We start from the raw sequence: 72,089 nt of genomic DNA, 5'->3' as shown, positions 1-72,089 counted from the left end.
CTCTCTCTAAAATAAATAAATAAATAATTTTTTTTAATAATTTTATTTTTTTAATGGGGTAACATCAATAAATCAGGATACATATATTCAAAGATAACAAGTCCAGGTTATCTTGTCATTCAATTATGTTGCATACCCATCACCCAAAGTCAGATTGTCCTCTGTCACCTTCTATCTTGTTTTCTTTGTGCCCCTCCCCCTCCCCCTTTCCCTCTCCCATTCCCCCCTCCCCCCCGTAACCACCACAATCTTATCAATGTCTCTTAGTTTCACTTTTATGTCCCACCTACGTATGGAATAATGCAGTTCCTGGTTTTTTCTGATTTACTTATTTCGCATCGTATCATGTTATCAAGATCCCACCATTTTGCTGTAAATGTTCCGATGTCATCATTTCTTATGGCTGAGTAGTATTCCATAGTGTATATGTGCCACATCTTCTTTATCCAGTCATCTATTGATGGGATTTCTGGTTGTTTCCATGTCCTGGCCACTGTGAACAATGCTGCAATAAACATGGGGCTGCATGTGTCTTTACATATCAATGTTTCTGAGTTTTTGGGGTATATACCCAGTAGAGGGATTGCTGGGTCATAAGGTAGTTCTATTTTCAGTTTTTTGAGGAACCACCATAATTTCTTCCATAATGGTTGTACTACTTTAAATTCCCACCAACAGTGGATAAGGGTTCCTTTTTCTCCACAGCCTCTCCAACATTTGCTATTACCTGTCTTGCTAATAATAGCTAATCGAACAGGTGTGAGGTGGTATCTCATTGCCGTTTTGATTTGCATTTCTCTAATAGCTAAAGAAGATGAGCATCTTTTCATATATCTGTTGGCCATTTGTATTTCTTCCTGGGAGAAGTGTCTGTTCATATCCTCTTTCCATTTTTTTATTGTATTGTTTGTTTGTTTGTTGTTGAGTTTTATGAGTTCTTTGTATATTTTGGATATTAGGCCCTTATCTGAGCTGTTGTTTGAAAATATCATTTCCCATTTAGTTGGCTTTCTGTTTATTTTGTTATCAGTTTCTCTTGCTGAGCAAAAACTTCTTACTCTGATGTAGTCCCATTCATTAATTTTTGCCTTCACTTCTCTTGCCTGTGGAGTCAAATTCATAAAATGCTCTTTAAAAACCAGGTCCATGAGAGAGAAGATGGCAGCGGAGTAGGCGGATGCACAGACACCCAGCTCTCAACACCAAACTGGAATACAAATCAATTTAGAAAAAATCAGCATGAAAAACCAACACTGAACTGCAAGAACAGCTCTCAAAAACCAAGGAGCAAAGAGGAAGCCACAATAATCCTGGTAAGGAGTGCCTGAATCTCCTCTGCTTACAGGAACGGAGGGGGGGGGGTGAGGCTGAGAGCCCAGAAAGGATTTCACAGAGGAAAAAGAGCAGAAACTACTGCTCACAGCCACTTACCTGGCGACCAGGGAGCAAGGTGGGTTGAAAAGACCAGCTTATCTCCCAAGTGGAAAAGACAGGGAGAGGGACAGACTGTGAGGGGCTAAGGTATGCAAGAAACAAAATAAAAAAGCTGACTCATTCGTGCTGGAGGCAGCCATAGCTGGGGGAGGGACTGAACCTTTCACAAAACAGAGCTGAAGTGCTTCCAGATCAGAGATCTCCCGACATCTATCCAGCTCCAATCAGCACAACAAGACATAGCTGAAAACAAGAAGTGGGGAGGAGGGGCAGTAACTCAGGTCTCCATGGAGATCTGAGATACACCTCCCCCTACTGAAGCTGAGAAAAAACCCTGCCCCCAGTGAGATTAGTTGGAGGAAGAGACCTTCAGCATCTCAGGTTACACCCACAGCATTCCTGGATACAGTTTCAAGGAAGCCCCCTGCTGAGATCAGTTAACAAGACTATCACCTGTTAAGAAAACAAACAAATCAAGACTTCAAAGCTGCCCAAATCCGAAAGTGGATTACAAATAATAGCTGATACCAACCCACGAAGACCTAAAAATAACACAACTGAAAACTGGAGGCAGACAACACCAAGCCTAGACTCAATCAACTCTACAAATAAAAAAAAAAAGAAGAAGAAGATGAGAAAACAAAGGAGTGCAATCCAAATGAAACCACAAGAGACACTTTCGAGAGATGAACTGAGTGATATGGAAATAATCAAACTTCCAGATGCAGAGTTCAAAATAATGATTGTAAGGATGCTTAGGGATCTTAGAACAACAATGGAGGGGGAGTTTGAAAACCTAAATAAAGAAATGGCAAGTATAAAAAAGAATCAGTTGGAGACGACAAATACAATATCAGAAATAAAGACCACAATGGAAGGAATTAAAAACAGGATAGATAGAGCAGAGGATCGAATCAGCGAGTTAGAAGACAACTGAAATGAAGGCATGAAAGCAGAGAAGAAAAAAGAAAAAAGACTCAAAAAGTCAGAGGAAACTCTTAGAGAGCTCTGTGACAACATGAAGAGAAATAACATCCGCATCATAGGGGTTCCTGAAGAAGAAGAAAAAGAACAAGGGTTAGAGACTTTGTTCAATCATATCATAGCTGAAAACTTCCCTAAATTAATGCAAGAGAAACTCTCACAAATCCAAGAAGCACAGAGGACTCCATTAAAGAGAAACCCAAAGAAACCTACACCAAGACACATCATAATTAAAATACCAAAGCTAAGCGATAAAGAGAAAATATTAAAAGCTGCAAGAGAAAAAAAAGTTATCACCTACAAAGGAGCCCCCATAAGGATAACATCTGACTTCTCAACAGAAACACTTGAGGCCAGAAGGGAATGGCAAGAAATATTCAAAGTAATGCAGAACAAGAACCTACAACCAAGACTACTTTATCCAGCAAGGCTATCGTTTAAAATTGAAGGAGAAATAAAAAGCTTCCCAGATAAAAAACAACTCAAGGAATTCATTACAACCAAACCAATGCTGCAGGAAATATTAAGGGGCCTGGTGTAAACAGATAAAGTGGGAAAAGAATACAGAAAAAAAAAAAAAGAAAAAGGAATACACCTTTAAAGAAGAAAATGGCAATAAACAACGACATATCAATAATAACTTTAAATGTAAATGGATTAAATGATCCAATCAAAAGACATAGGGTAGCTGCATGGATAAGAAAACAGGACCCATACATATGTTGTCTACAAGAGACACACCTTAGAACAAAAGACACACACAGATTGAAGGTAAAAGGATGGAAAAAAATGTTTCATGCAAATGGAAATGAAAAAAAAGCTGGGGTAGCAATACTTATATCAGACAAATTGGACTTTAAAACAAAGGATATAGTAAGAGATAAAGAAGGCCACTACATAATGATAAAGGGAGTAATCCAACAGGAAGATATAACTATTATAAATATCTATGCACCTAATATAGGAGCACCCAAATATATAAAACAGACTTTGATGGATTTAAAGGGCGAGATCAACAGCAATACTATAATAGTAGGGGATTTCAATACCCCACTAACATCACTAGATAGATCCTCAAGAAAGAAAATTAACAAAGAAACAGCAGACTTATTGGAAACACTAGATCAACTCGATTTAATAGATATCTTCAAAACCTTTCACCCTAAAGCAGCAGAATATACATTCTTTTCAAGTGCTCATGGTACATTCTCTAGGATAGACCACATGTTAGGGCACAAAAGTGCTCTCAACAAATTTAAGAAGACTGAAATCATATCAAGCACTTTCTCCGATCACAACGGCATGAAACTAGAAATGAATCACAGCAGAAAAGCTCAAAAATTCTCAAACACATGGAAACTAAATAGCAGGGTGTTAAATAATGAATGGATTAAGAATGAGATCAAAGAAGAAATAAAGAAATTCCTAGAAATGAATGACAATGAGCATACAACAACTCAAAATTTATGGGACACAGCGAAAGCAGTGCTGAGAGGGAAGTTCATAGCACTACAGGCACACTTTCAGAAGCTAGAAAAAGCTCAAATAAACAACTTAACCCTGCATCTAAAAGAATTAGAAAAAGAACAGCAAGTAAAGCCCAAATGTAGTAGAAGGAAGAAAATAATAAAGATCAGAGCAGAAATAAATGACATAGAGGCTAAAGAAACAATACAGAGGATCAATGAAACTAGGAGCTGGTTCTTTGAAAAGGTAAACAAGATTGATGCACCTTTAAGTAGACTCACCAAGAAAAAGAGAGAGAGGACTCAAATAAATAAAATTAGAAATGAGAGAGGAGAAATAACAACTGACACAACAGAAATACAAAATATTGTAAGAAAATACTATGAAGAACTGTATGCCAAAAAACTAGACAACCTAGATGAAATGGACAAATTCCTTGAAACGTACAATCTTCCAAAAATCAATCTGGAAGAATCAGAAAACTTAAACAGACCAATTACACCAAAGGAGATCAAAACAGTTATCAAAAAACTCCCAACAAAGAAAAGTCCGGGGCCCGATGGCTTCACAACGGAATTCTACCAAATATTCAAAGAAGAACTAACTCCTATCCTTCTCAAACTATTTCAAAAAATTCAAGAGGAAGGAAGACTTCCAAACTCCTTTTATGAGGCGAGCATAATTCTGATTCCAAAACCAGGCAAAGACCACACAAAGAAAGAGAATTATAGGCCAATATCTCTGATGAATATAGATGCTAAAATCCTCAACAAAATATTAGCAAACCAGATCCAACAATATATGGAAAAAATCATACACCATGATCAAGTAGGATTTATTCTGAGGAGGCAAGGCTGGTACAATATTCGTAAATCAATCAATGTGATTCATCACATAAACAAAAAGAAGGAGAAAAACCATATGATAATTTCAATAGATGCAGAAAAAGCATTTGATAAAATCCAGCACCCATTCATGATCAAAACTCTCAGCAAAGTGGGAATACAAGGAACATACCTCAACATGATAAAAGCCATCTATGAGAAACCCACAGCCAACATCATACTCAATGGGCAAAAATTAAAAGCAATACCCTTAAGATTAGGAACAAGGCAGGGGTGCCCCCTTTCACCACTCTTATTTAACATAGTCCTGGAAGTCCTAGCCACAGCAATCAGACAAGAAGAAGAAATAAAAGGCATTCAAGTTGGAAAAGAAGAAGTAAAACTATCATTATTTGCAGATGATATGATATTGTATATAGAAAACCCTAAAGTCTCAGTCAAAAAACTACTGGACCTGATAAATAAATTCAGCAAAGTGGCAGGATATAAAATCAATACTCAGAAATCAGAAGCATTTTTATACACCAACAATGAACAGTCAGAAAGAGAAATTAAGGAAACAATCCCCTTCACAATTACAACCAAAAAAATAAAGTGCCTAGGAGTAAACTTAACCAAGGAGACTAAAGACTTGTACTCGGAAAATTACAAAGCATTGATAAAAGAAATCAAGGAAGATACTAACAAGTGGAAGCATATACCGTGCTCATGGTTAGGAAGAATAAACATCATTAAAATGTCTATATTACCCAAAGCAATTTATAAATTCAATGCAATACCAATTAAAATACCAATGACATACTTCAAAGATATAGAACACATATTCCAAAAATTTATATGGAACCAAAAAAGGACACGAATAGCCTCAGCAATCTTAAAAAAGAAGAATAAAGTGGGAGGTATCACACTTCCTGATATCAAGTTATACTACAAGGCCATTGTACTCAAAACAGCCTGGTACTGGCATAAGAACAGGCATATAGATCAATGGAATAGAACAGAAAACCCAGAAATAAACCCACAGTTCTATGGACAACTGATATTTGACAAAGGAGGTAAGGAAATACAATGGAGTAAAGACAGTCTCTTTAACAAATGGTGTTGGGAAAATTGGACAGTTACCTGCAAAAAAATGAAACTAGATCACCAGCTTACACCACTCACAAAAATAAACTCAAAATGGATAAAAGACTTGAATGTAGGCCGTGAAACCATAAGCATCTTAGAAGAAAACATAGGCAGTAAGCTCTCTGACATCTCTCGGAGCAATATATTTGCTGATTTATCTCCACGGGGAAGTGAAATAAAAGACAGGATAAACAAATGGGACTATATCAAACTAAAAAGCTTTTGCACAGCTAAAGACAACAAGAACAGAATAAAAAGACAAACTACACAATGGGAGAACATATTTGACAATACGTCTGATAAGGTATAACCAAAATTTATAAAGAACTTGTAAAACTCAACACCAGGAAGACAAACAACCCAATCCAAAAATGGGCAAAATAGATGAATAGACACTTCTCCAAAGAGGACATACAGATGGCCAATAGGCATATGAAAAAATGCTCAACATCACTAATCATTAGAGAAATGCAAATTAAAACCACAATGAGATATCACCTTACACCAGTCAGAATGGCGCTTATCAACAAAACAACACAGAATAAGTGCTGGCGAGGATGTGGAGAAAAGGGGACCCTCCTGCACTGCTGGTGGGAATGCAGACTGGTGCAGCCACTGTGGAAAACAGTATGGAGATTCCTCAAAAAACTGAAAATCGAACCGCCTTTTGACCCAGCTATCCCACTTTTAGGAATATACCCCAAGGACACCATAGAACGGCTCGAAAAGGAGAAATGCACCCCCATGTTTGTGGCAGCATTGTTCACAATAGCGAAGATCTGGAAACAGCCCAAGTGTCCGTCAGAGGACGAGTGGATTAAAAAACTTTGGTACATATATACTATGGAATACTACTCAGCCATAAGAAATGATGACATCGGATCATTTACAATAACATGGATGGACCTTGATAACATTATACGGAGTGAAATAAGTAAATCAGAAAAAAAACTGAGATGAATCCATACATAGAAGGGACATAAAAATGAGACTCAGAGACATGAACAAGAATGTGATGGCAACAGGGGCGGGGGGGTTGGGGGAGGGGTGAAGAAGGAGAGAGGGGTTAGGGGAGGGGAGGGGCACAAAGAAAACCAGGTAGAAGGTGACAGAAGACAATTTAACTTTGCGGGAGGGGTATACAGCACAATCAAATGTCAAAATAATCTAGAGATATTTTCTCTCAACATATGTACCCTGATTTATCAATGTCACTGCATTAAATTTAATAAAAAAATATTAATATTAAAAAAAACAAAAAAAACAAAAAAAAAACCAGGTCCATGAGTTGAGTACCTATGTCTTCTTCTATGTACTTAATTGTTTCAGGTCTTATGTTTAGATCTTTGATCCATTTTGAGTTAATTTTTGTACAGGGGGAGAGACTGTAGTCCAGTTTCATTCTTTTGCATGTGGCTTTCCAGTTTTCCCAGCACCATTTATTGAAGAGGCTTTCTTTTCTCCATTGTGTGTTGTTGGCCCCTTTATCAAAAATTATTTGACTATATATATGTGGTTTTATTTCTGGACTTTCTATTCTGTTCCATTGGTCTGAGTGTCTATTTTTCTGCCAATACCATGCTGTTTTGATTGTCGTGGCCCTATAATAGAGTTTGAAGTCAGGTATTGTAATGCCCCCAGCTTCATTGTTTTTCTGTAGGATTGCTTTGGCTATTCGGGTTTTTTTATAGTTCCATATAAATCTGATGATTTTTTGCTCTATTTCTTTAAAAAACGTCATTGGAAGTTTGATGGGAATTGCATTAAATTTGTATATTGCTTTGGGTAATATAGCCATCTTGATTATATTTATTCTTCCTAGCCAAGAACAAGGTATATTCTTCCATCTCATTATATCTTTTTCAATTTCCCTTAACAATGGTTTATAGTTTTCATTATATAAGTCCTTTACATTCTTTGTTATGTTTATTCCTAAGTATTTTATTTTTTTTGTTGCAATCGTGAAGGGGATTATTCTTTTGAGTTCCTTTTCAGTTGTTTCATTGTTGGCTTATAGAAAGGTTATTGACTTCTGTATGTTAATTTTGTATCCTGTGACCTTACTGTATTGGCTTATTGTTTCTAGTAGTCTTTTTGTGGATTCTTTGGGTTTTTCAATGTATAGGATCATATCATCTGCAAAAAGTGATACCTTTACTTCTTCTTTTCCGATATGGATGCCTTTTATTTCTTTGTCTTGTCTGATTGCTCTGGCTAGAACCTCTAGTACCACATTAAATAAGAGTGGAGAGAGTGGACAACCCTGTCTTGTTCCTGATTTAAGGGGGAAAACCTTCAGTTTAGTGCCATTTAATATGATGTTAGCTGATGGTTTATCATATATGGCCTTTATCATGTTGAGATATTTTCCTTCTATACCCATTTTGTTGAGAGTCTTAAACATAAAATTGTGTTGTATTTTATTGAAAGCCTTTTCTGCATCTATTGATAAGATCATGTGGTTTTTGTTCTTTGTTTTGTTGATATGGTGTATTACGTTAACCGTTTTACGTATGTTGAACCATCCTTGAGATTCGGGGATGAATCCCACTTGATCATGAAGTATTATTTTTTTAATATGTTGTTGTATTGGATTTGTTAGTATTTTGTTTAGTATTTTAGCATTTGTATTCATTAGAGATATTGGTCTGTAGTTTTCTTTTTTTGTGCCATCCTTGCCTGGTTTTGGTATGAGGGTTATGTTGGCCTCATAAAATGTGTTTGGAAGTATTGCTTCTTCTTCAATTTTTTGGAAGACTTTGAGTAGAATAGGAACCAAGTCTTCTTTGAATGTTTGATAAAATTCGCTGGTATAGCCGTCAGGGCCTGGACTTTTATTTTTGGGGAGGTTTTTAATGGTTTTTTCTATTTCTTCTCTACTAATAGGCCTGTTTAGGCTTTCTGCTTCTTCATGACTCAGTCTAGGAAGGTTGTATTGTTCTAGGAATTTATCCATTTCTTCTAGGTTGTTGAATTTAGTGGCATAAAGTTTTTCATAGTATTCTACAATAATTCTTTGTATAGCTACGGTGTCCGTGGTGATTTCTCCTCTTTCATTTTGGATTTTGTTTATATGAGTTCTTTCTCTTTTTTCCTTGGTAAGTCTTGCCAAGGGTTTGTCAATTTTGTTGATCTTTTCAAAGAACCAGCTCCTTGTTCTATTAATTTTTTCTATAGTTTTTCTGTTCTCTAATTCATTTATTTCTGCTCTGATTTTTATTTTCTTCTTTCTTTGGCTGGTTTTGGGTTGCCTTTGTTCTTTTTCTAGTTCTTTTTCTAGTTCCTTAACTTAAGGTGTGAAGTTAAGTGGTTCACTTGGGCTCTCTCTTGTTTGTTCATATATGCCTGAAGTGATATGAACTTCCCTCTTATCACTGCTTTTGCTGCATCTTATAGATTCTGATATGTTGTATTGTCATTTTCATTAGTCTGTATATATCTTTTGATCTCTGCACTTATTTTTTCTTTGACCCATTCATTTTTTAAAAGTATGTTGTTTAGTTTCCACATTTTTGTGGGATTTTTTTCCTCTTTTTTGCAGTTGAATTCTAATTTCAAGGCTTTGCGATCAGAAAATATGTTTGGTACAACTTTGATTTTTCTTAATTTGCTGATGTTGTTTTTGTGGCCCAACATATGGTCAATTCTTGAGAATGATCCATGTACACTGGAGAAAAATGTATACTCAGTCACTTTGGGATGAAATGTCCTGTAGATGTCTATCATATCCAGGTGCTCTAGTATTTTGTTTAAGGCCACTATGTCTTTGTTGATTCTCTGTTTGGATGACCGATCTAGAGCCATCAGCGGTGTATTGAAGTCTCCAAGTATGACTGTATTTTTGTCAGTTTTTGTTTTAAGATCAATAAGTAGCTGTCTTATATATTTTGGTGCTCCTTGGTTTGGTGCATATATATTAAGAATTGTTATGTCTTCGTGATTCAGTGTCCCCTTAGCCATTATGAAATGACCATTTTTTGTCTCTGAGTATTTTCCTGTCGTGTAGTCAGCATTATCCGATATGAGTATTGCTATACCTGCTTTTTTTTGGATCTTATTTGCTTGGAGTATTGTTTTTCAGCCTTTCACTTTGAATTTGTTTTTATCCTTGTTACTTAGATGAGTTTCCTGTAGGCAGCATACAGTTGGATTTTCTTTTTTAATCCATTCTGCTATTCTGTGCCTTTTTATTGGTGAGTTTAATCCGTTTACATTTAGTGTAATTATTGATACTTGTGAGTTCCCTATTGCCATTTTATATCTTGCTTTCTGTTAGTTTTGTGTCTTGTTTGATCCTTCTCTTTCGTTTTTCTATCTTTTGTTTTTATTTGGTTGTATTCCATACATCTTTCCTCTGTTGCTATCTTTTATTTTTTTATATATATATTTTTTCATTTTTTTTAATAAATTTTTATTAATGTTAATGGGATGACATTAATAATTCAGGATACATATATTCAAAGAAAACATGTCTAGGTTATCTTCTCATTAAATTATGTTGCATACCCCTCTCCCAGAGTCAGATTGTCCTCTGTCACCCTTTATCTAGTTTTCTCTGTGCCCCTCCCCCTCCCCCTAAATCTCTCCCTCCCTCCCTCCTGCGTCCTCCCTCCCCCCACCCCTGGTAACCACCACACTCTTGTCCATGTCTCTTAGTCTCTTTTTTATGTTCCACCAATGTATGGAATCATGTAGTTCTTGTTTTTTTCTGATTTACTTATTTCACTCCATATTTTTATTTCATGTGCTTCTGTGGTGGTTTTTTCAATGGTGGTTACCTTTGAGTAATGAAAAGGGTCTCTACCCTGTTCATTGTAGCAAACTATTTTGTCAGTACTTTTGCACTCCATCGTCCTTTGCTACTGTTAATCTCCATCTTCTCCCCCTCTTTCTTTTTGTTGTTGTCACAGTTTAAATTTGATTTTATTGCGTTTTTCTTGGAGCTTTTACTTGTGGCTCTGTTTGTTTTTGTTCTTTGTATCTGATTGGAGAACCCCCTTTAGTAATTCCTGGAGTGGGGGTTTTCTGATGATAAATTCCCTCTTCTTTTCTGTGTCTGTGAATGTTTTTATTTCTCCTTCATATTTGAACGATAGCTTTGATGGGTATAGTATTCGTGGCTGAAAGTTCCTCTCTTTCAGAACTCTATATATTGGGGTCCTCTCTCTTCTAGCTTGTAGAGTTTCTGCTGAGAAATCTGATGATAATCTAATGGGCCTTCCTTTATATGTTGTATTCTTCTTTTCCCTGGCTGCCTTGAGAATTTTTTCTTTGCTGTTGGTTTGTGTCAATTTCATTATGATATGCCTTGGAGTAGGTTTGTTGGGGTTAAGAAAACTCGGAGTTCTGTTTGCTTCTTGAACTTGAGGCTTTAGTTCTTTCCACAGGCTTGGGAAGTTCTCATCTATTATTTGTTTGAGTATGTTCTCCATTCCATTTTCTCTCTCTTCTCCCTCTGATATACCTATTATTCTTATGTTATTCTTTTTGATGGAGTCAGATAATTCTTGTAGGGCTATCTCATTTTTTTAAATTATTGAGTCTCTTTCTTCTTCTCTCTGTTGTGCCTCAAGTTGCTTGTTTTCTATTTCACTAATCCTCTCTTCTATCTGACCTGTTCTATTAGCTAAGCTTGTTACTTCGTTTTTCAGCTCGTGAATTGAGTTTTTCATCTCTGTTTGATTTGTTTTTATAGTTTCATTTTCCTTGGACATATATTCTTTGTGTTCATTGAGTTGTTTTCTGAGCTCCCTAAATTGCCTTTCTGTTTTCTTGTATATATCGGAGAATTTTTAGGATTTCTATCTTGAATTCTCTTTCATTTAGCTCCAAGGTTTCCAATATATTAAATTTTTTCTCTCCATAGATTTTTCCTCATCTAGCTGTGTTACCTCTCTTTCTTTTGTATCCATGATATTCGATTTTCTCTTCCTTAATGGCATCTGAGGGTGGTTTTGTTGATAGTATTAATGAGATTAAATAAATAATAAAATGTTAAAGAAATAAAAATCAAAAAGAGTTGTTTTTTTTAAAAAAATTAATAATCTGCGGATTATTTTTGATTTTGAGAGGTTATCTTCTTGCTTTTTCTTTTCTCTTCCTCTTCCTGGTCAGTGACTCTGTACCCCGGGTTCTGCTTCTTTGGCATGCTCAGGTAGAGGTTTGCAGTTGATAAGTCTCTATGGCGATGTCATATATTGTGCTTTAGTCTCGTTGGCAGTCGAGGCTCATTAGCATTTCTAGGCTCCGACAGTGAGATAGTCCATGTTCCAGGATGCTTTCTCCTAGTCTTTCCTTCCTCAATTAGTAGCCTGATAATCCAGCTATGGGGTTGCTGCTGCCTCTGCCTGGATAGTAAGAGGCTCAAAGAGCTGGCAACTCCCCACTCTATTTCCACTCAGCACAGGTTTCTGGGTAAGGCTCAGTCAGTCAGAGCTGCTAGCATAATCAGGTGGGCTTTCCGCCCACTCAAAGACCTCTGGCTCTGCCACTCTGTCCGGTAACACAGGCAGGCGCCCACTTCCAGGGTGCTTGGAGGAAACTCTCGCTCAGTATCTGCGAGTGCAGACCAGGATATCCGGCCAGCAGTCTCACGCTCTGAGTGAAACCCCCAACCACATGGAAAAATTGCAGCGTTGGAATTGGCTCTTGCTCCGTCCCCGTGCGCGGCTTTTGCAAGGCGCTGGGGCGGCCCGAGATTCTGCTTTGGCCCACACAAAGGCCCCTGACTCTGCCCCTCTGTGCGATAACACAGGCGTGCACTGCTGAGGCACTCGGAGGAATCTCTCACTCACTGTCTGTGCGCGCATACCAGGATATAAGGCCAGCCGCGTTTCCCTCTGAGTGAAACCCCCACCAGCACGGAAAATTTCTACCGTTGGAATTAGTTCTCGCTCCCTCCCGTGCGCGGCTTTCCCAGGGCACTTGGGCTGCCCAGAGATTCTGCTTTTGGCCCACAGAAAGGCCTCTGACTCTGCCTCTCTGTGGGGTAACACGGGCACCCACTCCCGGGGCTTAGGAAGAAATCTCTCGCCCACTAACTGCGCACCGACCAGGAGATTGGGTAAATGGCTGCCCCGCTCGCTTGTCTTTCTTTGTTTGGGTTTGGTGCGAGTGTTAGCTTGTATTGCCCGGGTTGCCACAGGATCAGTTTTTCCTCGGCTTGGATCCTCGTGCCACAGCCTGGTTTGGCCGTTTGTGCCACGGCCTGGATCTATTCACCCCCTTTGCCCGCCTCAGTTTCTATATTCACAGTTACCAGAGAAAGCCGCCCTATTTAGGTTAGTGAGGAAGGTGGAGCATTTCTTACTCCCTATTTCCTTCGGGGTTTGGTTATATATTTAGCCAATTTTTCACTCGACCATACCTTTGGGTGTATTGCGAAGCATTTGGAGGCTCCAAGTATAGGTTTTTCTGTTTCTGGTTGAAGATCTTGTTGAGTTTTGGGGGAGATTTATCGGTATCACTTCCTACCCCGCCATTACTCTCTAAATAAATAATTTTTAAAAATCTGTAAGTAAGCGCAGATGTAACAAGGCAGAAAGGAGATGGCACACTCAAGCAAGAAGAGATGAATGTAGGGACTTTTTGTGAATGCATGGCAAGATTGAGAGAACTAGAGTGACCCGACACTTTAGAAGAGGGTGACCAGATGGAGCCATGGTCCTCTGTGGAGAAATGCAGCCACAGCCAGCCAGTAGCCCAGCAGGGGAAGAACTTGAGACATACACACCCTGCCCTTTTCTGCTCTTGCCCTCTATTCTACCAGAGGCTCCCATTGGCTGAACTCAAAGAAAATCCAGAGTGAATCTGGGAAAGGAAACAAATATTATCCGGAATATTTGTGTGTGTGTGTGTTTACACATATGTGTAAAATCAAAGTCAAAAGAAACTCATTTCATTACCTCCACTATAAGTCTTCCACCTGTCCAACCATAAAGTTAAATGCTATAAACTAATTATTTGAGTTTGGAAGATCAATAATTTAGGTAGTTATCTATGTCAGGGCAGAAGTTCAGAGCAGTAATTTAGCATATAATTTTCAAGTTCTTGTAGTGCTGTGAACAGGGAAATGATTTAACTCACCTGAAATTTAGTTTCTGTTCTTTGAGGGAAAGAAAGATGGCTCCAAACTGAGATCAGATGTGAGTGGGTTAAAATTTCATCTGCTTCTTGAGAAAGGTTGAGATAAATATCCCAGTGAGAAGGCCATCTATTATTTACCTCACTTAACCCAGGACTCATGGTATTAGAAGTATCACCATGGGGACTCTAGTTTGGCCTTTGGACTAATAACTTTCTTGGGAAAGATCTGTTTTTCTGTGAGAGGAGGACTGGATGTTCCACTAGATGAAAGCTTTTAGATGTTGATGAAATTGGATTCATCCCTGACCCATTTCCTAGTCCTTGGTGTTTCACCTGAGAGTGAACTCAAGAGATAGCCAATTAGGAGATAGTATCCTAAGCATGATTCTAACATTTTTTTTAACAAGAGAAACTAAGCAACTTGTGATTTTATATGTAACAAAGATGGTAAGTAGCAGTTTATATCTTCAAATGAATTGAGACCAAATATAAAACCAGTAATTAATGAGCTGAAAACCTACTCAGGACTTTTCATTTCAGGGATCAAGGTTAGCAGAAGAAACAGTCTCAGAGTTTGGGAAGGAGTAGAGAGAAAAACTCTCCACCAAACCTAAAAAACCTAAGTAATTCTCTCACTTTTTTAGCTCAGTATGTTTGAAGCTGTGGAAGAAACAAGTCATAAATACTATTATAAATTTTGTCAACATAAGGAATTTTTTACATTATATATTGGCAATGTTAAGTCATTTGTTATTTCTTCATAATTAAATTTTCCTTTAGACAACCCTGAGATAAGACTCTCCTTTATTTCACATATTCCTCAGATTTCTATGAAAGCAATGGTGATGCTATCAACCATAAAATTCTGAGAAATTAACTGTCTGGAAAATGTAAAAGGAAAGGGCACTAAGCTCAGTGTTAGTTTAAAATATTTAAGAGTGTTTTATCCATTGGAAAGTAAGTATGTTGATGTTTAAAGGGTATTTCACTTCCAATTTTTCAACATGAATGCATGCTTCTACACAATGTATGAGAGCAGTCTTTGCAAAGCACCAGCTTTATGCTTTGCTTGAAGTTCTACAAATGTATTCTCACTCTAGTTATAATAAAACCCAATCCACTTCTCATGGTTTTGCAGGTCCAACATGATCAGACTGCTACCTGCCTTTCCCACCTCAGTTGCTACTACTTCTCGTACTCTACTTTAGTCATCCTGAGCCCCTTGTTGTTCCTTAGATGTGTCTGCCTTGTTTTGGAGTCAGGGTCTGTATGCTTTCTGTCCCCTTTGCTGGTATCTCTCGCCTCTTCATCTGGCTCCCTCCATTTGTTTGTTCATTCATGCGAGTATGCAGATATGACCTCCTCAGAGAGGCTGTCCCTGAAGATCTTTCTGAAACAAGTGCTTCATCTCAGTCAGCCTTTTTCACTGATCCTGATTTGTTTTTTTCTTCAGAGAATGTGCCATTAAATGAAATGTTCTTATTTGTTTACATATGTGCATATGGTCTGCCTGTCTTCTATGTAGACTATAATCACCTTGAGGGCAACGACTTGTCTGATGACAGCTTTGTCTCTAGATCTGAGGCACTAGTTGGCAAAAAAGAGAGTTGTTTCTCAGTAAATAGCCCTTAAAGGGATATGTGCTTGCACTTCTGAATAGAAGCCTATATCCTCCATCCTATTCTGGTTATAACCTCTAAACAAACATGACCTGAATTTAATGTCTTTAAACTTTTTATCACTTATAAAATAAGATAAAGCCAGTTTTTTTTTTTACTTTAATAGTCACATTATCCCTAAGTGGCTTGAAATTCTTACATGCAAACTTCTTTTCATGTCAAAGGTATATCTTTAGCCATATGAGAGCGGTGAGATGAGCTTGATAAAATGTTTGGTGTTTGAGTAGCAAACTCCAGTCAATGTCATTCAATATAACTAAATGCCTCTTGAATTAACAAACTTGCCCATCATACTAAGCATGGTAAAGGTTCTATGATTTGTGAAGGGAAAGGACACTTGTTTGTCAACATTTATTGTTCTTGCACTTGTATAATATTGCTTTCCATGGGGTTTGTTTTTATGGAGTAAATGTTTCAATCACATTGACACAAGTATCATCTATGACACAGTTGTATTTACTAATTAAAATTGATGAAAAGGCATATGTGACTCTCCTGTGCCTGGGTAATGTGAATCAGTCCTTGAGAAATGAATCTCTTTATCTAATGTGGACAATTTTTTTTTTCACCATGGCCATCTAGTGTTACCTAATGAGGGATCCTAGTAGGTAGCCAAACAGCTTTTATGAGCAAATATCTTACCTCACTACCACTTAGGTCAAGAACCCCCCTCAGTCATTCACTTTCAAAAGTAATCATTGATTAGTATTGTCTGTTCTTTAATTTCATATTAGTGGAATCACATAGTGTTCACCCTTTTATGACTAATCTTTTGCCAGTATTTATCCATCCTTTCTGCATCTGGCAGTAGTTCTTTTTTCTTGGTACGTATTATTCCATTGTTTATAATCACTATTTTTCTTTATCCATTTTATTACAGATGGATATAGTTTTTATTTTCAGTGATCTGTTTTTATGAATAGTATGCTATGAAGTTTTTATGTGTCTGTTAGAGTCCATATAGGTCCCTCCCTTTGGGGTATATGGACAACTGGCAATGCCAGGTGTATGTATGCCCAGATTGATTTATTGGATATGGCTAAGCAATTGTCAAAAGTAATTGCATCATAAGGTGTATTCCCACCATCAGAGTATAAGAGTCTGATTTGCTCCAAATTCTTTTAGCAGTTTTTGTAGATTTTTAGTAGTATCATATTCTGATCCTGCTTTTTTAATGATAAATGACATTAAGCACCTTTTGATATATTTATTGATCTTTTAGAAGTTAGAAATTGATTATATTTATTGGCCATAGCTGTAAATTAGGAAAAAGCCTTCATTTTTCAAGACTCTTCAAAGCAATCTGCTGGGAAAATTGTCACAATAACCTTACATATCTACAATGACTTGAAGGTGCATGACAGCACTGGAAGATGTTTAATGCACAGCTTGATACCTAGAGTTAACAATAGTCCCTAAGAGGTAGACACTGCAGACATTAAAGGTAGGTTAAGAACTCACCTCAGAAATTTACACTGGCAAAGTGAAATGAGACCCTGATTTTTTATAAGGTTCTTGACTTAGACTATAAGAGTTTAAAGTGGAGTGGATACTTGAGGAAAAAATAATCCTGGCACTGAATTCTACTAGGAATGCCTCTAATGAAAGGAGGGACTTGGTTTAAAGATAGTATACCATGGGTGACTTATTTGTGTGTATGTGTGTGGGTGTATGTGACAAAAATAGAGATAGACAGAGAGAGGTCAGATAAGGACAGACAGGAAGGGAGAGAGATAAGAAGCATCAGTTCTTCATTGCAGCACCTTAGTTGTTCATTGATTGCTTTCTCATATGTGTCTTGACTGGGAGGGGGGGCACTACAGCAGAGCAAGTGACCCCTTGCTCAAGCCAGTGACATTGGGCTTCAAGCCAGCGACCATGGGGTCATGTCTATGATCCCATGCTCAAGCCAGCAACCCCGTGCTTAAGCTGGTGAGTCTGCACTCAAGCCAGAAACCTCAGGGTTTCAAACCTAGGTTCTTTGCATCCCAGTCTGATGCTCTATCCACTGTGCCACCACCTAGTAAGGCACCATGGGTGATTTTTAAGTATTTTATTGCCTGTCTGGTGTAGGCACTGACCTATAACATGGATGCCAACCACATTAGGCTTACAACTTAATTAATGAATGTATGACAATATGAATGAGTGCTGGGTACCAGGATTCCAGGGACCAACATGGACTCAGAAGGCATTTGAGAAAAGTGGATGCACACAAAAAACAAAATATGCTATGAGTAAACACTTTTCTTCACAGTTTTTCTTAGATCTAGGCTCTGATATCAGTGTTATGAAGTCTAAATTATGTTATTAACCCAATTTACTTAATCCATGTTGATGCCATGCAAATTAACCTGTCTCCTATAAGCCAGTTTGCTTATATCATTAAATTTAGGAATATCTTCCTCATTTGCTTCAGATAATCTAGGTTTAGATTTCAAAATCCATAAAACCTACTATCGACAGAACATACTACTTTTGGATAGTTAAATGGGTACTATTGAAGTATTTCAGATTCTTTTTAGATGTAGTATAATAAGAAATGTGTAATAAGAAACCTATAACATAAAAATATTTTCATTATATGTACATTTAGAGAGATATAGCACCATTTAAAAGTTGTTCTGTCTTTTATTTCACTTGCCTGTGGAGACAAATCAGCAAATATATTGCTGCGAGAGATGTCAAATGGGACTTTATCAAGCTAAAAAGCTTCTGCACAGCTAAAGACAATAAGAACAGAAAAAAGGACAAATTACACAATGAGAGAATATATTTGACAATGCATCTGATAAGAGGTTAATAACCAAAATTTATAAAGAACTTGTAAAACTTAATACCTGGAAGACAAACAATCCAATCCAAAAATGGGCAAAAGAAATGAATAGACACTTCTCCAAAGAGGACACGCAGATGGCCAATAGGCATATGAAAAAATGCTCAACATCACTAATTATTAGAGAAATGCAAATTAAAACCACAATGAGATACCACCTCACCAGTCAGAATGGCGCTCATCAACAATACAACACAGAATAAGTGCTGGCGAGGATGTGGAGAAAAGGGAACCCTCCTGCACTGCTGGTGGGAATGCAGACTGGTGCAGCCACTGTGGAAAACAGTATGGAGATTCCTCAAGAAATTAAAAATTGAACTGCCTTTGACCCAGCTATACCACTGTTAGGAATATACCCCAAGAACATCATAGCATGTTTGAAAAGAAGAAATGCACCCCGATATTTATGGTAGCATTGCTCACAATAGCAAAGATCTGGAAACAATCCAAGTGTTCATCAGAGGATGAGTGGATTCAAAAGCTTTGGTATATATATACTATGGAATACTACTCAGCCATAAGAAATGATGACATCGGATCTTTTACAACAACATGAATGGACCTTGATAACATTATACTGAGCGAAATAAGTAAATCAGAAAAAACTAAGAACTATATGATTCCATTCATAGGTGGGACATAAAAATGAGACTCAGAGACATGGACAACAGTGTTGGGGTTACAGGGTGGGGGGGAGGAGAGGGAGGGGGTTGGGGAGGGTAGGGGCACAAAGAAAACCAGTTAGATGGTGACGGAAGATAATTTTATCAATGTCACCACATCAAAGTTAATTAAAAAAAAAAAAGAATGTGTCTAACGGCTAATTCAGGCAGTTAGAAGAACAGTATAAGGATGCTAATTTGGCTTCTCAGGCCACATCCTGCAAAAGGGGCCCCAAGAAAATTGGTGATTTGGCTCCTCTGATTTTGCCAATTGGATTAAAAAAAAATAGGTCAGGAACGCCCTGAAATGGAACTAACAATACATGGGCATAAATTTAAAGGAGTTTTAGATACTGGAGCTGATTTATCTGTTATTGCTAAGCTACATTGGCCTCCTTCCTGGCCCACTCATGCAGCAGCCACAGAATTACAAGGTATAGGGCAGAGTAAGTCCCCTCAAGAAAGTTCTAGTTTTCTACATTGGGAAGATTAAGAAGGTCATTCTGGATTTTTTTAAGCCTTATGTGCTCCCTGGATGGCCAGTTAATTTGTGGGGTAGAGATGTTTTGAAAAATACGGGAGCGTTGCTTGTCAGTCCTAATGGTTTAGTCAGTACTCAGATGCTTGATCGGGGATTTTTGCCCACCAAAGGACTAGGGAAAGAACAGCGAGGAATTCTCACCCCCATAGAAATGGCACCCAATACCAGAAGGTGGGGATTAGGATATCAAAATTTAGCATAGGGGCCTTGGTAGCTCCTGCTACCTCAATAATGCATTGTTGAGGACCCAATTACTTGTAAATCAGATAATCCTGTATATGTAGACCAATGGCCCCTTTCTCAGGAGAAACTTAGGGCAGCTGCTCAATGGGTACAAGAGCAGCTATAGCTTGGGAACATTGAACCATCTAATAACCCATGGAATACACTTCCATATCTTGATCTTGTTGCCTCCTGGATTATCAAGGGGCATAGGCGACCCTTACAGCTTAAAGGTTTTGAGCCTCAAAATTATTGTTGTTCCTTTTTTCAAAGGATCAACAACAATGGCTCTGGGAAACTTCCACTAAATGGCAAATCGCTCTTGCAAATCAATGGACAACTTTATACTGAAACCGTCAACTTAAAATCAGCTCAAAGTCTAGAATTATATGCCATGATCATGGCTTTTCAGCATTTTCCATATTCCCCCTTTAATCTATATATAGACAGCAAATATTTACTTATGGTGTTTCCATTATAAAGACTGCTGTCTTAGGGACAAATGCTGATGAACTATTTCAGCAGTTCCTCCTTCTTCAGAGACTTGTATGTCAACATAGAGCTCCAAGTTTTATAGGACATAGTCGAGCTCACTCCATGCTCCCTGGAGTTTTAACACAAGGGAATGCCCTTTTTTTTCTCCCTGCCCCCTTTTGTTTTTTGTTTTTTTGTATTTTTTTTTAATTTTTTCTGAAGTTGGAAACAGGAGGCAGTCGGACAGACTCCCCGCATGCACCTGACCGGGATCCACCCGGCACACCTACCAGGGGAGAATGCTCTGCTCATCTGGGGTGTTGCTCTGTTCCAGCCAGGGCCATTCTAGCACCTGGGGCAGAGGCCGCAGAGCCATCTTCAGTGCCCAGGCCAGCTTTGTTCCAGTGGAGCCTTGGCTGCAGGAGGGGAGGAGAGAGGAGGGGGGGAAAGGGGGAGGGATGGAGAGGCAGATGGGCACTTCTCCTGTGCGCCCTGGCACCAGGCCTCCTGCACACCAGGCTGACGCTCTACCACTGAGCCAACTGGCCAGGGCATAGGAATGCCCTTGTTGATCAAGCTACCCAAAAGAAAATTATTAGGAGCAACCATGACAGATCAAGCAATTCAGTCTCATACTATTCATCACTAGAATGCTGCAGCCTTATGTAAACAGTTTCAACTTTCTCAGGAAGCAGCACGGCAGATTGGGAAATCCTGTCCAAGGGGTCTTATACTATAATCTGCCCCTTCATTTGGAGTTAACCCTCCAGGACCCATACCAGGACAACTTTGGCAAATGGATGTTACTCATATACCTTCATTTGGCAAACAGTCCTATGTCCACGTTACAGTGGATACTTATTCTGGATTTATAGTAACCTCTGTCAAAACAGGAGAGGCTGCTAAGCATCTTATAGCTCATTGTCTGTATGCACTGTTCTATGATTGAATTTCCTAAACTGGTTTAACTGCCAATGCTCCTGCATATGGAGCAAAAGCATTTACTGTATTTTGTCATTCTTACAATCTTTAAAGTCAAGGTATTATTAAAGTGTACCCAGCAAATATTTTGAGGTCAATTTAAAAAAAAATTTAAAGGGGTGAGTCATATCCTGGAACTCCTACGGGTCTTGCCTGAGTAGGCAGGTTTTTTATTCTTCCCTCGAAGATCTCTGTTGTGGGTGTTGATAGTCCTATTTTCCGCTGCTTTGTTTAATATATAGTGTTTCCTTTATTCCTCCTACCTCAATGCCCCACTCATATTTCAGGCTGGGATCTAGTCCTAATTTAGAGCTCTCTTTTCCCCTTTTGCTAACTTCTATTATGAATCAACCTTTGCCACTCAGCTTAGTGTATCCCAAGGTTCTCTTCACCAAGCCACAGTCACAGAGCTCCAGGGAAAAGCAACCTGGTCTCATCTCTCCAGGCAGAACAGAAGCTCCATCTTCACACATGCTGCAGATGGCTTTTCCAGTCTACCTGAATCATTACCAGCTAGAAGTAACGGTCATTGGGAGTTGGATGTGAGCTGCAAAGTATAGAATTGTGACAACAATTCCAGCGCCATGCGAACTTTTCCTGGATGTGGACTTTTCCTGGATTCCTGCTCCTTGTGACAGCTCTTAACAGACTGAATTGGGGTTGGGTTGCATTTTTCAGGGATTTGGCATGGTGTTGGGGCCAACTTGGACTTGGTGAACATGTTAAGGACACTACTTTTTTATGGATTCTTGCTGCATTGGCCAAGAGTTTGCTTAAAGGCTTTAATCACTGTAAAAAAAAATGTAAGACTGGATAAAGAAGATGTGGCACATATACATCATGGTATACTATTCAGCCATAAGAAATGATTACATCGGATCACTTACAACAAAATGGTGGGATCTTGATTACATTATATGGAATGAAATAAGTAAATCAGAAAAAAACAAGAACTGCATGATTCTATACATTGGTGGGACATAAAAACAAGACTAAGAGACATGGACAAGAGTGTGGTGGTTACAGGGGGTGGGGGAAGGGAAGGAGGGAGAGGGGAAGGGGGTGGGGGAAGGGCACAAAGAAAACTAGATAGAAGGTGATGGAAGACAATCTGACTTTGGGTGATAGGTATGCAACAGAATTGATGGACAAGATTACCTGGAAATGTTTTCTTTGAATATATGTACCCGGAAAAATAAATAAATAAATAAATAAATAAATAAATAAATAAATAAATAAAAATTATAAAGGTGTGGTAGATTAAAAAAAAAAGTTCTGAATTTAGAACAGAAGCTATAGTTATATTCATAAAACAAGTTTAACAAAATTGAAAAATCTTTGAATGTTTGTGGTAAGTTTCATGACCTTTACTTCTTTTTATCAATGTAATATGATATGATGAGTGAAATTTTATAGCATATAAAATGTTTACATTAGATATGCATTTAGATACAAGAAATCTGCATTTAAAAGTAATCTAGAGCCTGACCAGGCAGTTGCGCAGTGGGTAGAGCATCGGACTGGGATGTGGAAGGACCCAGGTTCGAGACCCTGAGGTCTCCAGCTTGAGCGCGGGCTCATCTGGTTTGAGCAAAGCTCACCAGCTTGGACCGAAGGTCGCTGGCTCAAGCAGTGGGTTGCTCGGTCTGCTGAAGGCCCACGGTCAAGGCACATATGAGAAAGCAATCAATGAACAACTAAGGTGTTGCAACGAAAAAACTAATAATTGATGCTTCTCATCTCTCTGTTCCTGCCTGTCTGTCCCTATCTATCCCTCTCTCTGACTCTCTCTCTGTCTCTGTAAAATAAATAAATAAAAAAAAAATTTAAAAAAAAAATCTAGATCCACAGTATAAGCTATAGTAATAGTTATAAAACCTATTGAAATTTTAAAAAATCTTATTATGTATATTTAATGACAAGTCTCATGACCTTTAGATTACCTATTGCATTCAATTTTATTTTTAGTCCTTTCAATTATCTTCCTGATACTCAGATATTTTACAGTGAATTAATTCCTATGTGGAAGAATTTTATCTTCATGGTGGGGGTATGAGTCATTATTCCTTTCATCTTATGCATAACATTTCCCCATAGTCATTTGGGTAATAATGAACTATTTAAGCATTTCTGAACATAGATAGTAGGCACCAGTTTGATGATCATTTATTTGGAGTGAGGAAAATGATCTTATAATGTTAGTGATTATGCTAATTACTTCAAAGGGGTGGCTTCTGCATGTGAATAGAGAGAATGAAAGATGAGAAACTAATAATGTTGCTAAAACCCTCAAACAGCATCGACAAATGTTTTAACTTTAGAAAATTAAAATTACATAGTATATATTTAGATTAAAATTTGATCAGCTTTTATATTATCTGCTTTTACCTTTATAATTTCCTAAGATTTTCTTTGTTTGAGTTTTGATATCAATATCTTATATGCAATTTGGTTAGCTCTCCTCTTCAGAACTTAAATAAATCGTTGCCCTTAAAATTGCCTGTATGAGGCAGACCTTTTGGTCCCTTAGTAAAAACATGAGCATCTCTAGGTCAGCTTGCTTTTATAATAGTGTTGGGAAGCCCAAAGGCCACATACAAATAAGCGTATTTGAAAGCCCTTGGCAGAGTGGTGCATAATGTGTAGGTAATGACTGAGACATAGTGAACTGAATTTCAATTCAGGCTGGCTAACAAACTAGAAAACAAACATTGCTAATTTAAACAAGGTTTGGTGGAGAAAACTATATCACTTACTGCTACTTTTCTTAAAATGCATTGTGCATATTATTTAATTATTAGTACTGTTGTCTTGAATTAATTAAGCAACCACAGCCTTGCTGGATATAATGAAACATAGAGATGTGGCAGAGGGCCTGGGGTTGACATTTTTCTTTAGCTGGCACAAAAATAAGCATGTGTCAAGTAGTCTCAGTGAGAACAAAGCAATTGGCCTGGAAAGATAAGAAAAAAAGAATTGAGGAGACTCTCCATGGCTAAAAATGGGTAATAGAATATTAGTTCTTTTCTTCACTGTATGTCTCAGAATAAGTATGCATATGGAATTTCCTTGATACTTTCAAATACACTTTTATGTGCTTATTTTGTTTCCTGCTCAACTACAGAAACGTTGTATAGTAGTATCTCATTAAGTAGCTATGCAGAAAGAACAAAATACCTGATTTACTGTTAATGGAAAAAGGAACATTTGTGAGGGACATTCTTCTTTTAATGATTCTTAATTTAAATATTTATTAAAACTCGCCTGACTTGTGGTGGCGCAGTGGATAAAGCATCGACCTGGAAATGCTGAGGTAGCCTGTTCGAAACCCTGGGTGTGCCTGGTCAAGGCACATATGGGAGTTGATGCTTTCTGCTCCTCCCCCCTTCTCTCTCTCCTCTCTCTCTCTTCCCCTCTCTCTCTCTCCTTTCTAAAATGAATAAATTTAAAAAATATTTATTAAAACTCTATAATGGTATCTTAGAAAATCTATCTTGCTTTAATTGGAAATTCACCCTGTATTACTGTTCTGGATCTTAAATGTCACATACATAGCATTTTTTATTCAATAAAAATCAGTTGACTGCTAACTGGCAGAAACTGCTGGCTATCTATCAGTTTCCTTTTTCTCTTTATTAACAAGTGTCTTAGTTTCACCTGATTGCATAGCCACCCAGATAGGAACTATGTTTCCTAGCGTCTGTTATAGCTTGGAGTGCCACTTGACTAGATTCTTCCAGGGCAAAGCAGAGGGGTGGATGCCCCCTAAAGGGTGTTGAACCTGCCCTTTCCTCCTTTTCCAATCTCATGAAAACTTCTGCATATTGAGGTCTCTCAATTATGCCAGCTTAGCCTTTTGATCAAATAATATACCCTCTTTTGACAAGTATGATACTGATTGCATTTTGGGAGGTACTCTATTGCCTTCATTTTTGGGGAGTGATAAAATATTAACACATAAATTTCTACTACACACATACATCCTACATGTAAATTATTATTTGATATTACTCAAGCCAACCATGATGATATTGCAGTAGCAATGTACCTCCACACTGTTAGTGTTCAGACTGCATGCTTTTCCTTCCTGCTTTGAGTGGAATGCTTTCCACAAACGCCTATGCTTGCAATCACAGCACCTTACTCAAAGAAAGACTATCACCATATGTTCATGCTAAATCTCAAGCATTGTCAAATTCATATTGATAGTGATAATGTCTGAAAAATATCTCTCTAATGAACTGAATAAAGCCAATAAAGTACAGAAAGACATAGCTTTTTATAAAAAATTAATCACATTCCTTTTTCAATTTTTTTAAGTGAAAGGAGGGGAGATAGTGAGGCATATTCTTGCATGTGCCCCAACCAAATCCAACAGCAACCCTGTCTGGGGTCAATGCTTGAGTACTGAGCTATTTTTAGAGCCTGAGGCTGCTGCTCAGACCAAGCAAGATATCCTCAGTGCCTGGGGCCATGCTCAAACCAATTGAGCAACTGGCTGTGGGAAGGAAAGAGGGAGAGAAGGGACAGAGGAAGAGGGGAGGAAGCAGATAATCACTTCTTCCATGTGCCCTGACCAGGAATTGAACCCAGGATATCCTTCTACTGGGCTGGTGCTCTATCCACTGAGCCACCAGCCAGGGAGATCACATTCCTATGCACAAAAGATAGTGATATTTTTCTTTCAAAGACATTTTCTAAATTTAATAACCTTAGTAAGATTTCACAAATCTAAAATTTTCCTCCTTAATTCTCTTATCCTACTACTATCTCCTTTGTCATTTAGCACTCCATCTCTCAAATGATAAAGAAGGAGATTTTATTTTATTTTTTTAAGGAAATGATGTACTTATGATCAGATATTATTCCACTTACAAAGAAATCAGAACTTAGTTTCTTTTTTTTCCTCAAGTATTGTTGAGATATGATGGTTATATAATATTGTATAATTTGATATATGTATATACAGTTGACCCTTGTTCTGTGCAAGTCCACTTATATATAGATTTTTTTCAATTAATGTGCAGTTGGTGCTCTGTTTTCCAATGTTTTGCATTTGTGGATTTAACCAATCATGGATCGAAAACAGTATTTTCCATCAGTCGTTGAGAATCCTTGGATGTAGAGGGCGAACCTAAGTTATATATGTGTTTTTAATTGTGCAGGCTATTGGCACCCAAACCCCCATGATGTTCAAGGGTCAAGTGTATTGTAAAATGATTACTACAATAAGCTTAGTTAACATCCATCACTATACATAGTTATAATATTTTTTTTCTTATAATGAAAACTTTTAAGGTCTACTCTTTCTCAGCAACCTTCAAATTACAATCCAATACTGTTTACTAAAGTCATTCTGTTGAACATTATATCTCCAGGGTTTATGTATGTTATAACTGGAAGTTTGTACCTTTCTTTCCATCTTTACCCAATTCCCACTGACCCCTCTTTTAGCTCTGGCAATATCAAATCTGATCTCTGTTTCTGTGAGTTTGGTTTTCTTAGATTTTTACATTAAGTGAGATCATACAGTATTTGCCTTTCCCTGTTTGATTTATTTCATTTAACTTAGTGCCTTCAAGGTCCCTCCAAGTTGCAAATGGCAGGATTTATTCATCTTCATGGCTGAATGGTATTTCATTGTGTACACATGCCACATTTTCATTACCCACTCATCTGTCAGTGGATACTTAAGTTGTTTTCATATCTTAGCTATTATAAATAATGCATCAGTGAACATGTGGATGCAGATGATCTCTTTGGGACAGTGATATGTATGCAGATATGGAATTCTTAGATCATATGGTAATTCTAGTTTTAATTTTTTGAAGAAACACAATATTGTTTTCCATAATGGATGCACAAATTTACATTCCCACCAAGTTTTGAATTAAAATTAAAGTTCTTAAAGGAAATTAAAATTTATATTTCAGTAAACGTATGACTGATAAACTAAAACAGCTGTATTGCTAATATAGATGAAGTTTTGATGGTCAGCATTGAAAAGTAAACAAATTGCACATTCCTTTAGCTAAAGCCTAACTCAGAGCAAGGCCTTAACTCTCATAAATTCCATAAAAGCTGAGAGAGGTGAGGAAGCTGCATAAGAAAAATGTGAAGCTAGCAGAGGTTGGTTCATGAGGTTTAAAGAAAGAAGCCATCTTTATAATATAAAGGTCCAAAGTGAAGCAGCAACTTCTGATGTAGAAGCTGTAGCAATATTTCCAGAAGATCTAGCTAAAATAATGAAGGTGATTACCCTAAATGACAGATTTTCAGTGTATAGAAAACAGCCTTGTATTGGAAGAAGATGCCATCTAGGACTTTCATAACTAAAGAAGAGAAGTCAATCTCTGTCTTCAAAGCTATACTTAATTTGTCAAAAATTTTTTTTATATGTATGGGTACTGAATTTTGTCAGATGATTTTTCTTGCATCTATTAAGATGATCATATGATTTAACTCCTTTCATGTGATGTTATCATATTTATTGATCTGAATATGTTGAAACATCCTTGCATTTCAGGGATGAGTCTTACTTGATCACTGGGTATGATTTATTTAATGTGGTACTGAATTTGGTTTGTTAGTATTTTTTTAGAATGTTTGATACATTCATCAAAGATATTGGGCTATACTTTTCTTGTAGTGTCCTTATCTGGCTTTAGTATTAGGGTGACACAGCCTCATAAAACAACTTTTTAAGTTTTCCTTGGTTTAGGAAGGGTTTGAGAATGATTGACATTAATTCTTTAAATGTTTTATAGATTTCATTAGTGAAGCCATCTGGGAAGGGCTTTTCTTTGTCGGAAGATTTTTGATTATTAATTCAATCTCCTTACCAGTTATTGGTCTGCTCAGATTTTCTTTTTCTTCCTGTTTCAGACCTGGTAGTTGTATGTTTCTAGGAATTTATTTCTTCCAAGTCATTCAGTTTTTTGGCATAGAGTTGTTCACAATAATCTCTTATGATCTTTTGTATTTCTGTGGTATCACTGGTAATGTCTCTTCTTTCATTTATAATTTTATTAATTTGGGCATACTTTTTTGGTTAGTCAATCTAAAGGTTTTTAAATTGTTTTCTTTAAAAAAACAAATCTTAATTTTATTAATATTTTCTATTGTTTTCCTCTTCTCTATTTCATTTATTTCTGGTGTTGTTTTTTTTTATATAATTTTATTTTTTTAATGGGGTGACATCAATAAATCAGGATACATATATTCAAAGATAACAAGTCCAGGTTATCTTGTCGTTCAATTATGTTGCATACCCACCACCCAAAGTCAGATTGTCCTCCGTCACCCTCTATCTTGTTCTCTCTGTGCCCCTCCCCCTCCCCCTTTCCCTCCCCCATTCCCCCCTCCCCCCCATAACCACCACACTCTTATCAATGTCTCTTAGTTTCACTATTATGTCCCACCTACGTATGGAATTATACAGTTCCTGTTTTTTTCTGATTTACTTATTTCGCTTCGTATCATGTTATCAAGATCCCACCATTTTGCTGTAAATGTTCCGATGTCATCATTTCTTATGGCTGAGTAGTATTCCATAGTGTATATGTGCCACATCTTCTTTATCCAGTCATCTATTGATGGGCTTTTTGGTTGTTTCCATGTCCTGGCCACTGTGAACAATGCTGCAATAAACATGGGGCTGCATGTGTCTTTACATATCAATGTTTCTGAGTTTTGGGGATATATACCCAGTAGAGGAATTGCTGGGTCATAAGGTAGTTCTATTTTCAGTTTTTTGAGGAACCACCATACTTTCTTCCAAAATGGTTGTACTACTTTACATTCCCACCAACAGTGGATGAGGGTTCCTTTTTCTCCACAGCCTCTACAACATTTGCTATTACCTGACTTGCTAATAACAGCTAATCGAACAGGTGTGAGGTGGTATCTCATTGCCGTTTTGATTTGCATTTCTCTAATAGCTAAGAAGATGAGCATCTTTTCATATATCTGTTGGCCATTTGTATTTCTTCCTGGGAGAAGTGTCTATTCATATCCTCTTCCCATTTTTTTATTGGATTGTTTGTTTGTTTGTTGTTGAGTTTTATGAGTTCTTTGTATATTTTGGATATTAGGCCCTTATCTGAGCTGTTGTTTGAAAATATCATTTCCCATTTAGTTGGCTTTCTGTTTATTTTGTTATCAGTTTCTCTTGCTGAGCAAAAACTTCTTAGTCTGATGTAGTCCCATTCATTAATTTTTGCCTTCACTTCTCTTGCCATTGGAGTCAAATTCATAAAATGCTCTTTAAAACCCAGGTCCCTGAGTTGAGTACCTATGTCTTCTTCTATGTACTTAATTGTTTCAGGTCTTATGTTTAGATCTTTGATCCATTTTGAGTTAACTTTTGTACAGGGGGAGAGATTGTAGTCCAATTTCATTCTTTTGCATGTGGCTTTCCAGTTTTCCCAGCACCATTTATTGAAGAGGCTTTCTTTTCTCCATTGTGTGTTGTTGGCCCCTTTATCAAAAATTATTTGACTATATATATGTGGTTTTATTTCTGGACTTTCTATTCTGTTCCATTGGTCTGAGTGTCTATTTTTCTGCCAATACCATGCTGTTTTGATTGTCGTGGCCCTATAATAGAGTTTGAAGTCAGGTATTGTTATGCCCCCAGCTTCATTCTCTTTCTTTAGGATTGCTTTGGCTATTCGGGGTTTTTTATAGTTCCATATAAATCTGATGATTTTTTGCTCTATATCTTTAAAAAATGTCATTAGAAGTTTGATGGGAATTGCATTAAATTTGTATATTGCTTTGGGTAATACAGCCATCTTGATTATATTTATTCTTCCTAGCCAAGAACAAGGTATATTCTTCCATCTCATTATATCTTTTTCAATTTCCCTTAACAATGGTTTATAGTTTTCATTATATAAGTCCTTTACATTCTTTGTTATGTTTATTCCTAAGTATTTTATTTTTTTTGTTGCAATCGTGAAGGGAATTATTCTTTTGAGTTCCTTCTCAGTTGTTTCATTGTTGGCATATAGAAAGGCTATTGACTTCTTTATGTTAATTTTGTATCCTGCGACCTTACTGTATTGGCTTATTGTTTCTAGTAGTCTTTTTGTGGATTCTTTGGGGTTTTCAATGTATAGGATCATATCATCTGCAAAAAGTGATACCTTTACTTCTTCTTTTCTGATATGGATGCCTTTTATTTCTTTGTCTTGTCTGATTGCTCTGGCTAGAACCTCTAGTACCACATTAAATAAGAGTGGAGAGAGTGGACAACCCTGTCTTGTTCCTGATTTAAGGGGGAAAGCCTTCAGTTTAGTGCCATTTAATATGATGTTAGCTGATGGTTTATCATATATGGCCTTTATCATGTTGAGATATTTTCCTTCTATACCCATTTTGTTGAGAGTCTTAAACATAAAATTGTGTTGTATTTTATCGAAAGCCTTTTCTGCATCTATTGATAAGATCATGTGGTTTTTGTTCTTTGTTTTGTTGATATGGTGTATTACATTAACCGTTTTACGTATGTTGAACCATTCTTGAGATTCTGGGATGAATCCCACTTGATCATGATGTATTATTTTTTTAATATGTTGTTGTATTCGATTTGCTAGTATTTTGTTTAGTATTTTAGCATCTGTATTCATTAGAGATATTGGTCTGTAGTTTTATTTTTTTGTGCCATCCTTGCCTGGTTTTGGTATGAGGGTTATGTTGGCCTCATAAAATGTGTTTGGAAGTATTGCTCCTTCTTCAATTTTTTGGAAGACTTTGAGTAGAATAGGAACCAAGTCTTCTTTGAATGTTTGATAAAATTCGCTGGTATAGCCGTCAGGGCCTGGACTTTTATTTTTGGGGAGGTTTTTAATGGTTTTTTCTATTTCTTCTCTACTGATAGGTCTGTTTAGGCTTTCTGCTTCTTCTTGACTCAGTCTAGGAAGGTTGTATTGTTCTAGGAATTTATCCATTTCTTCTAGGTTGTTGAATTTAGTGGCATAAAGTTTTTCATAGTATTCTACAATAATTCTTTGTATATCTACGGTGTCCGTGGTGATTTCTCCTCTTTCATTTTGGATTTTGTTTATATGACTTCTTTCTCTTTTTTCCTTGGTAAGTCTTGCCAAGGGTTTGTCAATTTTGTTGATCTTTTCAAAGAACCAGCTCCTTGTTCTATTAATTTTTTCTATAGTTTTTCTGTTCTCTAATTCATTTATTTCTGCTCTGATTTTTATTTTCTTCTTTCTTTGGCTGGTTTTGGGTTGTCTTTGTTCTTCTTTTTCTAGTTCCTTAAGGTGGGAAGTTAAGTGGTTCACTTGGGCTCTCTCTTGTTTGTTCATATATGCCTGAAGCGATATGAACTTCCCTCTTATCACTGCTTTTGCTGCATCCCATAGATTCTGATATGTCGTATTGTCATTTTCATTAGTCTGTATATATCTTTTGATCTCTGCACTTATTTCTTCTTTGACCCATTCATTTTTTAAAAGTATGTTGTTTAGTTTCCACATTTTTGTGGGATTTTTTCCTCTTTTTTGCAGTTGAATTCTAGTTTCAAGGCTTTATGATCAGAAAATATGCTTGGTACAACTTTAATTTTTCTGAATTTGCTGATGTTGTTTTTGTGGCCCAACATATGGTCAATTCTTGAGAATGATCCATGTACACTGGAGAAAAATGTATACTCAGTCATTTTGGGATGAAATGTCCTGTAGATGTCTATCATATCCAGGTGCTCTAGTGTTTTGTTTAAGGCCACTATGTCTTTGTTGATTCTCTGTTTGGATGACCGATCTAGAGCTGTCAGCGGTGTATTGAGGTCTCCAAGTATGATTGTATTTTTGTCAGTTTTTGTTTTAAGATCAATAAGTAGCTGTCTTATATATTTTGGTGCTCCTTGGTTTGGTGCATATATATTAAGAATTGTTATGTCTTCTTGATTCAGTGTCCCCTTAGCCATTCTGAAATGGCCATTTTTGTCTCTGAGTACTTTTCCTGTCTTGTAGTCAGCATTATCCGATATGAGTATTGCTACACCTGCTTTTTTTTGGATGTTATTTGCTTGGAGTATTGTTTTCCAGCCTTTCACTTTGAATTTGTTTTTATTCTTGTTACTTAGATGAGTTTCCTGTAGGCAGCATACAGTTGGATTTTCTTTTTTAATCCATTCTGCTACTCTGTGCTTTTTTATTGGTGAGTTTAATCCGTTTACATTTAGTGTAATTATTGATACTTGTGAGTTCCCTATTGCCATTTTATATCTTGCTTTCTGTTAGTTTTGTGTCTTGTTTGATCCTTCTCTTTCGTTTTTCTATCTTTTGTTTTTATTTGGTTGTATTCCATACATCTTTCCTCTGTTGCTATCTTTTTTATCTCATGTGCTTCTGTGGTGGTTTTTTCAATGGTGGTTACCTTTGAGTAATGAAAAGGGTCCCTACCCTGTTCATTGTAGCGAACTATTTTGTGAGTACTTTTGCACTCCATCGTCCTTTGCTACTGTTAATCTCCATCTTCTCCCCCTCTTTCTTTTTGTTGTTGTCACAGTTTAAATTTGGTTTTATTGTGTTCTTCTTGGAGCTATTACTTGTGGCTCTGTTTTTTTTTTGTTCTTTGTATCTGATTGGAGAACCCCGTTTAGTAATTCCTGGAGTGGGGGTTTTCTGATGATAAATTCCCTCATCTTTTCTGTATCTGTGAATGTTTTTATTTCTCCTTCGTATTTGAAGGATAGCTTTGATGGGTATAGTATTCGTGGCTGAAAGTTCCTCTCTTTCAGGACTTTAAATATTGGGGTCCACTCTCTTCTAGCTTGTAGAGTTTCTGCTGAGAAATCTGATGATAATCTAATGGGCCTTCCTTTATATGTTGTATTCTTCTTTTCCCTGGCTGCCTTGAGAATTTTTTCTTTGCTGTTGGTTTGTGTCAATTTCATTATGATATGCCTTGGAGTAGGTTTGTTGGGATTAAGAAAACTCGGAGTTCTGTTTGCTTCTTGAACTTGAGGCTTTAGTTCTTTCCACTGGCTTGGGAAGTTCTCATCAATTATTTGTTTAAGTATGTTCTCCATTCCATTTTCTCTCTCTTCTCCCTCTGATATACCTATTATTCTTATGTTATTCTTTTTGATGGAGTCAGATAATTCTTGTAGGGCTATCTCATTTTTTTTAATTTTTGAGTCTCTTTCTTCTTCTCCCTGTTGTGCCTCAAGTTGCTTGTCTTCTATTTCACTAATCCTCTCTTCTATCTGACCTGTTCTATTAGCTAAGCTTGTTATTTCGTTTTTCAGCTCGTTAATTGAGTTTTTCATCTCTGTTTGATTTGTTTTTATAGTTTCAATTTCCTTGGACATATATTGTTTGTGTTCATTGAGTTGTTTTCTGAGCTCCCTAAATTGCCTTTCTGTGTTTTCTTGTATATCTCGGAGGATTTTTAGTATTTCTATCTTGAATTCTCTTTCATTTAGCTCCAAGGTTTCCAATATATTAAATTTTTTCTCCATAGATTTTTCCTCATCTAGCTGTGTTACCTCTCTTTCTTTTGTATCCATGATATTCGATTTTCTCTTCCTTAATGGCATCTGAGGGTGGTTTTGTTGATAGTATTAATGAGATTTAATAAAGAATAAAAAGTTAAAAAAAATAACAATAAAAAAAAATAAAAAATCGAAAAGAGTTGTTTTTTTTAAAAAAAAAAATTAATAATGAAATAAAGAAAAATAAAATAAAAATTAAAAAAAAGGAAATAATTCCCCCCCTCCTTTTTTCCTCTCCTTTCCTCTCCCCTCTCTTTTGAGAAAATCTTGTGGTGGACTGTGAATTATAACAAACAATGCCTGTGATGGAGGGCCTGAATTGGGGAAAAGTAATAAACGGGCAAAAAAAAAAAAAAAAAGGAAAAAAAGGAAAAAAAAAAAAGAAAAAAGAAAAAAAAAGAGCGTATGGACCCACAAAAAGCAAATAAGGAAAAAATTTGGGTCAAGAATGAAATGATTTGCTTTTAGGTGTTGGTTGTCTTAGAGTTATGATGAGAGGAATAAGAGGAAAACGGAAAAATGGGGGGACAAATTAAAAAATTACTATTGTATTTAGTGGAACAAGAACTAGATAATATGGAGAGCCAGGGATGAGAGCACTGCTAGTGAGTTAAAAAGGTGAAGTAAAAACCCCCCAAAATGCCACAAACATAGGTTTGAGTCCCAGATAAGATAATTTGTTTGTTATTGAGGTTTGAATGAGAGGAGATGTAAAGGAGAAAGGAAGAAACTAATATAGAGGGAGAAAAGAAAGAGAGAGAAAAAAAGAGGTAACCACTAAAAGAAGAAAAAAGAAAGGAGAGAGAGAGAGAGAGAGTTAAGGGTTTTGGAGTGCAACCCTCATAGAGAGAAAGGAAGAGAAGAGAAAAGATAATGGGAGATGTAACACTTATGGGTAGTGTAGTTCAAAGAGAGGAGAGAGTAAGACCGGTAGAGAGTTAATCGGCCAAATTGGAGGAGGAAAAAAAAGTATCAAGAATGAAGATAAGAGAAACAAACGAACAAATATAATAAAATGGGATAGGTTATAAAGTCTGCAGATTATTCTTGATTTTGAGAGGTTATCTTCTTGCTTTTTCTTTTCTCTCCCTCTTCCTGGTCGGTGACTCTGTACCCCGGGTTCTGCCCTTTTGGCACGCTCAGGTAGAGGTTTGCAGTTGATAAGTCTCTATGGCTATGTCATGTATTGTGCTTTAGTCTCGTTGGCAGTCGAAGGTCAATAGCATTTATAGGCTCCGACAGTGAGAGATTCCGTGTTCCTGGAGCCTTTCTCCTAGTCTTTCCTTCCTTAATTAGTAGCCTGATAATCCAGCTATGGGGTTGCTGCTGCCTCTGCCTGGATAGTAAGAGGCTCAAAGAGCTGGCAACTCCCCACTCTATTTCCACTCAGCACAGGGCTCTGGGTAAGGCTCAGTCAGTCAGAGCTGCTAGCATAATCAGGCGGGCTTTCTGCCCACTCAAAGACCTCTGGCTCACGAATACTATACCCATCAAAGCTATCCTTCAAATACGAAGGAGAAATAAAAACATTCACAGATACAGAAAAGATGAGGGAATTTATCATCAGAAAACCCCCACTCCAGGAATTACTAAAGGGGGTTCTCCAATCAGATACAAAGAACAAAAAAAAAACAGAGCCACAAGTAAAAGCTCCAAGAAGAACACAATAAAACCAAATTTAAACTGTGACAACAACAAAAAGAAAGAGGGGGAGAAGACGGAGATTAACAGCAGCAAAGGACGATGGAGTGCAAAAGTACTCACAAAATAGTTCGCTACAATGAACAGGGTAGGGACCCTTTTCATTACTCAAAGGTAACCACCATTGAAAAAACCACCACAGAAGCACATGAGATAAAAAAGATAGCAACAGAGGAAAGATGTATGGAATACAACCAAATAAAAACAAAAGATAGAAAAACGAAAGAGAAGGATCAAACAAGACACAAAACTAACATAAAGCAAGATATAAAATGGCAATAGGGAACTCACAAGTATCAATAATTACACTAAATGTAAATGGATTAAACTCACCAATAAAAAGGCACAGAGTAGAAGAATGGATTAAAAAAGAAAATCCAACTGTATGCTGCCTACAGGAAACTCATCTAAGTAACAAGGATAAAAACAAATTCAAAGTGAAAGGCTGGAAAACAATACTCCAAGCAAATAACATCCAAAAAAAAGCAGGTGTAGCAATACTCATATCGGATAATGCTGACTACAAGACAGGAAAAGTACTTAGAGACAAAAATGGCCATTTCATAATGGCTATGGGGACACTGAATCAAGAAGACATAACAATTCTTAATATATATGCACCAAACCAAGGAGCACCAAAATATATAAGACAGCTACTTATTGATCTTAAAACAAAAACTGACAAAAATACAATCATACTTGGAGACCTCAATACACCGCTGACAGCTCTAGATCGGTCATCCAAACAGAGAATCAACAAAGACATAGTGGCCTTAAACAAAACACTAGAGCACCTGGATATGATAGACATCTACAGGACATTTCATCCCAAAGTGACTGAGTATACATTTTTCTCCAGTGTACATGGATCATTCTCAAGAATTGACCATATGTTGGGCCACAAAAACAATATCAGCAAATTTAGAAAAATTGAAGTTGTACCAAGCATATTTTCTGATCATAAAGCCTTGAAACTAGAATTCAACTGCAAAAAAGAGGAAAAAAGTCCCACAAAAATGTGGAAACTAAACAACATACTTTTAAAAAATGAATGGGTCAAAGAAGAAATAAGTGCAGAGATCAAAAGATATATACAGACTAATGAAAATGACAATACGACATATCAGAATCTATGGGATGCAGCAAAAGCAGTGATAAGAGGGAAGTTCATATCACTTCAGGCATATATGAACAAACAAGAGAGAGCCCAAGTGAACCACTTAACTTCCCACCTTAAGGAACTAGAAAAAGAAGAACAAAGACAACCCAAAACCAGCCGAAGAAAGGAGATAATAAAAATCAGAGCAGAAATAAATGAATTAGAGAACAGAAAAACTATAGAAAAAATTAATAGAACAAGGAGCTGGTTCTTTGAAAAGATCAACAAAATTGACAAACCCTTGGCAAGACTTACCAAGGAAAAAAGAGAAAGAAGTCATATAAACAAAATCCAAAATGAAAGAGGAGAAATCACCACGGACACCGTAGCTATACAAAGAATTATTGTAGAATACTATGAAAAACTTTATGCCACTAAATTCAACAACCTAGAAGAAATGGATAAATTCCTAGAACAATACAACCTTCCTAGACTGAGTCAAGAAGAAGCAGAAAGCCTAAACAGACCTATCAGTAGAGAAGAAATAGAAAAAACCATTAAAAACCTCCCCAAAAATAAAAGTCCAGGCCCTGACGGCTATACCAGCGAATTTTATCAAACATTCAAAGAAGACTTGGTTCCTATTCTACTCAAAGTCTTCCAAAAAATTGAAGAAGAAGCAATACTTCCAAACACATTTTATGAGGCCAACATAACCCTCATACCAAAACCAGGCAAGGATGGCACAAAAAAATAAAACTACAGACCAATATCTCTAATGAATACAGATGCTAAAATACTAAACAAAATACTAGCAAATCGAATACAACAACATATTAAAAAAATAATACATCATGATCAAGTGGGATTCATCCCTGAATCTCAAGGATGGTTCAACATACGTAAAACGGTTAATGTAATACACCATATCAACAAAACAAAGAACAAAAACTACATGATCTTATCAATAGACGCAGAAAAGGCTTTCGATAAAATACAACACAATTTTATGTTTAAGACTCTCAACAAAATGGGTATAGAAGGAAAATATCTGAACAAGACCTCTGGCTCTGCCACTCTGTCCGGTAACACAAGCGGGCGCCCACTTCCGGGGCGCTTGGAGGAAACTCTCACTCACTGTCTGTGACCAGGATATCCGGCCAGCATTCTCACGCTCTGAGTGAAACCCCCAACCGCAGGGAAAAGTTGTAGCGTTGGAATTGAGTCTCACTCCGTCCCCGTGCGCTGCTTTTGCCAGGCGCTGGGGCGGCTCGAGATTCCGCTTTGGCCCACACAAAGGCCCCTGACTCTGCCCCTCTGTGCGATAACACGGGCGCGCACTGCCGAGGCACTCGGAGGAATTGCTCACTCCTTATCATTAAATTTTCTTCCTTCTTTTAACTTTTGGCTTAGTTTGTTATTTTTCTAGTTCTTTAGGTATAAAGTTAGAGATTTTTATATTTCCTTAATTATGCACTTAGAGCTATAATCTTTCTTCTTAGCACTGCTTTTGCTGCATCCCATAAGTTTTGAAATATTGTATTTCCATTTTCATTTGTCTTAAGACACTTTATTTTTTCCCTATAAGTTCATACTTGATTCACTTGTTACTCAGGAGTATGATGTTTAATTTCTATATGTTTGTGAGTTTTCTTTCTATAATTGATTTCTACCACACCATTGTGGTAAAAAAAAATGGTTGGAATGATTGTAATATTCTTAAATTTGCTGAGGCTTTTATGGCCTAACTTATGATCTATTCTGAAGAATTTCCCATGTGCAATTGAGAAGTCTATTCTGTGTTATTGAGAAGTGTATTCTCCTATTTTGTTAGATGAAATGTTAGTTAGATATTTGTCAGATCAGTTTGCCCTATAGTATTGTCAAATGTACTGTTTCTTTATTGATTCTCTTTCTGAATGATTTATCCAATGTTGAGAGTAAGGTACTAAAGTCCACACCTATTATTGTATTGTTGTTTGTTCCTCCTTTTATTTCTGTTATTATTTGGTTTAAAAGTATAGATGCTACAATATTAGATGCATAAATATTGAAAATTGTTATATCTTCTTGATGGATTGACTACTTTATCATTATACACTGAACTTCTCTCTCTCTTGACACTTTTAGCTTAAAGTCTATTTTGTCTAATATAGGTATAGCCACCCATGCTTTGGTACCATTTACTTGAAGTATCTTTTTTTTCCATTCCTTCAATCTCAATCTCTGTGTGTCATTTTTTCCCCCTTCAAGATAGTATTTTACTTTTTGGAGGACAAAATAAGAGGAGTGAGGTGAGAAAAAATAGGCTTGACTGGAGACTCTGAAGTATAAGAGACTGATGTTATGGGATGAGATAGCTAGGCAGATTAAATTGGAGGTCCCTAAGATTTTTTTCCTTACTTGTTTCTATACTCTAATGAAAATTATATGACATGAAAAATTGCCTAGCACATGGTATTTAATAAATGTCAATTGCCTTTTTGAGCAGGATTCTCCACAGGGAAGGCTATTCCAAGATATTATCATTCTTTTTCTTCCAGGAAATGAAGTTCACTTAAAAAACTAGAGAATTAAAAATATAGAAAAGTTTGAGTCATGAAGTTGGCTCACTGCAGGGCCTTACTGTGCCCCATCTTCCTCACTCCACTATGCTAGGATGGAGAGAAAAGATTCTCACATGGCTACCGTGAGGCTTGGCAAGCTTGTCCTAGAAGATTTCATGTGAAGGGCTGTGGTTGCAACTCTTTAATACACAGTCCTCTATTTTTAGTGATGATAACTGTAGGGAAAGAAGTAGACATGCATGCTAATTTTATAGGCTGTCTTCAGGATCTCAACAGCCTTGATATGCTCAATACCTTGGAAATCATTCACTGCTAGGACTTAGTACACTTCCTGAAGTCATACTCAATGTGCATCAGTTGAGGATCACCTTGTAGATGAAGAAGCCTAATAGGCAGGGCTTTTCTTGTAGGATGTTAAATTACAAATGAACTCCAGAAGGCTTCTTCAGAGTAAAGATTTGGAGGAAAAACTAGGTCAACTCATTGTAATCTGTGTGGTATACCCTCTCTCATAAGGAGGAATCTTTGCTGGCAGATTCTCATAGGCCAGCAGGTAAACCACTGGGTAGTCATCATCATAAGGAACCCAGTTGTTTAATCTCTGGAAAAGTCCCACCAACAGTCCTCAGCCAGTTCAGGTTCTGATTACCAGCAATGCAGTCTGAGGACCAAAATGTCTATGTGTCTAAAGCTAAGGTCAGTGTTATAGGGAGGAGATCATTGGATTTCTTTTTAGTCCGTTCTGCCATCTATATCTTTTGATTGAAGAATTTAACCCATTTACATTGAATGTAATTATTGATAGGTAAGGTCTTACTGCTACCCTTTTATTAGTTGTTTTATAACTGTTTTACAGATCCATTGTTTCTTTTTTCCTTGCTGTCTTCTTTTGGGATATGATGATATTTTGTGACAGTATGTTTTGACGCCTTTATTATAATTTTGTGTGTGTAATTACTATGTTCTTTTCTTTTTTTTTTCAGAGACAGAGAGAGAATCAGAGAGAGGGATAGACAGGGACAGACAGACAGGAAATGGAGAGATGAGAAGCATCAATCATTAGTTTTTCTTTGCAAATTGCAACACCTTACTTGTTCATTGATTGCTTTCTCATATGTGCCTTGACCATGGGCCTTCAGCAGACTGAGTAACCCCTTGCTTGAGCCAGAGACCTTGGGTCAAAGCTGGTAAGCTTTTGCTCAAACCAGATGAGTCCTCACTCAAGCTGGCAACCTCGGGGTCTCGAACCTGGGTCTTTCACATCCCAGTCCAGCGCTCTATCCACTGTGCCACCACCCAGTTGGGCCTACATTCTTTTCTTTGTGCTTACAATGTTGCTTACATAAAATATCTTTTATTTGTAAGACCTTGTTTAAAGCTCATAACAAACTTAACTTTGACAGAATTTCTATACTTTAGTTCCACTCTACTCACAATTTAGGTTATTGATATTACTCTTTAAATATTTTTGTTGTTGTTGTGTATCCAAAAACAAATTGTTGTAGTTATGGTTATTTTGAATACTTTTATAATTTTAAAAATAAAGTTTTAAGTGAATTACATACCTCCATTACAATATTAGACGATCTAACTCAGACTATATATTTACTCTGACTCATGAATTTTATAACCTACATCTATTATTCTATATTGTTAATCAGCAATGTTTTATTTCTACTTACAGAACTTTGTATTTTTTTTGTAAAACAGGTCTAGTGGCAATAAATTCCTTCAGTTTTTGTTTGTTTGTTGTAGATAGTCTTTATCTCTCCTTTCTGAAAGGCAGATTTGATGGATATATTTTTCTTGGTATTACACATGTTTCTTATCTGTTGCTACTTTCAAAATACTCTCTTTGCCTTTAAATTTTGACAATGTAATTATAATATATCTTCCTGCATCCCTTTTTGAGTTTAATCTATCGGGGATTTTTTAGGCCTCATAAATCTGGATGTCTTTTATTTCCCCCATTTAGTAAATTTTGAGCAACTATTGCTTTAAACATATTTTATGTCCTTTTTTCTTTTTCTTCTCCTTCTGTAATTTTTATAATATATATACAGGGGACCCTGGGGTTACTACACAGTTCTATTCCTATGACATTGACATAACCCGAATTTTGGTGTAAGTTTAAACACACCCTAGCCTAAGTCACTTATTTCTCCTAACATAGTTGAAAAATCATAAACTAGAACATAAAAACACAACTAAGCCACAGAAGAAGGAAAAGGATATACAGTGGTACCTTGAGATATGAACAGACCAATGTAGAAATTGTTTTAAAATATGAGCTGCGACTCGGTCCATATTTTTGTTCGAGATCCAAGTGAAATTCCAAGATACGAGTCGTAATTCAGGAAGCTGCCGCTAGTTAGCACGTTGGCGCATGGGTCCAGTATTGGCAGTTTGATATACGAGTTGACTGACTTACAAGCTCGGTTACAGAACAAATTAAATTTATTTCTCACGGTACCACTGTAAAAGTACTATACACTGTACTGTGTATTCTTCTGCTATGCACAATCAAAGCAGTTTGCCCACATAGTCCATAAAGACTATGCTAACAGCATAAGCCAAAACACATTTTAATTATTTTAAGTTTTTATGGGAGTGACCATCATAAACTCAAAACATTGTATATTGAGACTGTTATAACCTGAGGACAGCCCTGTATTTCTTTTTATGGTACCTTATAAATTCCATAGGGTATTTACCCTTTTTAATTTATTTTTCTTTTTTCTACTTTGAGTGGATAATTTTAAATGACCTATCTCCTAATTTACTGATTATTTTTTCAGATTGGTTAAGTATACTTTTGAAGTATACTGATTTCTTCAGTTTAGTTATTGTATCTTTTAGCTCTGAGATTTCCGTATTTGATAACTTTTATTTCTTTGTTGAAATTCTCATTTTATTCATGCCTTGCTTTCTTAATTTTGGTTATTTGTCTGTCTCTGTGTTCTTGAAGTGTGCTTAAATACTTTAAGAGGATTCTCTTGTCCAGTTTCCTAGTTATACAGGTTTGGGTACTAAACTCAAAAGTAGACAATTCTATGTATTAGTTTCAATGCCCAGTTGGGGTAGTAGAACAGTCCTAATAACTAGTATGGATAGTTGTTTGGGGACCTGAAACAGACAGATCCGGGTACTGAGTTATTTGGCTACATGGGCCAACTGACTTTGCTTTGTTAATAGGCAGAGTCACCAGCTTGGCTTTTTGCCCACACACCAATGTAAGTGGGTCTATAGGATGTTCAGTTTAGCTTTCTACATGCTCTGGTTAGTTTTCTTGGTTGGGCAGATCTGAGTGCTCTATTAACAGAAGTTACTCAAGTAACTTGTTTGAGTGGGACCATAGAACAGACCCTAACCCTGGCAAGATTTATTGATTAAGTACAAAACCAGAATTGCACACCAAGCTCCTTGGCCAGATGGGACTGCTGACCTAGCTCTACAGATAGGAAGAATTACTGGCCGAGCTCTTTGTTCAAATACTGCCAAACTATGAAGTTTCCTGGTACTCTGGACAGTTTACCTGCACAGCAAGGGACTGGGTAGCAGTCAACAGTAGGCAAGGCTATAAATTAGCTTCCCCATCTGGAAGGCTCCTGTTCCCACCAGAAGAGGTGCTTAAGCTGACAGGACTCATTGGAGGAGGTCACAAATCAGGCAGAACTGTACAACAAGCTTCCTAGCCTGATGGGTCATTGGTTTGGCACTATAGAGGGGAGAGCCACTGGCAGAGCTGTCTGCTGAAATGATACTGGGCCACACAGCTTCCCAGTTGCTCCAGGTAGGCTTCTTAATTGGGTGGGGAAAATGGGTGAACTCAGTGGTATATGAGGCTAGGAATTTGCTCCCCCAACCAGGTGGGAAGTAGAACAGGTCCTAAGGCAACAGATATGTTTTATGGGATTCCAACTTCAGCAGAATTGCATAGCAATTTCTATAGCCAAATGAGTCTGCCAACTTGGCTCTGCAGAAAGGCATAGATCCTGGCCAGGCTCTCAGCCCAAGTGCTGCTGGGCCATGCAACTTTCTGAGTTCTCTGTTCAAGTGGCCTGGTTGGTCAGGACTCAGGATGGCACTCAGCAAAGGATAATGCTATAAATTAGCCACCTTGTCTGGGTGGCATGGCAGATCATACTTCAAGGCCAGAAAGGCTCATTGTGTGGGGTCTCAACTCAGGCAGAAGTGTGGGCTGAGCTACCTGACCAGATAGGACCACTCTCTTGACTCTGTAGATAGGTAACACTGCCCACTCAGTGCTGCTGGGCTACAGAGCTTCTGAAGTGTTTCGGAAAGGTTTTTGTCAGACAGAGATAGGGATTACAGTCAGCAGTTCATGGGTTTAGAAAGCAGTGTCCCTGCCCAAGGTGAAAGGGTGTCAAAATGGGCTCCAAGACCAAGACTTGTCATCTGGGATCCTAAATGATGCAGTACTCTACGCCTACTTCCCCATCTAGGCAGGATTGTCATTTGGCTCTGAAGGTGGGAAAAGCTGCTGTTTGGGATTTCTACTTGGATGCTTTTGTGAGAAGGAACTATGTCTGCCAAGATTCAAGTGCTGATTGCTGGATCTGAGCTTTGCCCCTCTTCTCCATCATAATTTGACCTCCAGGAGTCAGCCCAACACATTCTCCATGCAATCATTGTAAGACAATGTTTAAATGAGCTTCCTGGGAAATGACATGTAATGCTGAGGGCACTGAATATCCACCTGGGGCTCTCTTACCCTCCTTGGGGAAAGCAAAGGCCCAAGGGGACCCTCTCAGAGTGATGTTCCACCATTGTAGTGATGATGCAGTCACAATGTAGTCAGCCATTCCTCTTACCTTCTAATGTAGTCTGTCTTGATCTAGGGAGGTGTAACAGCCTCAATCATGGGTTTTCACAATGGCATATTGTCTATGAATAGTTGTTAGTTGGTCTTCTTGTGAGAGGGACTGAAGTCAGAAAGGACCTTTGGCCAGATAGCTCAGTTGGTTAGAGCAGTGGTCCCCAACCCCCGGGCCGCAGACCTGTACCCGTCCGTGGGCCATTTGGTACCGGTCCGCAGAGAAAGAATAAATAACTTAAATTATTTCTGTTTTATTTATATTTAAGTCTGAATGATGTTTTATTTTTTAAAAATGAGCAGATTCCCTCTGTTACACCCATCTAAGACTCACTCTTGACGCTTGTCTCGGTCACGTGATACATTTATCCGTCCCACCCTAAAGGCCGGTCTGTGAAAATATTTTCTGACATTAAACCAGTCCGTGGCCCAAAAAAGGTTGGGGACCACTGGGTTAGAGCATCATCCTGAAGTGCAGAGGTTGCTTGTTCAATCTCTGTCGTACAGATAGGGACAGACAGACAGGAAGGGAGAGAGATGAGAAGTATGAACTCATAGTTGTGACACCTTAGTTTCTCATTGATTGCTTTCTTATATGTGCCTTGACTGGGGGACTCCAGCCAAGCCAGTGCAAATCAGCACCCTTTGGGCTCAAGACAGTGACCCTGGGGTCATGTCTATGATCCCACTTTCAAGCCGGCAACCCTGTGCTCAAGTAGGCGACCTTTGCACTTTGAACCTGGGTCTTCAACTCTACCCACTTTACCACTGCCTTGACAGGCTAGAACTGATATTTTTCAATGATCTTTAAGAGATACTGGGAAACTCCCTTCCATATTTTTTTATTTTAATTTCTAAAACTTTATCATTTTCCCTTATGCCCTTTACAGAAGGAAAAAAAATTGTAAAGCTTTAGCATACACACCCTTTATCTTATTCAGAACATTGGTCTCTAGAAACTCATTTTAGATTTTAGCACACATACACATACAGCCTTGTTTTCCCAAGATTGGGAGCATCCTAATAAAACCTTCACTTCTCTCAACATGACACAAAACATTGCTTTCTAGAATGTTTAACTGTCTTTTGTTCCTCTGTAACTATTTTAGTCAATAAAGAAACACATATATTCTCCTCTGAGTTTATTTCTATTCAGAGTTTGTAAGTCTTTGTAATTGCACCTGATGCCATTGTTCTTATTATTACTTATAACAGAGTTCAAGGGCCTAGCCAGTAACTGGCCTAAAAATTCCTCATGTCACAGAAACTGAGAATGGACAGATACACACACAGAAAGACAAGCATATGTTGATTTTACTTGCAAGTGCTAAGGTCTCCAAGTTATCCAGCCCTCAGGAGTTTGGCTTTGCTGAATGCTTCACTGCCTCTTTTCCTGCACCATGGTCAAATGACCATGTGCTCCTAGCAGAAGAATGAAATACATGGAAACCTGCCACATCATGTCAGACTAAAACACCTAACAACATTGCTATGGAAAATAAACAAAACAAAACTTGTCCCCTTTGCTTCTGTTCCCTTTCTATTAAAATTTAACAACCACTTTCTATCTTATGAGACCAGGTAATTAAGAAATGACTCTTTACAATCTCTAGAAGAGTAAGACCAACCCAATGAGAGAAGAGAATCAATACTAGATTAGACCACAACTCCACAGCTTTCAGGTGTTGGGAGAATCCTGATGAGACCCTTATACATTTTCAAATGGTCTCAGTGTGGTAACAGTCAAGAATCAATCTCTTCACCTATACCCCTGCCATCTTTACATAGCTTAGAATTATTTTTTGAACCTGTCATTCCTTAACACTGTGTTCATTAAATGAAAGACTGAATGGTGTGGATTCTAGACCTGCCTTACTATGTAATTAATTATTTGATAATTGTCAAATAATTCATCTTGTTACCCTGTTTAAATCAAGGGGATTAAGTGACGTCACGGAAATGGTGCCGTGAGCAGCGCGTCCGACAGATCTCCCCAAAATCACAACAAATTTATCAACTAGAAACAGAAAAATTTATCCTCGGAGCATTCCGGAGTTCCACACAAACTGAAAGCGAAAGGACTGTTATCACTTGAATCTGAGAGACAAGGGTGTATTCAAGCCGCGGAGGGAGTGCGTCTGTGGTGAGTCAGCCCACACTCGGAAGCGGCGAGCAGCCGCCAGCGCGCGCCCGGTCCGGTTGCAGAGCGAGCACCGCTAATGTTCCCAGCGGCCCGCGCACTGCGAGTGAGAGTCCCCAGCCACCAGTGCCGGGAGCACCTCATTCGCGCGCGTGCCCTGGGCATTCCACGCGCCAAGAGTGCCCTACTGGCCCGCACACCCAGGGTGCCCCATTATCCTGTGCCCGGTGCGCCCCAGCCGCCAGCGGCGGGGCCGAGCAGGAGAGGCGCCAGGGCAGACTTCCCTACTTGGGAGATTCTCTCCGTGGGCGGGGCACCTCACCCAGCCATTCAAGCTAACAATCAAGTGTTGGGGAAGGGGCGCGCAGGCAGCCTGAAATACCTTCGGGAGCACAGCTGCGGCCCCAATCACTGAAATTAGCTTAACCCATGAAATCTGCGCACCCATGGGTTCTAATTGATAAGATCTCTCTCAGTTCAGTGATCCAAGACAAGAGACATGATATTTTTTAGTGCTTCTCGCTAAAGGGGTGGGGGCAACTTCTGATTGATAGAGCCTCCATATTCAGGGATAAACGCTAACAAGAGGGACTTGGCAGATAATAAGATCTATACTACACTAGTCACAAGCAGAGACTAGTGCCTCTTCTTTCCAGCCAAAACAGGCTACAAAGTGTGGAAAGCCTGGGTTGAGTGGTCCAACTGAATGCTAGGCGCTGAACAGTCACCTTGACAACAATTGACTCCCACCCCCGCCTGATTACACTGGAGGCTCTGACTGCCAGAACCTTTCCCAAAGCCTTGCGCTGAGTGGGGATCGAGTGGGGATTTCCTAGCTCTTTGAGCCTCTTACTCCCCAGGCGTCAAGAGTTGCAGCCTTATAGCTGGATCAGCCTTATAGCTGCTAATTCAGGAAGGGGGACTAGGAGAGAGACTCCAGGAAAGCAAACTCTCTCATCGTTGGACCCTGCAAACGCCAACAAGCCTTGACTACCAGCAAGACTAAAGCCAATTATATGATATTGCCATAGAATCCCATCAACTGCAAATCCCTACCTAAGTGTGACACAGGGGCAGAGCCTGGGGTACAGAGTCACCGACCAGGACGAGGGAGAGAAAAGAAAAAGGAAGAAGTTAACCTCTCAAAATCAAGAAAAATCCACAGACTTTACAACTTGTTCCACTAAATTTTTTTGTTGTTGTTATTTGTTTCTTCTATCTTATTGCCTTTATTATTATTATTTCTATTTCCTACACCTCGGTCCTTCTATTCTCTGCCCATCTTATGCTTCCCTTTTCTTGAACTACACACTCCATGAGTGTTACATTTTATTTCTCTTCTTCATCCTCACCCTCCTTTAAGGTTATACTCCAAAACACTTAACTCTCACTCTCTCCTCTTTTGTTTTTTTTGTTTTGCTTTATTTTGTTTTTTTTCTCTTCCTTTTTTTTTCTTCCTTTGTTTTTCTCTTTTTCGTATTTTTTCCTTTCTATTCGTTTTTTCTTTTCTCATTTTACTTTTCCTCCCATTTAATCCTCAATCACAAACAAATTAGTTAATTTGGGATTCAAGGGGATTTTTTTCTTTTTTGCTTTTGTTTTTGTTTTTTGTTTGTTTGTTTGTTTATTTTGTGGCATTTTGGGTACTTTTTACATTGCTTTTTAACTCACTAGCATTCCTCCCAACCCAAGGTCTCCATTGTATTTAGTTTTCGCTCCACTTAATACAACAGATTATTACTTATTATTTTTATTTTTTTCTTCTTTATTATTCTTTTTTTTTTCCTCCTTTTTTCTGGTTCCCTCTTATCCCTCTCATTATATCTCTTACTCAACCATCACTTACAAGCAAATCATTTTATGCTTGTCTAAGATTTTCTTCCTTTTTTTTTTTTTTTTTTGCATTTAGTAGGTCCCTACTCCCTTTTTTTGCCCCTTGAACTCTTCACCCCAAATCAGGCCCTCCATTATAGGCAGTTTTTGTTCCATTTAGCATAATATAATTCACAGGTCATCACGATATTTCCCTGAGGAGGGGAGAAGAGGGAAAGAGAAGAAAGAAAAAAGGGGGAAATAATAAATTATTACTGTTTTTTTTTTGTGGGGTGTTTTACCTTTTTTTTTTTTTACTTTTTACTCTTTATTAATTCTAATTAGTGCTATCAACAAGACCACCCTCAGATGCCAATAAGAAAGAGGAAATCGAATAGTATGGATACAAAAGAAAGAGAGGTAACACAAACAGATGTGGAAAAATCTATGGAGAAAAGACTTAACATATTGGAAGCCTTGGAGCTAAATGACAGAGAATTTAAAATAGAAATCTTAAAAATACTGAGATATACAAGAAAACACAGAAAGACAATTTAGGGAGATCAGAAAACAACTCAATGAACACAAAGAATATATTACCAAGGAAATTGAAACTATTAAAACAAATCAAACAGAAATGAAAAACTCAATTTACAACCTGAAAAACGAGGTAACAAGCTTAGCTAACAGAACAGCCCAGATTGAAGATAGGATTAGTGAAATAGAAGACAAACAACTTGAGGCACAACAGAGAGAAGAAGAAAGAGACTCAAAAATAATAAAAAATGAGAAAGCCCTACAGGAATTGTCTGACTCCATCAGAAAGAATAACATAAGAATAATAGGTATATCAGAGGGAGAAGAGAAAGAAAATGGAATGGAGAATATACTCAAACAAATAATAGACGAGAACTTCCCAAGCCTGTGGAAAGAACTAAAGCCTCAAATTCAAGAAGCAAACAGAACACCGAGTTTTCTTAACCCCAACAAACCCACTCCAAGGCACATCATAATGAAGATGACACAAACCAATGACAAAGAAAAAATTCTCAAGGCAGCCAGGGAAAAGAAGAGTACAACATATAAAGGAAGGCCTATTAGATTATCATCAGATTTCTCAGCAGAAACTCTACAAGCTAGAAGAGAGTGAACCCCAATATTTAAAGCCCTGAAAGAGAGGAACTTTCAGCCAAGAATACTATACCCATCAAAGCTATCCTTCAAGTATGAAGGAGATATAAAAACATTCACAAATACAGAAAAGATGAGAGAATTTATCAGCAGAAAGCCCCCACTTCAGGAAATACTAAAGGGGGTTTTCCAACCAGATTCAAAGAACAAAAGAAAACAACACCACAAGTAACAGCTCCACCAAGAACACAATAAAACCAAACTTAAACTGTGACAACAAAGGAAAAAAGGGGGGGAGAAGATGGAGATTAACAGTAGCAAAGGACGATGAAGTGCAGAAATACTCATAAGATAGGGTACTACAATGAATATGGTAGGTACCCTTTTCATTACTTAATGGTAACCACCCTTGAAAAAACCACCACAAAAACACTTGACTTAAAAAAGGTAGCAACAGAGGAAAGAAGTATGGAACACAAACAAACAAAAACAAATGATAGAAAAACAAAAGAGAAGAATCAAACAAGATACAAAACCAACAGAGAGCAATTTATAAAATGGCAGTAGGGAACCCACAAGTGTCAATAATTACACTAAATGGAAATGGATTAAACTTACCAATAAAAAGACACAGAGTAGCAGAATGGATTAAAAAAGAAAATCCAACTATATGCTGCCTACAAGAAACACATCTAAACAACAAGGATAAAAACAAATTCAAAGTGAAAGGCTGGAAAACAATACTCCAAGCAAACAACACCCAAAAAAAAGCAGGTGTAGCAATACTCATATCTAATAATGCTGACTACAAGACAGAAAAAGTACTCAGAGACAAAAATGGTCATTTCATAATGATTAAGGGGAAGTTGAATCAAGAAGACATAACAATCCTTAATATATATGCACCAAACCAAGGAGCACCAAAATATATAAGACAGCTACTTATTGACCTTAAAACAAAAACTAACAAAAATACAATCATACTTGGAGACCTCAATACACCGCTGACGGCTCTAGATTGGTCATCCAAATAGAGAATCAATAAAGATATAGTGGCCTTAAACGAAATACTAGAACACCTGGATATGATAGACATCTACAGGACACTTCATCCCAAAGTGACAGAGTACACATTTTTCTCTAGTGTACATGGAACATTCTCAAGAATTGACCATATGTTGGGCCACAAAGACAATATCAGCAAATTTAGAAAAATTGAAATTGTACCAAGCATATTTTCTGATCATAAAGCCTTGAAACTAGAATTCAACTGCAAAAAAGAGGGGGAAAAACCCACAAATATGTGGAAACTAAACAACATACTTCTAAAAAATGAATGGGTCAAAGAAGAAATAAGCGCAGAGATCAAAAGATATATACAGACTAATGAAAATGAAAATACGACATATCAGAATCTCTGGGATGCAGCAAAAGCAGTAATAAGAGGAAAGTTCATATCACTTCAGGCCTATATGAACAAACAAGAGAGAGCCGAAGTAAACCACTTAACTTCACACCTTAAGGAACTAGAAAAAGAAGAACAGAGACAATCCAAAACCAGCCGAAGTAAGGAGATAATAAAAATCAGAGCAGAAATAAATGAAATAGGGAACAGAAAAACTATAGAAAAAATCAATAAAACAAGGAGCTGGTTCTTTGAAAAGATCAACAAAATTGACAAACCCTTGGCAAGACTCACCAAGGAAAAAAGGAATAGGACTCAAATAAATAAAATCCAAAATGAAAGAAGAGAGATAACCACAGACATCATAGATATACAAAGAATTATTGTAGAATACTATGAAAAATTATATGCCACCAAATACAACAATCTAGAAAGAATGGATAAATTCCTAGAACAATACAACCTTCCTAGACTGAGTCATGAAGAAGCAGAAAGCCTAAACAGACCAATCAGCAGGGAGGAAATAGAAAAAACTATTAAAAACCTCCCCAAAAATAAAAGTCCAGGCCCAGACGGTTATACTAGTGAATTCTATCAAACATTCAAAGAAGACTTGGTTCCTATTCTACTCAAAGTCTTCCAAAATATTGAAGAAGAAGCAATACTTCCAAACACATTTTATGAGGCCAACATAACCCTCATACCAAAACCTGGCAAGGATGGCACAAAGAAAGAAAACTACAGACCAATATCTCTAATGAATACAGATGCTAAAATACTAAACAAAATACTGGCAAACCGAATACAACAACATATTAAAAAAATAATACATCATGATCAAGTGGGATTCATCCCAGAATCTCAAGGATGGTTCAACATACGCAAAACGGTTAACGTAATACACCATATCAACAAAACAAAGAACAAAAACCACATGATCTTATCAATAGATGCAGAAAAGGCTTTTGATAAAATACAACACAATTTTATGTTTAAGACTCTCAACAAAATGGGTATAGAAGGAAAATATCTCAACATGATAAAGGCCATATATGATAAACCATCAGCCAACATCATATTAAACGGCATAAAACTGAGGACTTTCTACCTTCAATCAGGAACAAGACAGGGTTGTCCACTCTCTCCACTCTTATTTAACGTGGTGCTAGAAGTTCTGGCCAGAGCAATGAGACAAAACAAAGAAATAAAAGGCATCCATATCGGAAAAGAAGAAGTAAAGCTATCACTTTTTGCTGATGATATGATCCTATACATCGAAAACTTGAAGGACTCCACAAAAAGATTATTAGAAACAATAAACCAATACAATAAGGTCGCAGGATACAATATTAACATACAGAAGTCAATAGCCTTTCTATATGCCAACAATGAAATATTAGAAAACGAACTCAAAAAAATAATCCCCTTCATGATTGCAACAAAAAAAATAAAATACCTAGGAATAAACATAACAAAGAATGTAAAGGACCTATATAATGAAAATTACAAAGCATTGTTAAGGGAAATTGAAAAAGATACAATGAGATGGAAAAATATTCCTTGTTCTTGGATAGGAAGAATAAATATAATCAAAATGGCCATATTACCCAAAGCAATATACAAATTTAATGCAATTCCCATCAAAATTCCTATGACATTTTTTAAAGAAATGGAACAAAAAATCATCAGATTTATATGGAAGTATAAAAAACCCTGAATAGCCAAAACAATCCTAAGGAAAAAGAATGAAGCTGGGGGCATTACAATACCTGACTTCAAACTCTATTATAGGGCCACGATAATCAAAACAGCATGGTATTGGCAGAAAAGTAGACACTCAGACCAATGGAACAGAATAGAAAGCCCAGAAATAAAACCACATATATATGGTCAAATAATCTTTGATAAAGGGGCCAACTACATACAATGGAGAAAAGAAAGCCTCTTCAACAAATGGTGTTGGGAAAACTGGAAAGCCACATGCAAAAGAATGAAACTCGACTACAGCCTGTCCCCGTGTACTAAAATTAATTCAAAATGGATCAAAGACCTAAATATAAGACCTGAAACAATAAAGTACATAGAAGAAGACATAGGTACTAAAATCATGGACCTGGGTTTTAAAGAACATTTTATGAACTTGACTCCAATGGCAAGAGAAATGAAGGCAAAGATAAATAAGTGAATGGGACTACATCAGAATAAATAGTTTTTGCTCAGCAAGAGAAACTGATATCAAAATAAACAGACAGCCAACTAAATGGGAACTGATATTTTCAAACGACAGCTCAGATAAGGGCCTAATATCCAAAATTTACAAAGAACTCATAAAACTCAACAACAAACAAACAAACAATCCAATAAAAAATGGGAAGAGGACATGAACAGACACTTCTCCCAGGAGGAAATACAAATGGCCAACAGATATATGAAAATATTCTTATCTTCATTAGTTATTAGAGAAATGCAAATCAAAACTACAATGAGATACCACCTCACCCTTGTTAGATTAGCTATTATCAACAAGACGGATAATAGCAAATGTTGGAGAGGCTGTGGAGAAAAAGGAACCCTCATTCACTGTTGGTGGGACTGTAAAGTAGTACAACCATTATGGAGGAAAGTATTGTGGTTCCTCAAAAAACTGAAAATAGAACTACCTTATGACCCCACAATCCCTCTACTGGGTATATACCCCAAAACCTCAGAAACATTGATACGTGAAGACACATGTAGCCCCATGTTCATTGCAGCACTGTTCACAGTGGCCAAGACATGGAAACAACCAAAAAGCCCTTCAATAGAAGACTGGATAAAGAAGATGTGGCACATATACACTATGGAATACTACTCAGCCATAAGAAATGATGACATCAGATCATTTACAGCAAAATGGTGGGATCTTGATAACATTATAAGGAGTGAAATAAGCAAATCAGAAAAAAACAAGAACTACATGATTCCATACATTGGTGGAACATAAAAACGAGACTAAGAGACATGGACAAGAGTGTGGTGGTTACCAGGGGTGGCGGGAGGGAGGACATGGGAGGGTGGGAGGGAGAGAGTTAGGGGGAGGGGGAGGGGCACAGAGAACTAGATAGAGGGTGGCGGAGGACAATCTGACTTTGGGCGAGGGGTATGCAACATAATTTAATGACAAAATAACCTAGACATGTTTTCTTTGAATATATGTACCCTGATTTATTAATGTCATCCCATTACCATTAATAAAAATTTATTAAAAAAAAATAAAATAAATAAATCAAGGGGATTGACTCATTGACCAGATTCATCTCAGCTCTAAAGTTCACTGACAAGGAATATGGAATTTAATTGATATGAAAAATAAGGTGCAGGCAGGTTACTTACCAAATGTCTACATTACTTATGACCAACAGAGATGGAACTTAGTGCCTGATGTCTTACCATTGACTTTAGCATTCACCTGTCTCTCTCTCTGTGGTTTATACTGTATAAAATTTTGAACTCAAGATAGCTTTCCTCCTCTTACTTGATATGTTTTATTTCTATCAATAAGTGTTTAAAAATTAAGTTTATTTTAAACCAAGCTAATGTAATCAAAATTTGATTTAAAAAAAGGAAATATATCCCCAAACATGAAATAGCCTTTTGAATTTTCAGTAGTTTTATATATTATTGCTATTTCTCTTATTGATAAGTGATTCCCATATTGTGATTTCCAAATGGGCTTCCTCCCCAAATCTCCTGAGACAGCTCGGGAGAGATCAGGATGCTCAGGAGATGACACATGATCACTTAGGGACTTATGAGAAATATGGTGAACATGAGGGCATCACAGACCTTTGTCATCGCCGTGAATATTTCAAAAGCTAATTTATTCAGGGTGGAGAAACAAAACTTTTAAAATAATGGTGAAAATTTATCTGCACATATAGGCAAACAATATGTATAATGACCTTGTAAATGACTTATCACCCTGGATCAATGCTGACTAAGTGACAAGGAAAATCATTCCAATTTCAAGAATTTACCAGAAGAAAAATATAAAGAAAAATGCATTGATGGTAACTGTCCCATATTTCAAATCTATTAACTAACAATTAAGGACTTAAAATTATAGTTATGGTTCAAATTAAAGCAGACTAGACCTCAGTATTGAAACATTTAAAATATATCCACCAAGTCTTTGAAAGTATTTGGATATATTTGGACATATTTTTCTTGTTGCAGGATATGAGTCACAAAAAATAATCATCTTTCATTTTTAAAATAGAAATATACTGATATATAAATATATTGCTTATAATATATCAGCCTGCAGGGTATTATTTTTCTCATAACAGGAAATGGGAGAAGTAGGTAACTATATTCTTCTGGTATAAAACAGAACTGAACAATCTTTGGCAATTACAATGCATACACTCTACTGGTCCCAGGGCAGGAAGCATAACAATTTGCATATTTTAATTTAGAGGTTAGGGACCCTGTCAAAGTAACAGCTTGGACCAGGTCAACAAGGAAAAATCGAGAAGAGAGAAATAATTGAAAAGGCAGTTTCCAACAAAATGAAATTTGTCTCGTTGTCACTTAAGGTTGTCTTCTTGTCTTTTTGAGGGAGCATGGTCAGCTTACAAATGAAGGGAGAGTAAAGCATGGTAGCTCACTAAGGACCAAAGGATAATTTTTTAAATAACAGTGGCAATTGCAATATATATTTATGAAGGAGAGAGGAAAAGAAGGCACACAGCTTCTAGTTAAGAGTCAGCAGGTGTTCTTTGACAAGAAATATTGCAGATATGTACATGGCAGATCTTAAGTTTGTCCTCAAAGGCAAGCAGGCTACAGAGGAGATAAAGTGCTTAATGAAATAATTTAGTGTGATATATTGATATTGAAGGCTGGAGGCAGAAAAGGTTTTGTAACAAAATTAAAGTATGTCTCTCTTGAAACAGTTCTCCATTCCTTTCTTTGAGGACTGATAAGATTTTCATGAGAAAAAGCGCCCATTTTCTTTCTTTCTCCAAGTTTATGCCCAAACATAGATACCAATGTAAAGTTCAACATCTGCAATCATATGAAAATCTCACTGGAAAATAGTCCAGAGGAAAGTCAAGTTAGGAAATGTTGCTTTGGTTGTGCTTTAGAGAGGTTTTAATCTCTCCAATGTCATGTGTTTTCAGTTAAAACATAAATTAGAAAAAAAACTAGGGCACCAGCAGTGAAGAGAATTAAGCCTGGGAAATGTTAGTTTTAGATAGAGGCACTGGAGGATGGCTAGAGCTATTATCAGAGCATAAAAACAGCAGCCAAATTTCAACTCTGAGTGGGGATAAACATTGTCACAGTATCTGGGTATATTAAAAAATCCTTGTTTGAGAAAATGAAGATAACTATTTCATGCTCATGTTATAGTTTTACAATTTACATAAAAAAGAAATAAAAATGCCCACACAAAAAGCCATATTTTGTGGTTGGCAAGCTATTTTCTATGCTAACACTTTCGAGGGAAACCCACTCATCATGAATGCTTACTGTATCAGTGATTTATAACTGGAGGATATTGCAGATCTAAATTTTCAGATAGGCAGGTAGGGAACATGAAATGTGTAAGAGCTCCCCTTCTCTCTGCTGAGTTGAGAATCAAGGGGATAGCATAAATATCTAGGTGAAGAATCAAAATATTAGGGTTAGGATGCTAGCTTTCTAGATGTGCAACCTTGGCTATATCAATTAGTAACTTTAAATATTTGTGGGTTTTTTTTTCATTTTGAAGAAACACATTGCCTTATCTCAGAGTTTTCATGAAACTACATATATACATAATGTGTTACTTTAACTATAAACCTTGTTGCAAATTTGTTATTCTTATTGACATATTAATGTATAATATATACTTGGCTTCTAGATTCTTTTAAGCCCATTTGTTCAGTCATTTTCCCTGAAATGAATATCAGGTACCTATGCTTTCTCTTTGTCTTTAATCAGATACACAACGTTTTCACTGGTTTATACCTTACCTGCCCAAGGCAGGCATCTCATGAGGAGGAATGGCCCTATCATCACAAGTACATTGTCAATAAGAACTGTTGTTCCAGAAACAGTTCCCAAATTCTGTTACTTAGTGCCTTCTAAATTTACTGTGATTTTTCCCCCTTTGAAAAAATAAAATGAAAATGTATTAGTTAGAAAACATATCTAATAATGAGGTCATGTGAAACTTATATAGCTTCTGGTAAGAAGCTGCTAAGTGGAAATTTTGGAAAGAAAGTTTATAAAATATACTTGGCAATGCTGAGCATTTCCATTAAGAAGAAAAACTAAGGAAGAATGAAAGACCAAACAACACTTGCTATGAAAAGATACTATGTTTTCTCCAGAGAAGTAACACTTCCTCCTTTGTTCCGGAGGTTCTCCAATAACTTTAAAGCATTTTTGCAGATTACTTTACCTAAAGCTATTAAAATTCACAAAAGTATCCATGAAGTAATAAAGTGGAAACTATTAGTATACCAACAAGCAGATATAGAAACAGTAGTCCTAAGAAAATGTGACTTATTTAATACCCCCTAAAACAGAAAACAACCTGATAGACCCACAAATGGAATCTAAGCCGCTGACTCTAAACATTGAGTAACACTTACTCTCCTTAGAATTATTATTGTTAATAGCCTCTGCACATAAACCTCCCACTCCATGAGGATGGATGAGATCATGCTAACAAGCCACCCATTCTTTCCATAAGAAATACTGTAGTCATGGCCAATGAGCTAATTTGTAGAATGTTCATGTGCTATAGTGAACACACAGACAATCTAGGTCAGACGTTTTTTAAAAATTGTTTTCTTAAACTAAGCTGTAGTTGAAATTTTAATTTCAAGCTTTAGCCTACAGTTTTTGCCTAAATTTCACACTCTGTCCTTTCCTATTCCTACTTGATCTTTTCTCCCTATATCAAATGATGAAGAACTAGACCACGGTAGAATGGACTTTTAACAAATTTTATAATTTACCTACTGTCACTTCCACAAAGGCTGTTTGTTAAATTAATATGTATTATGGATTTAGAATAGAATTTGGAAGGTTAAAATCATCCAAACTTGACTGTGAAGAAGATATCTGATAAAGATATATCAGAATTATACTGGGTCTTAAAAATATTTGAATAAATATATATTTTTAAGAAAAAAATACTTGCAAATAGCATCTCAATATAATATAGATAATTTGTACAATTTATATGTGCCTTTTCCTGCCACAATACTCTGAGAAATGAAAATGAAAAAGATAATAGTAAAAAGAAATTGGCTCTTCAAATACCAACTGAAGTTACAGTTAAAAGGCACTTTGTCCATATATATGGTTTTTCTTTTTTAAAAGAGAAAGAGAAAAGAAGAGAGAGAGAGAGAGAATGGGAAGCATCAACTCATAGTTGCTTTCACTATAGTTATGCATTGATTGTTTCTCATACACGCCTTGAGCCAGGATTAGATTTTAGGCTCAAGCCAAGCCAATGACCTTTTGCACAAGCTTGCAACCTCAGGGCTCAAGCCAGTGACCTTGGGCTTTTCATGCCAGTGACCTTTGAGATCATGTCAATAATTCCTTGCTTAAGCCAGTGACCACATGCTCAAGCCAATGAGCCCATGCTCTAGCTGGTGACTGTGGGGGTGTCCAACCCGCAACCTCAGCATTCTGGGTTAATGCTCTATCCACTTCACCACCACCAGTCAGGCTATGTGATTTAAAGAGTGTTGACACACAGTTGGTTTTAGGTCAGATGGTACAGGAGGGCAAAAGCCATTACCAGCTTCATCTTCTTTAAATATGAAAAAGGATATTCTGGCTACATTGTTGGCAGTCAGCAGTTCCTGAATCACCCTCTGCAATCTTTCCATTACAATGCCCAAGAAAATAGGAAAAGAGATATAATTTCAACAGTAGTTGAGAGTAGAAATGTTTGTCAAAAATGTGTCAAGCAAAAGCTGGAGAGTCAACTAAGGAAAGCTTACCCTGAAGGTAGAATGGAAAAGCTACTTGGGTTAATAATGTAGGAGATTTCCATCTACACACACTCACAGAGACACAATCTACCTTCCTGTTTTGTGAAAGTTCTTCAATATATAACACAAACACATTGTTCCACCCTTTGGCTCCACTGCAATCTTTAACACATCTCTCCATCCAGTTTTCCTCAGAAATGAAACACTACTGAGGCCAACATGAACGTGGGGAATCCTTTGGATCCAGATGTTGGAATATGTATTTCACTACTGGTATTTTTTGCAATGTAAAAAATTTAGACAACTTCAGGATATACAGCATAAAATAAGATTATGATGAGATAATCAGACCATAAAACCATAGGATTGGTCTTCAGGCCAAAAGATCCTTTCTAAATTAAAGTCAACATAGAATCAGAAGGTTGACTGGGGTTGTAAACATAAATATCTCCCACAACTTCAGATCTGAAAGGATGATTTCAACTGGACTCAGATAAAATTGATTAATGCCAACAAAGAATAATGTATTCTTTTCAAAGACAAGAGGCTATCTTTTCAAAGTTAGCATTATATAAAGAGATTCTACTACACAAAAACACAGAAACTATAGCATCAGAGAAGGAGAAGAAGAATGTGTTTGAAAACATTTTTAATAAAAAATATAAAAGCTTGTACATTACTCTATTTACCTTATGCTCTAAAAACATTAGAAAAGCAAGGTTTCTATCCAACCAGAAAATTATTGTTATTAAAATAGATTAAAATAAAAAGTGCATTTCTGAGACAAAAAGTAAAATGCCTATTAACAGGGGTTGGGATAGGCAGGAATTTGGAGTTATTCAATGGATACAAGGTTTCAGTTTTACAAGAAGAGAAGAGTTTTGGATATTGGTTGGTCACACATATATGTTTTCAACACTACTAAACTGTACAGTTAAAAATGGTAAAGATGGTAAATTTTATGTTATTTGTACTTTAACACAATTAAAAAATTTTAAAATATATAATCAAATACAAAAAAATAAATAGCATGAGGAGTAAGCTAAATATATCAAAGTTAAAGAAGTTTGCTATGCTGCTCATTGATTAAGGACATGAGCTTTGGATTAGAAAATGCCTAATTTTACATCCTAGTTTCACTATTTTCCAACTATTTATCTTGAAAAGTTACTTAATCTCTGAAAGCCTTATTTTCATCTTTAATATGGTTAATAACACTACATTCTCCATTGAGAAAATGGAGGTTTTTTTGGACAAGAACCATTGAGATAATATATTTAAAGTGTTTAAATTTGTTTGGTATATAGTTAAATTTTTAATAAATATTAATTATTATTAATATATTAAAAAACTGAAATTTAATCACAGAATTAAAATTATTAATAGAGCCCTAGCTGGGTAGCTCAGTTTGTTAGATTATCATCCCAATACCACCAAGGCTTGGGGTTTAATTCCTTTTTAGAGCACATACAAGAATCAAGTAATGAATGCATAAATAAGTGGTATAATAAATCAATGTTTCTCTTTACAATAAATCAATAAATACAATTTAAAAATAAAATATATTAATAGAAATAATAAAGAGCTGTATCAGCATTATAAAAAACCTGAGATTTCAATAAAATATAAAAATTTGAGTGTTTGTCTTAGGACACAGAAGAAAAAATATGGACATGGAAACAATGAGAAAAAAGTTGATAGGTATGAAGGTCAGAGACAAATCTTCAAGGTGTACTTAATCAGTGGCATAATAAATAAAAGTAATAAATAAGTTATAATAAAAGCCAAACTTTTTAAGAACAAATTATGTACCAGACAAGTAAATGGGGAAAAAATAAGACATATTTATATAGTTCTGTTTTCTTTTTCTTATATTTGTAGTTTAACTTTCTAAAGTAATATGAATTTTTTAAAAGCCACAACAAAGCAAGAAACCAAAGCCAGAATTGCTTCACAATTATCTTAAATAACACAAAAGTCTAGAAACCATTCAAGCGACATCAGAAGTTAGGCAGGTAATGAAAAAGATTTAAGTAGTGCAAGTAAGTGTTATGGTAAATTAAAGATTCAAGATTCATAAAAAAGGCAGAGACATTGCCATTCAATTCTAGTTCTGAATTGCTATGTGAGAATGCTATTCCAGGGCTTCCAACTATTCCAACCTTTTGAGAAAAGCCAGAGATATGAATCTTTATGTGAAATTTTTAGATTTTTAAATGCCATCAACAAATTCACATTTTCTGTTAATACTCTGTAAACCAAGGAGAACAACACATCAGCAGGCAATATATTCTCTATACCAGTGGTTCTCAAACTTTTTGAAGTCGAAACACATATAAAATTCTACAAATAATTGTAGGCACACTATATACAAATTTCTGAGAAATATGTTATAATAATTAAGTCAAATATTAGAGAAAAAAATATAAAGTCCAAGTGTGCTTTTATGGTAATTAAACTAAATAAATATGACAAAATTAAATTTATTCTGACACTAAAAAATATTTTTATGTTACATTTTTTGAGTTATGCTTTTTAGAATTTGTAAAAAAAGAGATGTTAAAAAATAAAAAAATGACAGAAAAGTTATCTTTTTATATATATAGATACATTTTTAGTAAGATTTAGTAAATTTGGCAGGTCCCAGTGTGAATGTGTTAAGTTTTTTCATTCTTGTGTTTATAAGAAACATGAGCCTGGTGTATCCTAGCGATTTCTTCAATGTTTGGGCATATATTTGAAAGGCAAACTCTCATTTCTTTGTCAATACATTGAAGAATTCCTCTCTTTTTACTCTTAATTGTGTTGAGTGCAGAAAACCCCCACCATACATATCATCTTAACTTTACACCAAACAAAGGATAGAAAAAAATTGCCTCTAGTCTTTCTGGGGAACATGGAGGGTAGTGTAGCAATCCAGCACCACAGCTTAACAGCCTTTTGCAACCTAATCAGGCAAGTGAGGTGGGGGGTTGGACAAACTGTCAGTATACAGCCAATTCCCCACACATCTGTCCCCCAAAAATCTAAACTCCAAAAACTCTGTTGGTTTTTTGGTCCCCAACAGGCACATATTTCTCTGGAATACCATAGGGTGCACCTGGAAATCTTCTAGGGCACACCAGTGCTCCCTGGCACACACTTTGAGAACCACTGCCCTATACTAATTCCTGGTTACCAGTTTAGACAGAACCAAAATGTAACCTAAATGAAAGAGTTCTTTTTGTAGTCAAGATATTGTTCTTGTGTAAGAAAAAAAAATACATTTTCATATACCAATCATGTATTTTTTATATTTCATATATTGCATATCTTTTTTCATCTTTTGCTTTTAACTTATTTTTTAATATGTATACAATGGATATCTTTTAAGCAGCTTATAGTTATATATTGCTTTTAAAAAATCTAATCAGGCCCTGGCTGGTTGGCTCAGCGGTAGAGCGTCGGCCTGGTGTGCAGGAGTCTGGGTTCGATTCTTGGCCAGGGCACACAGGAGAAGCTCTGCCCATCTGCTTCTCCACCCCTCCCCCTCTCCTTCCTCTCTGTCGCTCCCCCTCCCAGAGCCAAGGCTCCATTGGAGCAAAAGTTGGACCCTGGTGCTGAGGATGGCTCTATGGCCTCTGCCTCAGGCACTAGAATGGCTCTGGTTGCAACAGAGCAACACCCCAGATGGGCAGAGCATTGCTCCCTGGTGGGCATGCCGGGTGGATCCCAGTAGGGCGCATGCGGGAATCTGTCTTACTGCCTCCCCGTTTCCAACTTCAGAAAAAAAAATCTAATCATGTAGTCTCTGTTTTTTATAGGGTTTTAGGCCATTCAGATTTAATGTGATAATTGACAATCCTGCAATCTGTTTTCTATTTGTCTGATCTGTTCTTTGTTTCTTCTTTCTCTTGCCTGCTTTCTTCTTATTTGAGTATTTTAAAAATGTATCCATATTATTTCTTTTATTGGTGCATTATCTATAACTCTTCATTGTGTTTTTTAGTGCTTACTTTAGAATTTAAATTCATATATTTAACATATAATTTAACTCCAAGTGATAATACAAATTCATGTATACTATTACACAGTTAAAATGTTTTGCATTTCTCCCCTCCAAGGTTTATGCTATTATAATTACATATTTTGCTTAGATGTATGTTATAAGACATATTATAACTCATTAGAAATTTTTCTTTAAGGAGCAGATTCTCTTTTAGAGAAATAAATAATTTTCTTAGGAAGTTTTATATGTACCTATATAGTTATAATTTCCAATGCTTTTTATTGCTTTTGGGTTTTGTATGTTTGGAAATTATTTAATTTTTTATTTAATTTATTGTCAATTTTAGGGTGACTCTTTTTTTCTTTTAGCACTTCTGGTTGCAATACTTCCATTAAGGAATCTACTGTGACACTCATCATTGTCTTTTATAGGAAATGTGTTTTTTTCCACCTCTGTCTGCTTTAAGATTTTCTTTATCACTGATTTTAAGCAATTTGTGATTAACTTGGTAAAGTCTTTTCCATGCCACTTGCACTTGAGGTTCATTGAAATACTTGGAATTATGGATATATAGTTTTCAGCAAATTCAGAATTTTTTTATTTTTCAAATATTCTATCTGTACTCCTGATTTCTTATATTTCAGGGATTCCATGTGTATACTTGTTCCAGAGATCACAATATTATGTCCAATTTTTAAGCCTCTCATCTTGTATCTATTTCTTTTACTGAAGCAGTTTCTATTCATATGTCTTTAATTTTGCTATTTCTTTTACTGAAGCAGTTTCTATTCATATGTCTTTAATTTTGCTAATCTTTTATAATTTTAAATCAGTGAATTTAAATTTCATCCAGTGAATTTCTCATCTCAAATATTTTAGTTTTCATCAGTAGAAGTTCAATTTAGATTTTTAAAAGATACCTTTGTGTGTCTTTGCCTAACATGTTCAGTCTCTCCTCTAGCCAGCTTCTTGAACATACAAAATATAGACATAATAGCTTTTTACAATATCCTAGCTATTAATTCTATCACTTGTGTAATTCTGGCACTCTTCAAATATTATTATTGCTCCATTATTTTCTTCCTTTTGGGACTCAGTTATATTTCTCTCCTTCTAGAACTAGGTGGGAAAACTTTCTGCAAAAGTCCAGATAGTAAATACTTCATGATTTGCAAGTAATTTGATGAATCAAATTACTCAGCTCTGCCACTGTTGTAAAAAAGCATCCATAGACAATATGTAAATGAATAAAGTTGACTTATGGTAAATATAACTTCTTGTGCTAGTGTTTCTTTTATCAGTATATAATATCCTTCTTGGCATTATATTATGTTTATCAGATGATAGAATTACTATGTCAATTCTATTTTGGTTAATATTTACTTGAAACATCTCAATTTTTTCTTATACACAATATATTGTTGGATGTTCTTAAAAATTACATAATTAGTATTTGTACTTCTTTAACTCTTATGTTTAACTCACTTTTACAGGTAATATAATTACTAGATAAATATAACTACTGTTATAATGGTACTTATTTTTCATGTAAACTACATGTATTTCTCTTTTTCCATTTGTGCTTTCTATTTTATAAATTGTAATTTTTTCTGCTGTTTAAAATTTATACATGGAATTCTTTCCTATTATGGCAGTCTCCTTCCTGAAAGACCCATAATTGTGATTACTTTCTTAGAACAAAATTTTGAACTTGTATTATGTATACACAGAGACACACACATAAATGTACACTCATATATATGTATATGTTTCAAAAATGTTATATTTTTTTTCTTCTAACATCACAAGTAATGAATGTAACTTTCCAGAAAGAACATTTTCCTTGACAAAACAAATATATTAATTCACTCTTATTCCTCAGGTTCCCTATCTCATCAAACTGAATCATATTGATTTTAGTTTTGTGTTATTATATATACAGGTACTTTAATCTAGATTCTTCATCTCTTTTTTTTTTCGCTCTCACATACAGACATACACACACATACATACTCACACATACACATACCTTCTCAGTCCTTGTCAACAATCACTTGTAACACAATATTTGATAGTTCTTATCATTGCTTGTCCATCAGCTTCTAGATTTATTCTTTTCTAATTTGATTTTATTCTCTAAAATGGTCTTTAATTGGGGTATTTGTTCTTTCCTTTGGTATTTATTCAACAGCATTCAGAATTTCTTTTTATCTTTGATATTTTCTTTCTTCTTTCTTTCTTTCTTTCTTTCTTTCTTTCTTTCTTTCTTTCTTTCTTTCTTTCTTTCTTTCTTTCTTTCTTCTGGGAGAGAGGCAGGAACACAGAACTACTCCTGTATCTGCCTTGATCGGGGATTGAACCAGCAACTTTGTTTTGGGACGATGCTGTTAAGTGACTGAATTAACCAGCCAGGGCCTTTATCTTTGATATTCTTAAATTTAATTATCTGTCAAGGCATGAGTTGTTTCATATCAATCTTATTGGGCACTCAGTCATCCTTCTAAATCCAAAATATTTCATTTTTTAATTCTGAGAGAAATTCCTAATTTTTTTCCATATATTCCTATTTATAACTTTTTTATGGCTTAGTGTTCTTTTTTTGTATGGCCAACATCTTCTAATATCTCTGTACCTATCATACTATTTTAATCTTAATCTGTGAGTTTCAGTATTTTTGCCTAAGTTGGTACACATTGTCCAGTTCATGCTTTCTCTTTTAGGTATTTGCAGGTTTTGGCATCTAATCTGTTGTGTTCATGTCTTCCTTGTGCATCATCTACTCTGTTTCAGTATGTTCCCTGGGTAGAAAGATGGACTCGAATTTTAGAAATTAGATTTGGGTAAGGGCCAAAGGTAAGGCTTCAGTCTATGTGGAATCAGGTAAATTTAAGAACAGAAAAAGGGTTAGCCCTTGTAGAGTCCCAGGATTAAACAGAGAGTCCCAGGCACCACAGACCCTTTGTGGTGAACTGTCACTGCCACAGGAGTTTCATTTGGTCAGTGATCAGAGACGGATCTAATGGCGGGTGTACCACATGAATGCCCTGGGCCCCAACTTCTGAAGGGCCCCACAAAACCTCAACTTTATACATTTTTATAATGATACCAAGTTTGGTTTTGTAAGGTGGTCAGCAATGGAGGAAGGTCATGTGAAGAACCCAGACCCAGGAACTTTGGCTAGAACTACCCACAACCATGCACGACAAAAGAAACTTCCCAGGAGTCCTTGGGAAAAGAGCTACTGTCCGTCAGCCAGTGAGATTTCACCATGTCATATCAACTTGCCTCCACCCTAGATGAGACTCTTTAAATACCCCCCACGTGGATCATCCCAAACGACTTCCTTAGCCTCTGTCCTCGGGGCCAGAGAACCTTGTGGGGCGGGATGCGCTGTACTAAATAAAACTTTTATTATTCCACACTTCGTGGCTGTGCCCTTCCTTCTTCCTCGGCGGGGAAAAATACCTTACAGGTTTCATATGTGCAATTTTTAACATTAATATTACAGAATATTTTTTATTTATTTAAAAATATGGTTTACATGTATTTTTATTTTCCCTGTCTCTTTTCTTTTTTTTTTTTAAGTGGCCCAATATTTTCTTCTGCGCATGGGGCCTCATTGCTAATGGTAGCACAGCAGTGGGAGGAGACAGTCCCCCTAGGTTTATATCCACCAGCTAATGAATATTGAGGAAGGAAGGGGAAGAGCAAATGCCCTAAGGGCAGCTGGTCCCTTCTTCACCTTTTTTAACAATTCATCACTCAGGTGGGACCTCTCTGCTGCCTCACTGTAATCTTAAGGATACTACTTCAGAGAGCTGAGCTGCTGCAGCAGATTTCTGGAGAATGGGAAGGTGAAGGTTGCCCAAATGTGCATAAGAGAGGCAAGTGCAAAATTAGAAAGGCTTTTTTCCACTGTGCCTTCTCACGGTCATCTTTGTAGCATTTCCGTAACAGGATGTGACTCTCTAGCCTTTGCCAAATCCAGCAATTCCAGACACACTTCAGCCTCCTCAGGGTCTTCTGCTAAATTTTTCAGTTAGCAGCTCAAAAATGTCTTCCTGTAGTAGCAATACTACCAAACAGACCTTAGGGCTGGTTTGAGGAAACTGAACAAGTAGTACAAGCCACTTCTCAATCTTGGCAGGAGCTGGAACCCTTCAGTCAGTTGCTAAGTAAATTTTTTAAGTAATTTGCATTTGCTTGTCTAATAGTGGAAAACCTTTTTCCCGACATGGGTTTATTTGCCCAAAGGCTGTTATATATTCATCAATATATGCACGGCCCATTATACCTTTAAGAGTTCTTTGCCAAAAAGTGGTGTTTATTTAAATAAGAACTACACTAGTTTAAGTTCTTGTCTTTTAAAGTGAAGGAACATGGGAGAGCTTGAGCTGAGCCAGTTTTCTGTTGCTGGGTCTCTCATTTACAACAGTGCTCTCCTGGTAGTAGTTGAAGCTGACAAAAGAATAGGCTGTAGTATAAAAGAAGTTGAATTATATTTTGCCTCCTCCCCACCCACCCCCATTTAGATGCATTTTCAAAATTAGGCATCAAAATGCAAAAATATGAAACAAATGGAAATGCAGAAATTGCGATTTGCACAATGTCTGTACAATTTTAATTCTAAACATTTCTAAAAGCTCTTCTAAGATTACATATATATTTTCTATGAGAAGGGGATGGAATGGATAATTTGAATTATAAAAAAGCCTTGATAACCCCCCACACATCAAGTTACCTGTGAACAAAAAGATTCTTACTGAGAAAATGGGACTTGGGACTATTTGAGAAATTACTACAGACTACTTGAATATTCCATTAGCAAAATAATAGCTCGTTATGGAATCTCAGAAGAATGTAGTGTAATTACAATAGTACTCTCCTCCTCTGTGTGGGAGGAATGCAAATGTTAAAAATGAAAGCCATTTAACCAATTTTAGGGGGAAATGCCTCAAAACAAACTTAGAGGTTATATGATTTCTAGAATTCAGTAAAATTTCCCACCAGCTTTATTAACTGAATATGCTTCTGCCAGATGAAGATTATTTGCCTTCTTGGGCTCGCCCCAGCATATGCATGCACATTCCATGTGACAGTGACATTACAATCCCTGTCATCTCTGTTAGTTTTCTGTTAACCAAACCTGAATATGTTGGAGAAGTCATGACGTAGTCACACTTTCAGTATCAGGTGAGACGATATTGAGAAGTTGATAATTGACCAGAGGTGCCAAGGTAGTAGATCAGAAAGTGGGTTTAGTGGAAGGAAAGAATGGAGGAGAGGATGAAAGAGTAAAAAGGAGAAAAGATGATAATGAAAAGCAGCTTAATGTATCATATATAAATATGATGACTTCTATCAGAGTTGAAATACAAAATAGTAACAATAAAATTCCCCAAGTTCATGAATTAATAAATTTGTAGCAGTTGCTCTTCTCTTGCTACTAAACTAAAATTATGGATAAATAGTGGTAAGGTATCAAAGAACTGCAAAAAATAATATTAATATTTTAGGAGAATGATTCAGGTTTCTAGCCTCCTCCTTACTGTGAAGAGTGAAGGGAGGAAGGAGGCCTGGACCCTCTCCCCTCCCCACACCTGTGAGGAAGAAGGTAAACAGCTAGCTAGGTGCAGAAGAGGGAGGAAAGATTTAAGTAGTTTTTTTCCTCTCCTCTTTCTTTCTCCTTAATGGAAAATTTACAAATGCCTCCCTCCCATGCTTAAACCATGTGATTGATGTGTATACTTCTAAACAAAGGGATGGCGATAGACACTAAGAAATTTAAGAATGTCTTTTGATATGTAAAACAACATTTCTTGCTATTGTGTTACCTTATAAGTTTTAATATGTAAGAATGTTTTTTATAAATCCAATAGACAAATGTTATAAGCTTATTAATGATTGTGTCACAACTCCTCTCCTCCTTCCTTTCCCCCCACCCGTATGTGATCAAGTATATATATTATAACTAGCCTCAGAGCTATATTGGACACAGCACGATTTGGGTCAGCTATACCCTGTGTATGTCATGTGTCGCCAGCTTATTAGTAAATCTCCTATTAATAAAACCCCTCAAAAATTCATTTGGACTTGGTGTCTCCACATAAACCCGGCAGAACGGTACTTTACAACAAAATGAATAAAGAAAACTAATTTTTGTTAAGAATTTAGTTTCATTTTTTTTAAGGCCTGAGGTTTTTAATAATGACATTCAGTAAACTACTTGGGAAAAGTTAAATTGTGCTAATCATGTCATTTAACCTTTTAAAGTTACAAAGTTGTTTTATGAAAATAAAAAGTATACCGGTAATTAACTTTGCCAGGAGAGTACAAATTAGAGTAAAAAAGACCAGATTCAACCTATGGCTTTTATTCCTTTTGTAAAGCTGGCATATTTGCCCAAATTTAGGACATTTGCAAAATATGTCATGGCAACAATTTCACAGTGAGCATTATGCTCAACATATGGTGAGAGGCTGCTGCCATCATGGCCAGTCACATGCAGGTTCCCATTGGATTCAGGTAGACAGTAAAGAAACAGTGGAGCCAAACAATGGTGGGCCATTCCTTTATTAAAGTCTTGCACTGGCCAATGAGCAAACACACAGGGCAAACATTTCCCTCTCATTCAGAGCTCCCAAAGCCCTAATGCATTCTCCGATTCTACAACCAGGAGAATTTTCTCCAGTTCCTTCTAGAATCAAAGGGCCCCCACAATCCTCAGTAGGGCTTCCAAAGTCCCTCAACTCTGGTTCTCCATCTGCACTCCTTCTCTCTTTCTGCAAACTGGCTTCCTCCTCAGCACTCTGCATTCTCTCTGTTCTCCCTGCAAAACTACCTGGGCCCACCAGGACTCCTCCTCCAGCAACATTAGCAAAACAGCAGTCCCTCTCAAGCAGGAATGCAATTCGCAGTTTGCAATCAACTGCCCTGCTCTGAGGGCAAGCACACAAGTGGCTGCCTAGTGCCATTTTTAACAATAAAAGTAAGCAAACTCAAAAAATACAAAATTTAGAAACTCATTTGCCCAACATTCACTAAGCAGATACATGTATGTTTTGTGCCCTGCAGTTGAGCTGGCTCTGATACCTGGTGACCCCTGAATGAGTGGTGGCCACATGTTCTGTCCTCAACAGTCCTGCTCAGTTTTTGTTGACTCATGCTTACGGCTTCTTTTACAGAGTCCATCCATCTCATATTTGGTCTTCCTCTTTTCTTCTGCCTTCTATTGTCACCACCATTATTGCTTTTGCCAAAGAGCTCTGCCTTCTCACGATGTATGCATAGTAGGACAGCTTCAACTTTTTCATTTTTTATCTCCAGAGATGTTTTAAGCATAATTTGCTTTGGGGCCCACCTGTTTTTATTTCTGGCATTCCAGGGTATCCAACAAGCTGTCCTCCAAAACCGTATGTCAAACAAATCAATTTTTATTCTGTCAGCTTCTTCACTTTCCAACTTTGGCATTCATACATATTAACAGGGAATACAAAAGTGTGGATGAGCTTAGCCTTGGTCTCTAATGAACTATCTTCACTCTTGATCCCTTTGTTCTTCCCCAATAAACAGAGATATTCATACCTAAACCACATTGTTATGTTTAACATTGCTAAGTAGAACATGCAGTTTATAATGGTCCCAATGTGAAGTATATTTGAGAAGAAACATGGTCTGTGCAGTCTCCATTCCTGCTGTGAGGATCACCAAAGGCAAAGTTCAGTTGCAGAAAAATTAAGAAAAGAAAATCTACGTACTCAAAGTAACAATACAGAACAGTTGTGTTTGTCAGCATGACTATGGCATTTTACTCAAACCTAACTAATAAGATGAAGATAGGGACTTACTCAATTAATTTACTGCCACACTGTCAAAACTAGAATTATATAGACAAACATTCAATAAATATTTTCTGAATAAATAATAAAATTAAGAATGTGTGAAATAATATATTACAGTAAGACAACATATTTTTAATAAGTACATATCCACTTTATTTTTCCACTTTCCATAATAATGTTCATATTCAGTGGCATAGACAGTCCAAAATTCTGACTATTTAAATGTCTATATAGTCAGGGACACATGCTTTACCTTTTTAAAAGATAATTTTTTTGGACAAGTTAAAATATCTTTGTAAATAAAAAAGTGACTAGGAATAAAGTATTTAAAAATTAGTTTGAATATTATAAACAGAAAATCAAAAGTGACTTATTAGCATTCATCTGCAATAATATCCAAAGATTCAAAACGAAACTTTTTGCAAGAATTTGTGATTTTCTCAGATCATATTTTTCTTATCTTAAATTGCTTGAAAATTATTTTAGAAGGATAAGGCTCCAGTTCTGGGCAATGTGGAGTAAGTATTCTTTGTGTCTCCAATTGAAAGCAGCTATACACTTGACCCTTGAACAACACAGGTTTTAACAGCTGAGGGCCTTATACATGGTTTATTAGGGGTTTTTTTCAATAACTACAGTTAACTCTTCATATCTGAGGATTCAAACAACCACAGACCGAAAGTATTTTTGCATTCCCAAATTCAAAATCTCCAGATGTGTAGGGCCAACTGCAGTGAAGTTTTGGGGAGTTGTTAATCCAAATTCGGAGGGACCCAAAATATGGAAGACAGGAAAAAGGTCCATTGTTTACACATTAAAGCTTTATTGTCTAGCTTGGCCAAGCGGCAGGAACTCCAACAGAAATCTGACGGAGAGCGAGCCGGCCCTTTGTTCTACTTAGTTTTTATAGTTTTGTAAGTGGGAAGTACAGAAGCAAAAATTGCAATTAGGAGCCCCTTACTGCTATTGGTTATAGTCATATGTCCTTTAACATGATAGGACCACATTTAATTTGCAAACTATATATTATTTTGGAGAAAACAAAATTTACAAGTCAACACAATGGTAGAAAGATATCTCTTTACATATTAAAAGGCCTTCCTATATTTTCTAGTGTTCATCTGCTATCTCTCTGTCCAGAGTCAGAGGTATTAACCACATTCATTTACATAAGAGAGGTAGTTTCTGTGGGGACAAATGCCCGCAAATGGCTTATAGTTATAAGAAAAGGTTTATTTGGCTTTTCCCTTCCTGCACCTGGCTAGCCATTCACTCCTTTCCCCACAGGTGTGGTGGAATGTCAGGGAATCCATGCTTTCCTTCCCTTTTCATTTACAATACAATGGCAAGAGCCATCCTGGTTATGCCAATCACACAGTACAGAGACTATGTCTCACAATTTCTCTGCACACCTTAACCCAAATTAATAAAATGTTCTCCAAGCCTCCTAAAATATTAATATTAATTCTGTAGCCTTTGGTACTTTACAACACCTGGGGGTGAAATGGCTCAGTGGCTCCTCAGAGTCAGGAGTTACACTTGGATTTTTGAGCACACAAGGAATGGTCCCAGTACCCTGCCCCCTCCCACAGCACTGTTTCAGGGCAGAACAACCCTAGCAAGAAGACTGGAGATGTAGATCAGACTTCTAAAACTGACCAACCCAGCAGTGAGTTCTTTTCTTTCTCTTTGGTATCCCCTAGTCTGAACACCACTTTCCTGGAAGTGAGC

The 72,089-nt window shown here is 36.7% G+C and overlaps 1 pseudogene; it reads right to left on the bottom strand.

Annotated features, from left to right (window-relative positions):
• Window positions 1–39,400: 39,400 nt before the first annotated feature.
• Window positions 39,401–40,790, bottom strand: LOC136329931 (PDZ domain-containing protein 11-like; annotated as a pseudogene).
• Between the last annotated feature and the right edge of the window lie 31,299 nt (window positions 40,791–72,089).

Source organism: Saccopteryx bilineata, chromosome 3 (genome assembly GCF_036850765.1).
Source record: "Saccopteryx bilineata isolate mSacBil1 chromosome 3, mSacBil1_pri_phased_curated, whole genome shotgun sequence".
In the NCBI taxonomy this organism is placed as follows: Eukaryota; Metazoa; Chordata; class Mammalia; order Chiroptera; family Emballonuridae; genus Saccopteryx; species Saccopteryx bilineata.
The sequence above is the reverse complement of the archived record's forward strand: the minus strand, read 5'-3'. Positions and strand labels throughout refer to the sequence as shown.